The sequence below is a fragment of the Coregonus clupeaformis genome, unplaced genomic scaffold (assembly GCF_020615455.1).
Source record: "Coregonus clupeaformis isolate EN_2021a unplaced genomic scaffold, ASM2061545v1 scaf0067, whole genome shotgun sequence".
In the NCBI taxonomy this organism is placed as follows: domain Eukaryota; kingdom Metazoa; phylum Chordata; class Actinopteri; order Salmoniformes; family Salmonidae; genus Coregonus; species Coregonus clupeaformis.
In genome coordinates, this window is record NW_025533522.1 from 607,938 (window position 1) to 680,026 (window position 72,089).

At 43.1% G+C, this 72,089-nt stretch overlaps 2 protein-coding genes across 2 annotated transcripts in view; one reads left to right on the top strand and one right to left on the bottom strand.

Moving 5' to 3' along the window:
* The window catches only part of psma4 (proteasome 20S subunit alpha 4), a 20,761-nt gene extending 12,503 nt beyond the window's left edge, over positions 1-8,258 (top strand). The window contains exons 6-9 of the mRNA XM_041837669.2: positions 255-343; positions 625-755; positions 5,131-5,254; positions 7,991-8,258. Of these exons, the coding sequence (XP_041693603.1) occupies positions 255-343; positions 625-755; positions 5,131-5,254; positions 7,991-8,145 (499 nt within the window). The 3' untranslated portion in view covers positions 8,146-8,258. The remainder of the gene's footprint in view (positions 1-254; positions 344-624; positions 756-5,130; positions 5,255-7,990) is intronic.
* Positions 8,259-10,576: 2,318 nt separating this feature from the next.
* Positions 10,577-48,913, bottom strand: oaz2a (ornithine decarboxylase antizyme 2a). Its single transcript, XM_041837670.2, is given in 6 exon segments — positions 10,577-13,195; positions 15,632-15,717; positions 20,713-20,885; positions 36,763-36,843; positions 36,845-36,911; positions 48,692-48,913. Coding segments are annotated over 6 exon segments (648 nt in total). The 5' UTR covers positions 48,802-48,913; the 3' UTR covers positions 10,577-13,064.
* Positions 48,914-72,089: the final 23,176 nt, after the last annotated feature.

Genomic DNA, 72,089 nt, shown 5'->3' on the forward strand with positions numbered 1-72,089 from the left:
GACGTTGAGAAATGAAGAACAATGGTAGCGAAATGAACATTCAATTCTCTGGCAACAGCTCTGGTGGACATTCCTGCAGTCTGCATGACAATTTGGAATCCAAACCAGAGCAATGCATTTCATATGTGAAAACGCCCTAAAGGTAGCCTCAATTTTAGTCTATGCCTTGTTTGTTGCTCCTAAATATTTTATTGAAGCTGATGATAAAGCAACATTGTTGAAACATACGGAATACCTCTTCTCCCTTCTCACAGATACCTGCTGCAGTACCAGGAGCCTATCCCCTGTGAACAGCTGGTCACAGCTCTGTGTGACATCAAGCAGGCCTACACACAATTTGGAGGTAAGTTGCTGCCCTACACCACATAGGACTTTATTCAGTAGCACTCTCCAATGAAACGAGAGTCCACCAGCAGGTCACCGCAAGCAAATGGAGCGCAATTGGTTTAGCTCACTGCTCCTCAATACTGTAATTTCAAGTGTGAAGTTGTAAGTGGCTGGCCCGGCAACCGTCAGTGTAAAATGCAGTGTCTTCCAAATTCATTATTGGCTTTCGTTCTCTGAGGTTGTTCAAAAAGCAAAGTTGAAATTCTTTAAATTGCTGTTTGTGCGGTTTGACCACAGGGAAAAGGCCCTTTGGCGTGTCTCTGCTGTACATGGGCTGGGACAAACACTATGGCTTCCAGCTCTACCAGAGTGACCCCAGCGGCAACTACGGAGGCTGGAAGGCCACCTGCATCGGCAACAATAGTGCCGTAAGTCCCTCTTTCAACATTCTATGTGTTTACATGCTGCATTCTTCATCTGCTGTGGCAAATTGCAATCACCAGAGATGGGCCACGGGTCGACTCTGGACTACAACCACAAATGACCACGTTTTTCTTTGTTGCCAGTTCTACATCCCCTTTATATAAAGCAGCCTGTTTCTGTGGGGGATTCTCAGATGGCCTGTAGTATACATTGAGATTTGGGTTGGTTATGGAGAACCAGTAGAATGAACGGTACCATAATACTGGTTCCTACATACACTACCACACCTGATTTCACTTAGTCCACCAAAAGACCACTCATGGCTGCACCGGATTCTTCTGCCCCTCTTTGTCCTTATGCTGTGTCGTCTCTCCTGCAATAAACTGAATGATGAAACTATGCAACGCTTTGGGCACCAGAGGGCGGCAGCTGTGCTTCTAAAGGTCTCTGCATGTTGGAAAGGCGCTCGCCATTGAACAGATTGACAGAGTAAATTAAAGTGGTTCACCACACAGGATTGTAGTATAGGAGGTTTCACCCTGAAGGCTCAGTCTGTTTGACTAACCTGGATGTCAAGGACATGTTTGCTTAGCGAGATTGTGTGTGCATGTGCATAAGAGCTGTTAAAGGTACACGATGGAAATGTAGTTGCTAATAGTTTTTCTCAAAATGTGTCTTGAGTGTTTGCTGTATTCATACACTTAAATACTGTATTTAGTTTTAATCAGCAAGGGATTCCTGCATAGCTATAACATCTGACTAGTTTTGACACAGCCAGATCAACAGTCGGGGCATAATAGTATCATCCACATAGGCTTGTCATGATACCAGGCCAAGTATCACGATAGAGTAGTATCGCAATACCACGGTGGAAAAAAATCAGTGGCCTAGCATCCTGTTCGCCCGACCCCCGGGACGCTTGTTCACGTATTCTAAACATTCTCCAAAAACCTGTCACTGAAATTCACACTCTTACTCAATACAACACATTGAATTAAACTTCAAACTGTTCAGTGTATAATAGAATACTGCATAGAATGGCTGATTTTATAATATTTGCAAAGGCCTACCTGTGATTTGGCTGGAGGAATGGGAGGAAGGAATGTACATCAGTGGAGGCTGCTGAAGGGAGGACGGCTCATAATAATGGCTGGAACGTCACAAATGGAATGGCATCAAACACATAGAAGCCATGTGTTTGATACCATTCCACTCATTTCGCTCCTGCCATTACCACAAGCCCGTCTGTTATGATAATTATTTAACAAACTATTTCAGTGTCTCTGTGCGTCTCCCAAAAGGTTGTAAGTCTTTTGGGATTTAAGTAACGGACAGAGACCCGGTCTGCATAGTCAGAGATTTATTCATTGAGAATTCTGCCATCACAATTTCAGAGTTCATCTTTTATACTCATACGTCATACAAAAATCCCTCCCCTCTTTAGGCGGGCTGTAGTTTTCCACTTTAAAACTGCTCTCCTGACCATCAGTTCACACACACATACACACACACAAACACACACACATACATATACACACACACACACATGCATACACGCATATATACATACACACGCATACATACACACACACACATACACACACATTCCTTAGTTATCGCCGTCCTCACAATATCCTGCATACTCCTTAAAAAGCCTAACAGTTTCTCTCCTCCCTAAATTGGGAGGCCTCTTTATCTTGGTTTCTCAGTTGTCTGTAGACAGTTCTCCTTGTCCTTTGTTGTCTGGTCTAACTCTTACTCACATTGCTAAATAGTAGCTCAATGTCATAGTCTTTACTGGTCCTACACTCACACATTCTAACACATTTCACACAGTTTCAGGGTGTAATAATTAGTCACTTCTAAGAAAGTACTAATCATACTTAAAACAAGGACATTTCACAACTATATTTAAGGGTGGAACATTTTGTCATTACTTTTAACCTGTATATATTTTAATTCCTATATCACCGTCCTCCCCAATTAATGTGCCACCAACCTCCTGTGCTATACAGTGCCTTCGGAAAGTATTCAGACCCCTTGACTTTTCCACATTTTGTTACGTTATAGCCGTATTCTAAAATGAAAAAAACCAAGCCATGAGGTCAAAGGAATTGTCCGTAGAGCTCCGAGACAGGATTTTGTCGAGGCACAGATCTGGGGAAGGGTACCAAAAAATTTCTGCAGCATTGAAGGTCCCCAAGAACACAGTGGCCTCCATCATTCTTAAATGGAAGAAGTTTGGAACCACCAAGACTCTTCCTAGAGCTGACCAAACTGAGCAATTGGGGGAGAAGGGCCTTGGTCAGAGAGGTGACCAAGAACCAGATGGTCACTCTGACAGAGTTCTAGAGTTCCTCTGTGGAGATGGGATAACCTTCCAGAAGGACAACCATCTCTGCAGCACTCCACCAAGCAGGCCTTTATGGTAGAGTGACCAGATGGAAGCCACTCCTCAGTAAAATACATGATAGCTCGCTTGGAGTTTGCCAAAAGGCACCTAAAGACTCTCAGACCATGAGAAACAACATTCTCTGGTCTGATTAAACCAAAATTGAACTATTTGGCCTGAATGCCAAGCGTCACGTCTGGAGGAAACCTGGCACCATCCCTACAGTGAATCATGGTGGTGGCAGCAACATGCTGTGTGGATGTTTTCAGCGGCAGGGACTGGGAGACTAGTCAGGATCGAGGCAAAGATGAACGGAGCAAAGTAGAGAGAGATCCTTGATGAAAACTTGCTCCAGAGCACTCAGGACCTCAGACTGGGTTAAAGGGTCACCTTCCAACAGGACAACGACTCTAAGCACATAGCCAAGACAACGCAGGAGTGGCTTCGGAACAAGTCTCTGAATGTCCTTGAGTGGCCCAGCCAGAGCCTGGACTTGAACCTGATCGAACATGTCTGGTGAGACCTAAAGATAGCTGTGCAGCAACGCTCCCCATCCAACCTGACAGAGCTTGAGAGGATCGGCAGAGAGGAGTGGGAGAAACTCTCCAAATACAGGTGTGCTAAGCTTGTAGCGTCATACCCAAGAAGACCCAAGGCTGTAATCGCTGCCAAAGGTGCTTCAACAATGTACTGAGTGAAGGGTCTGAATACTTATGTAAATGTGATATTTCTGTTTTTTATTTGTAATAAGAGGGCATCGGCCCTCTTATTTGAGGAGAACCCTGGCATAGTGAGCATATCTTGGTTTTAAACGCTTTAAATGCCTTTGCGTGACCCTGGACAACACCCTGTCTTTCTCCGCTAACATCAAAGCGGTGACCCAATCCTGTAGGTTCATTCAAAGAGTACGACCCTACCTTACACAGGAAGCGGCACAGGTCCTAATCCAGGCACTTGTCATCTCCCGTCTGGATTACTGCAACTCGCTGTTGGCTGGGCTCCCTGCCTGTGCCATTAAACCCCTACAACTCATCCAGAATGCCGCAGCCCGTCTGGTGTTCAACCTTCCCAAGTTCTCTCACGTCACCCCGCTCCTCCGCACACTCCACTGGCTTCCAGTTGAAGCTCGCATCTGCTACAAGACCATGGTGCTTGCCTACGGAGCTGTGAGGGGAACGGCACCTCCTTACCTTCAGGCTCTGATCAGTTCCTACACCCAAACAAGGGCATTGCGTTCTTCCACCTCTGGCCTGCTGGTCCCCCTACCTCTGCGGAAGCACAGTTCCCGCTCAGCCCAGTCAAAACTGTTCGCTGCTCTGGCACCCCAATGGTGGAACAAGCTCCCTCACGACGCCAGGACAGCGGAGTCACTGACCACCTTCCGGAGACACTTGAAACCCTACCTCTTTAAGGAATACCTGGGATAGTATAAAAGTAATCATTTTTACAAAAATAATACAATATATGTATAAAACAAATTAAAATTAAAAATATACTCAAAAGTAAAAAAATTAGAAAAATATAAAATAAATACATTGTAAAGTGGTTGTCCCACTGGCTATCATAAGGTGAATGCACCAATTTGTAAGTCGCTCTGGATAAGAGCGTCTGCTAAATGACGTAAATGTAAATGGGCACTTCTGATTTTTGCTGTATTTCCCGGGAATCTCTGATTAAATATGAATGATTCCCAGTATTGAAACTTGGTAGGTTTTCGGGAAACTATTCATCCGCAGTGCAGGTGTAATTCTTGATAGGCCTATTAATTTATTTATTTTATTTCATGAAACCACACAATCCTTTTGCAATATCGTATTTTTCTCACAGGTGTGGGGGGTTTTCTGGACAATATTTCTGGCCATTTAGGGTTCCCTTTTTGGCTCGCAAGCACCCCCAGTATCTTCTGTAATAGAACTTAAAGTATACAATGTTTTTTCTCAGTGTTGTGTTAAAGATGTTAAATGTCTTGTTTGTGTCCTCTCTCCAAGGCGGCCGTGTCCATGCTGAAGCAGGACTTCAAAGAGGGAGAAATGTCTCTGTCCTCTGCCCTGGCTCTGGCCGTCAAAGTGCTCAACAAGACTATGGACGTCAGCAAGCTGTCTGCTGAGAAAGGTGTGTTAGTGAAAGATTGCCTGTGTGTATGAGAGTGCTCTTGAGACTCAATCAGAACGGAATATTACTCAAATTGAGTGTTTATGGACCTTTTAACTTTAGCCATGTTCACATTGGCAGTTTGAAGTGACTCAAATCATATTTATTTGCATAACCGATTCGAATCAGTTATTTTTCCTGCAGTCTGAACAGCCAAAAAGCACATGGAATCGGATATTTCAAGCCACATTTCAAACCACCTTCGTAGGTGGTTTAAAATCAGATGCAAATCTGATTCCTGGCCTAGGGCTGGGCAGTATACCGTATTTTATGATATACCGGTATTGATGGACGGACCAGTTTGAGTTTTTATTTGACCTTCTATAACGGCATTTGAATGTTTGGTTTGTTAAATGTGATACGCCGTGTGTAACGTCTATTTTTGTAGTTTACTTGGCTACTTGAGTCAACTCTCTCTCCATGCCACTTTCCATACAGACTTAGCTCCACCCCCTGTCACTCAAGGAGCGCATTTTGTTGTTCATCGAAAACGAGACACTTGCATTCAGTCTGCATGGTCAATGCAGCACATGCAACAATGTTGATGTCAACAATGTGGTTTTCACTTTGCTTTTTACAATACATTCACTAGTGTTCTGTACTGAACAAAAATATAAACATAGCATGAAACAATTTCAAAGATTTAACTGAGTTAGTTCATGGAAGGAAATCACTCAATTGAAATAAATTCATTAGGCCCAAATCTATGGATTTAACATGACTGGGCAAGGGTGCGGGCATGGTAGGGCATAGGCCCCCCAACTGGGGAGCCAGGCACAACCAATCATAATTACTTTTTCCCCACAAAAGGGCTTTATTACAGACAGAAATACTCCTCAGCACCCCCATCCTCAGATGATCCCGCAGGTGAAAAAGCCAGATGTGGTGGTCCTGGGCTGGTGTGGTTACACGTGGTCTGCGGTTGTGAGGCCAGTTGGACGTACTGCCAAATAAAATTAAAAATTACGTCGGAGGTGGCTTATGGTAGAGAAATGAACATTCAATTATCTGGCAACAGCTCTGGTGGACATTCCTGCAGTCAGCATGCCAATTGCACGCTCCATCAAGACTTGAGATATCTGTGGCCTTGTGTTGTGTGACAAAACTGCACATTTTAATGGCCTTTTATTATCCCCAGCACAAGGTGCACTTGTGTAATGATCATGCTGTTTAATCAGCTTCTTGATATGCTACACCTGTCAGGTGGATCTATTATCTTGGCAAAGGAGAAATGCTCACTAACAGGGATGTAAAAAATGTAGCACAATTTGAGAGAAATAAGCTTTTTGTGCTTATGGAACATTTCTGGGGTCTTTTATTTCAGCTCATAAAACATGGGACCAACACTTAAAATGTTGCTTTTATATTTTTGTTCAGTATATAATTTCACTATTAGTTTTGTGTCCCATACATCTGCAAACAGCTAGTTTGTCTTTTCTTAGCAAGTTGGGCCTAAATCTTGTTAGTCGCTAATGGTAATCGCTAGTTAGCTGGCCAGCTAGCTAGCTAATAAATGTACTGAGTCAGAGCAAACGTAATTAGCTATACAGCCTGCATTCAAAGTGCCCACTATTATATTCTAACTATAGAATTAGAATAATCATTCTATTTCCATGATTCCAACAGTTCACCCAACTGTTTTAATCTAAATCGCAATTGCAACATTTGGTTAAAAATAAGGCCTAGATTGTTTGCCCATATCATGCAGCCCTACGTGGCAGTGTGGAAATGATCTCAAATGAGTGCAGGAAATGCAGAAGTTGATGAAAATTCCGAAAATTATTTTTGGTTGAATTGATCAGTATAAAACAATCAGAATGGAGAAAGACCCATTGAAATCACTTAGAATGTATGTGTTGCCACCCTAGGGTCACGCACTACTCAAAGCAAATGTTGAACTTGTATTATTAAAAAACATAAAATACTGTCATACTGTCTATTTTATTTTATATACTGTGATGTATTTTGGCCATATTGCCCAGCCCTATCCTGGACATGTGACTTGTCTGAACGGTCAAATCTGATTTATTTGCCCTCAAGTGTTTTTTATATTGTTGATTATTAGCTACTCTGCTTGACAGTTTGACAAGAACATGGTAGATAACTAGCTTGTTAATTGTTTACAAACAAATTGGTGAATGTGCTAGAAAGCTAAACGGCTACCTAGCTAGCTAGTTGACTGCGGTGGCTAGCCAAAAATGACTAGTTTTGAAAGTTGGATCATCTTATCCTTTGAGGCTTTAAAAGTGTTCTTATCCAATGATTTTGAACATTCAAAGCAAATGGGAAACGTCCAGGCAGGCATTGTTGTCACCTTAGCTTGCTACATAACTTCTGAGGGATAGGAAACACAAGTGCCACCATCAATCAGCCTACACACTGCACACACACCCGTTGTTACTATGACAACTAGCATAGACTTGTCAGCAAATTACTGCTGTCTGAACACACACATCCAATTTGGTCACTTGTAACTTGCTGTTTGGACAGGCAGTATTCCAAAATGGATTTGAAAAACAAAACTGATTTGAGCATTAAGGCCTGCAGTGTGAACAAGGCTTTATTTGCATATACTGTATATGCTTGTCTGCTGTATTGCGTTACTCACTTTCCCCCTTCCAACCTCTTAAGTGATAATATTCAGGGTAGTAGCCTTCTTTTTTTAACCCCGTGTGTCTCCGCTTTGGTGTTATCTAGTGGAGATCGCCACTTTGACCAGAGAGAACGGAAAGACTTGCATCAAGGTGCTGAAACAGAAGGAAGTGGATGAGCTGATCAAGAAACACGAGGCGGAGGAGGCCAAAGCGGAGAAGGAGAAGAAGGAGAAAGAACAGAAGGAGAAAGACAAATGAGTGGCTATTTTGTTACATTTCTGTAAAAAAAAACATTAAATATTCCAGGTTTTCTAAATTGTTCTCTTCGACTGGATCTGTTGTATTTCTTTAAATAAATGATCAGTACTATACATGCCTGAGTCTGGCATCTGCTGAATGTTTATTCAGACAGCTAGGGCTGACTCCGTGTTGTCACATCTGTAATTTTCTGTATAACAACTCTGTACTCTGTACAAAACTCACAACCTCTGCACAGTCTAATATTTGTCACACTATAATAATAATAATAATATGCCATTTAGCAGACGCTTTTATCCAAAGCGACTTACAGTCATGCGTGCATACATTTTTGTGTATGGGTGGTCCCGGGGATCGAACCCACTACCTTGGCGTTACAAGCGCCATGCTCTACCAGTTGAGCTACAAGTGTGTAGTGTCATATATTAAATATGACAAATATTAGACACGTTATTTGAGCCATCAAAGGAGTCAACACAGTATGTTTGAGAGGCAATATGAGGCTTTATGCTGTGAGCTATATGATGAGCCATCAGTGCTGAGGAAATGTTAATTAATAGCATTCTGATCATGTAATTAAGGACATTTTCATGAATAGCATTCTGATCATGTAATGTTGAGAATATTAATGAAATTCCCTAAATGTGCTTACGAAACATCCATGCTCCATGCGCTTATCTGGTGGAATTAGCGGATATCAGATGTGATGTAAAAGATGAGTCGGGTCATTTTTAGAAGGGATTAGTTATTGATTCTAGCTTGCTTTAATTCTGCTGACCCGATCCTCGAATCCTGATAGCGATAGAAAAGGGATTTCTGCAAAATGCCGTGACTGACATCCATGCGGTAACAGCCTCAATCTGAAGGCTTGTTATGTAAAGTCAAGTGAAGATTAAGGTCAGAAGGGACTGACTGTCCTTTTTTGCTCCGCCAGGAATTAGTGGTGGGAGCCAGAATGGCAGCTGGGTTTCTGCTGTGTCCGTCATGTTGCATAAAACAATTTGTGTGGAAAAAGTCATGGAAAATATCTGTCAAATGTGTGGTACATCAGCCTTACAACCTGAGTGTGCACGGGGCCTTAGACACCTTGTAACCCAGCAACAAAATAGGCCTACATTTACAGACTAAATAAATAGCATGTCTAAATGTCTCAGAGACCATAGTGATTGTGTAACTACATAGATGAATGGGAGTTTTAAAGTCAGTTTCAAACAATGCTGCTGCTATGAAACACAGAAGAACAGATGCCTAGGCTAAACAAGCTACTTTCCACTTAGCAGTAAACAGGCCTAACTCTGTCATCTGCACACAACGGCTGTAATGAGGTCAGAGGTCAAGCTCTGTCCTTTACGCTGCCTTGACACTGGACTGTGGAAAATGCCTAGGTGATGTGGACCATAAGGCATGCAGCACCTTTACTGTCACGACACCGAAAATAGAAGGAATGATCAACCGATTTGGGACAAAGTGGGCTTGGCAGAACATCAGGAGCGTCGGACAGTTTACCGGGAACAGCCTGAAGATTATTGGTTGCGTCAGCAAGAGAGCTGAGAGCCCAGCGGGAGAAGAAGAGCGTTTTATAAACTTTGGCCTACTCATTCTGATAAACAACTCTGCCTTTGAAGCACCTATTCTGTTAATCCCAACATCCTCTTCGTCTCTCATATGCACTAGATTACTGTTGGTAGATATCATTTGAGGTTTTGTAAAGCCTTGTCTAAATAAGGTTGAGGGGGTAGTTCCAAATCACACACCAAAATGTAAGCCTACAGTCAGCAGACCCAAAATTTAATTGTGCTACAGCTGAGATAAAGTGAAGGCCCACACATGGTGTATTGCTGTTCCCTATTGCTTTATTGCTGCAGTATGATATGAAACAAAGGTTTGACTTCACAGAAGTCTTTGTCAGGGCCAGACCTCTGTGAAGTCTAAATGGTGCAGGAAATGGAATAAAGCCCTAGGGATGACTGAGACTTCTGTGAAGTCAACACGTATAATATCATAGTGCAGGTATAACACAGTGCACCTTTTTAGTTTGTCTATCTCCTTTCTGCAATATACCTTTTGTCTGCCGGTTTCTTTATGTTTTGGAGGTGGATATGTCCGACCCTATTTAGTGTCACTGTACTACATCGTCCCCTTAGGGTATAGGCCCGATTTGTAAATGGTTCCTAACTTCCTAGTGCCTTCTGCCAAAGATTAAACACTAAATTCAACAACCTGTTTGATGGACCGTTGTCAGTAAAGTGTCTATTTGGCTGTCAAATAATGATGCTCATGAGTCTGCTATTACCATTTTCATTATATTCATTTTTTTGGTGCCAAAACCTGGGATCGACCCAGGGACATAACTTCTTACTCAAACACATTCTCTCTCAATTGTCAGCAACTATGCACACACATCCCCATGGAAAAACAAACACAAGCAAGATAAATTAAAACCATTTTATATATTTTTTCCATACAGAAAAAGTTATACAGGTATGGATTGTCATTGAATGAATGATTATCTCTGTATGCCACTGTACACAAAAGAAAAATAAACTAGGCTATAAGAAAGAAACAATCAACCAAGAAAGATACATAAAAATATAACTCTGAAGATGAATAGACATTATCCTTATCGTCACGGCTCATTCAATAGCTATAGACAGGTTGGTTGTTTAGCAACACAACTGATGCGTGCGCAACTATGAGGCAAAACAGACGGGGTTGGCTTTGATTGTTGACAACGTGTAAACCATATTTCTTCATTGTTTATTGAAATCATAAATGCATTTGCACAATGAACACTTGTCTCTCAAATATATCTTTACAGTTGTTGGTTAACTAGCTAGCAACATTTTGCCATATTAGCATTGACATGAAATCAGTCAAAACCCCTCAAAACAAGACATGGTATCAAGAACATGATGAAACTAGCTACAACAAGTCACTTACCATTCCCTACATGGCAGTTTCTTGTCATTGTTGGTAGCTATCTGGCCATTCAGAATCACAACTCCTCACAGACTTCTGCCCCATTGAAGCGTGCGTATCGTTTTCGTGACGTTGTCAGCTAACCCATCTATGAAGACTCAAGATCTACACACATGCAAAAATGAAAGCCCCCTGCACATAGGATCCCAAGCACAGATCACTCTTGACCATGTTCCTCTGAGACAAAAAGCTATTGGTAGGGGAATGTATTTGTATATTGCTTTCCTGAACAAACCAGGTCACCCTAGCACTGTTTTAGGGATCTTGTTAGTGTGAGAGAGAAACTTAAACCAGTGTCCTATAGGATTACTGTTGACAGGAACCTTTTAACTGTTACTGCTGAATGGAGAACCATTTCTTTGGCAATTGTCAGGTTTGCGCGGCAAAACAAAATAGAAGGTGCTGGCCACATCTCCATGTTGGACCCTAATGCACTTCCACTCGATTTTACGTGTCTACCTAAAGTGCTTGTATCGTACATTTCCCTTCATGGGTTGGTTTCCTTTTTGCCCCGTTGCTTTGGGTAGCTAGGGATGAATGTGGGAAGATTCTACAGTAAGAACATACTTACTTGTTCTACAGTAGAACATTCTACAGTAAGACTGAAGTGTAAAAGAGAACACTTTTGTTAGGCGGAAAAGGCCCCACCACAACCCTCTCAAAATAGTTTCAACTGAGCAGGGGTGTTGTTGGGGATGGTATTAATAGTACAAAAGGGCTCTGGTTGATTGAACTGTATATGAAGATATGAATTTGAACTGGGATTGAAACCAGGAAGAGTCATCTCAGCCAAATTATTTTATCGCTTCAATGTATTAGCAAAAATGATGAGGGCTAAGTCTAGCCATTTTTTCCCCTGCAATTTTCCAGCAACTGTTTAGGATGTGACTTATGAGCCGAGTGAGAATGGAATGCAACATTAATGTTTAATGTTCTTCCACCCTTCTCGATGTACCTCTACTGGCTCAATAATTCAGGTGTTGTTAGTTTCACAGGCTAATTGCGTAGCTGAGCGACCTCAGGTGAGGGGAACACACGTCATTGCTGCAGAGAGCAGTGAACTAGATTGCCCTGACCCAATGACGACCTTCGCTCAGCTTTCAAATATCAGGCGAGACTAATATCACGCTGACCAGAATCGGATAAGAGAAGAAAACCGTAAGCTGAAAGATCATAGCTAGTGATGCAAAAGTAGGAATGATGACTTAATATACCCAACAGTTTGAGAATATATATATTTATATGTTATAGAATGAATGCAATTGTAACGGAAAGATCAGTGTTATACTCGTCCCTATCATAGAAAAAATACAAGCAAAACAATTCATTAATTCATGTTGACCCAACCATACCCAGGCAAATATACCCTTAAGATAATTCCCTTATGCTACCCATTACATTGCTGTCCCTACTAAACAAGCCCTGCTTTGTATAGAAACTACTGTACATTAAAAGACCAAAGTTAGCTCTTTGATATTCTGTGCAAGCTGTCAGAGTATAGATATGATTTTTCTTCCAGCACCAACCACCCAAAAGGTTACCCTGTTGGATTGTCGTGGGCAGGCAGGTTAAGCCAGGCATGGAGTGGAGCCCATCGGTGGGGCGATTAGTCAAATCTGAACCAATCGGGTGATGACTCAGTCCAAGCTCCGCCCTTCCCTGCTCCACCGCTGTGCTCATCAGGGGAAGATGCATCACCACAGAGATCTTAGCATCTCCAAGCAGCACACCCCTCTTATAATAGTCTACAAAAGTGAGACAACCCAATCAATGAGAAGAAAGGTGGAGGTTTGGGTGGGAGAGTTTATCTTTGGGGTTAAGGAGGGGGCACACAGTTTGAGGATGGGGAACGGGGAAGAAGGCAGCTGGTGGGAGGGGTTCTGTGGGGGTCATGGGTGGGCTAGGGAGTGGCAGGGTGGACCGGTGTTGCAATGTTTCATTCACTCCTCATCGGAGCTGCTGTTTTCCAGAGAGTAGACCATGAAGATAAGGTCTGTCCGAGCCGGCACCAGAGGGTTGCCGGGCTTCACCACCACAAAGCCCATGTAGTGGAAAGTCTTTATGATGGATACTGTTCAGAGAGAAAGAGAGACCATACAGAGAAGTGTTAGTGAACCTAGCAGGACCAGGACAGGATTAACCAGTGTTGTGGCTGTTCTGTCTTGGGTACCAGATTAGAAGCACTATCAAAGCTTAACTTCGCTAGAACATCACTGCCACTTCTAATCAAGATACACTACATGACCAAAAGTATGTGGACACCTGCTCATCGAACATCACATTCCAAATTCATGGGCATTAATATGGAGTTGGTCTCCCCTTTGCTGCTATAACAGCCTCCACTCTTCTGGGAAGGCTTTCCACTAGATGTTGGAACATTGCTGCGAGGACTTGCTTCCATTCAGCCACAAGAGTATTAGTGAGGTCTGGCACTGATGTTGGGTGATTAGGTCTGGCTCGCAGTCGGCATTCCAATCCACCTCAAAGGTGTTTGATGGAGTTGAGGTCAGGGCTCTGTGTAGGCCAGTCTAGTTCTTCCAAACCCATCGCGACAAACCATTTCTGTATAGACCTCGCTTTGTGCACGGGGGCATTGTCATGCTGAAACAAAAGGGCCTTTCCGAAACTGTTGCCACAAAGTTGGAAGCACAGAATCATCTAGAATGTCATTGTATGCTGTAGCGTTAAGATTTCCCTTCACTGGAACTAAGGGGCCTAGCCCGAACCATGAAAAACAGCACCAGACCATTATTCCTCCTCCACCAAACTTTACATTTGGGACTATGCATTAGAGCAGGTAGCGTTCTCCTGGCATCCGCCAAACCTAGATTCGTCCGTTGGACTGCCAGATGGTGAAGCGTGATTCATCACTCCAGAGAACGCGTTTCCAATGCTCCAGAGTCCAATGGCGGCGAGCTTTACACCACTCCAGCCGACGCTAGGCATTGCGCATGGTGATCTTAGGCTTGTATGTGGCTGCTCGGCCATGGAAAACCATTTTATGAAGCACCCGACAAACAGTTATTGTGCTGACCTAGCTTCCAGAGGCAGTTTGGAACTCAGTAGTGTTGCAACCGAGGACAGAGGATTTTTACACGCTACGCGGTTCAGTACTCAGTGGTTCCGTTCTGTGAGCTTGTGTGGCCTACCACTTCGCAGCTGAGCCGTTGTTGATCCTAGACATTTCCACTTCACAATAACAGCACTTACAGTTGACCGGGGCAGCTCTAGCAGGGCAGAAATGAGACGAACTGATTTGTTGGAAAGGTGGCATCCTATGACGGTGCCACTTTGAAAGTCACTGAGCTCTTCAGTAAGGCCATTCTACAGCCAATGTTTGTCTATGGAGATTGCATGGCTGTGTGCTCAATTTTATACACCTGTCAGCAACGGGTGTGGCTGAAATAGCCGAATCCACTAATTTGAAGGGGTGTCCACATACTTTTCTATAGTGTACTTATAAGCTATGGTTTTGGTTTCATGGACGTTATTTATATACAAAATGATAGCTCAATCAAATGTCACTATCCATTCAATGTTTTTTTCTCCATGGAAATGTTCTACAGTTGGAGAGGAAATGCAACCCTTGATTTCCAATGTGTATTATAGTGTGAACATCTAACTGGGACAGCCCAAGTACATTATATGGACTTGAATTTGCATGCTAATGCTAACCATCAATTCTGGGCCCATTAAAGCTAGAATCGGCAGTTGCTTCATCCATTTTTGTGACTTATACATTAATGATATATACCCATTGATTCTTGAAGAATATAACTTATAAATGCCCCATGAGCTTAGTTCAAATGTCGTACCCCATCAGAACCCAAAATATAAGCTTGTTTTACTCTAATCTTGTATACAATGTAAATGTAAACAAACAGTGTATAGCCTGAAAACATGTTTAAAACTATACTTTTGAAATCATGGATGGTCAGTCCTTGCATCCAAGAGGAGGAGTGCAGCTAGAACTCTTATTTGAAACAAAAAAGCGCCACCCCACCTCTGTTTTGGTAAAAAGCTCTGTCTGAATCTCCAATTCAGCTTTTTTACCAAAACAGAGGTGGGGGTGATGCTTTTTTGTTTCAAATAAGAGTTCTAGCTGCACTCCTCCTCTTTTGAATCCAGCTACATAAACTATGGATTACTGTAAATTCAAGAGCACAATTAGAAAGTTATACAATTTGAGAACTGTCCCTTTAATGTCAATTTAAATTGGATGTATGGCATTAACTCCTCTTCCTTACCTACTGACAGCCATGCCTTGATGAATATCTGACCGTTTTGGGCAAAACAAAGAGCAAGCACTAAATCAGGGTTCTTCAATTCCGGTCCTGGAGGGCCGAAACACTTCTGTTTTTTATTTCTACCTGGTAGTTAATTGCACTCACCTGGTGTCCCAGGTCTGAATTAGCCCCTGATTAGAAGGAGAGGATGAAAAACAGAGGTGTTTCGGCCCTCCAGGACCGGAATTGAAGAACCCTGCACTAAATAGTGGAGCACTTACATCTATCCTCTCTGGCTCTATCAAACCACAAAAACACGTAGTTGACATTCAGCTTCTCCTCAGCAAACTCCAGCAGGCTGGTGAGCCTGGGGAGAAAGACAAGGGGGAGAGAAAGAGATGATGCACTGTTAGTTTTTACATAAGAGAATAGCCTTACATAATAATGCAGTTGCAGCTCGTTAGCACTGCAGTGTTGGAGGAGCCGCTGAGACGGTGTTGGCACTGTGCGAAGATGATATTGACCTGACACTGACGACATATTACATGACGACGTAGCATAATGGCTCTCCCATTACGGCTCATTTCTATTCATAAGAGGAATGGACTAGACACAGTGTTTCCCAACCCCGGTCCTCGAGTACCCCCAACGGTACATATTTTTGTAGTGGCCCCGTTGACAAGTAGAAGCACACCTGATTTTTATTTGGATTCCATGTAATTGACATACACAAAATAGTCCAAATTGGTGAAGTGAAATGAAAAAAATAACTTGTTTCGAATAATTAAAAAATTATAATAATGGAAAAGTGGTGCGTGCATATGTATTCACCCCCGTTGCTATGAAGCCCCTAAATAAGATCTGGTGCAACCAATTAACTTCAGAAGTCATATAATTAGTTAAATAAAGTCCACCTGTGTGCAATCTAAGTGTCACATGATCTCAGTATATATACACCTGTTCTGAAAGGCCCCAGAGTCTGCAACACCACTAAGCAGGGGCACCATCAAGCAAGCGGCACCATGAAGACCAAGGAGCTCTCCAAACAGGTCAGGGACAAAGTTTTGGAGAAGTACAGATCAGGGTTGGGTTATTAAAAGAATATCTGAAACTTTGAACATCCCATGGAGCACCATTAAATCCATTATTAAAAAATGGAAAGAATATGGCACTACAACAAACCAGCCAAGAGAGGGCCGCCCACCAAAACTCACGGACCAGGCAAGGAGGGCATTAATCAGAGGCAACAAAGAGACCAAAGATAACCCTGAAGGAGCTGCAAAGCTCCACAGCGGAGATTAGAGTATCTGTCCGTAGGACCACTTTAAGCCGTACACTCTACAGAGCTGGGCTTTACGGAAGAGTGGCCAGAAAAAAGCCATTGCTTAAAGAAAAAAATAAGCAAACACGTTTGGTGTTCGCCAAAAGGCATGTGGGAGACTCCCCAAACATATGGAAGAAGGTAGTGGCTAGATGTGCCAAGCTTATAAAACATACCCCAAGAGACTTGCAGCTGTAATTGCTCTACAAAGTATTGACTTTGGGGGGGGGAGGGGGGTGAAGTAGTTATGCACGCTCAAGTTTTCTGTTTTTTTGTCTTGTTTCACAATAAAAAATATTTTGCATCTTCAAAGTGGTAGGCATGTTGTATAAATCAAATGATACAAACCCCCCCAAAAAATCTATTTTAATTCCAGGTTGTAAGGCAACAAAATAGGAAAAATGTCAAGGGGGGTGAATACTTTCGCAAGCCACTGTACATGCACTGCCGGATTACCGAACAAGCACGCAGGGCATGTGCCCCTCATGACAAAATGTGTAGAATAGCGTTATAAACTGCATATTTTTCTCTCCACACCATGGCCAAATGCAGTAAGTCAGATTTCCTCTGCCGAATGACTTCAGCCGCCTTAGGAAGTAGAGACGCTGTTGCACCCTCTTGACAAGAGTGGTGGTGTTGTTGGTCCATGTCAAGTCCTCAGTGATGTGGATGCTGAAGAACTTAAAACTACTGAGGTAATATGTACATGTAGGTAGAGTTATTAAAGTGACTATGCATAGATAATAAACAGAGAGTAGCAGCAGCGTAAAGGGGGGAGGGGGGGGGGGGGCAATGTAAATAGCCATTTGATTAGTTGTTCAGGAGTCTTATGGCTTGGGGGTAGAAGCTGTTTAGAAGCCTCTTGGACCTAGACTTGGTGCTCCGGTACCGCTTGCCGTGCGGTAGCAGAGAACAGTCTATGACTAGGGTGGCTGGAGTCTTTGACAATTTTTAGCGCCTTCCTCTGACACCGCTTGGTATACATTTACATTTACGTCATTTAGCAGACGCTCTTATCCAGAGCGACTTACAAATTGGTGCATTCACCTTATAGAGGTCCTGGATGGCAGGAAGCTTGGCCCCAGTGATGTACTGGGCCGTACGCACTACCATCTGTAGTGCCTTGAGGTCGGAGGCCGAGCAGTTGCCATACCAGGCAGTGATGCAACCAGTCAGGATGCTCTCGATGGTGCAGCTGTAGAACCTTTTGAGGATCTGAGGACCCATGCCAAATCTTTTCAGTATCCTTAGGGGGAATAGGTTTTGTTGTGCCCTCTTTACGACTGTCTTGGTGTGCTTGGACCATGTTCGTTTGTTGGTGATGTGGACACCAAGGAACTTGAAGCTCTCAACCTGCTCTACTACAACCCCGTCAATGAGAATGGGGTGTGCTCGGTCCTTAATGATGGTGTTGGAGTCGTGCCTGGCAATGCAGTCATGAGTGAACAGGGAGTACAGGAGGGGACTGAGCACGCACCCCTGAGGGGCCCCCGTGTTGAGGATCAGCATATTGGATGTGTTGTTACCTACCCTTACCACCTGGGGGCGGCCCGTCAGGAAGTCCAGTTGCAGAGGGAGGTGTTTAGTCCCAGGGTCCTTAGCTTAGTGATGAGCTTTGAGGGCACTATGGTCTTGAACGCTGAGCTGTAGTCAATGAATAGCATTCTCACATAGGTGTTCCTTTTGTCCAGGTGTGAAAGGGCAGTATGGAGCGCAAAAGAGATTGCATCATCTGTGGATCTGTTGGGGCGGTATGCAAATTGGAGTGGGTCTAGGGTTTCTGGGATAATGGTGTTGATGTGAGCCATGACCAGCCTTTCAAAGCACTTCATGGCTACAGACGTGAGTGCTATGGGTTGGTAGTAATGTAGGCAGGTTACCTTAGTGTTCTTGGGCACAGGGACTATTTTACATTTTATATTTTAGTCATTTAGCAGACACTCTTATCCAGAGTGACTTACAGTTAGTGAGTGCATACATTTTATTTTTTCGTACTATGGTGGTCTGCTTGAAACATGTTGGTATTACAGACTCAGACAGCGAGCGGTTGAAAATGTCAGTTAAGACACTTGCCAGTTGGTCCGTGCATGCTCGGAGTACACATCCTGGTAATCCGTTTGGCCCTGCGGCCTTGTGAATGTTGACCCGTTTAAAGGTCTTATTCGGCTACGGAGAGCGTGATCACACAATCGTCCGGAACAGCTGATGCTCTCATGCATGTTTCAGTGTTACATGCCTCGAAGCGAGCATAAATGTAATTTAGCTCGTCTGGTAGGCTCGTGTCACTGGGCAGCTCGCAGCTGTGCTTCCCTTTGTAGTCTGTAATAGTTTGCAAGCCCTGCCACATCTGACGAGCGTCGGAGCCGGTGTAGTACGATTCAATCTTAGTCCTGTATTGACTCTTTGCCTGTTTGATGGTTCGTCGTGTGCATGGCGGGATTTCTTATAAGCTTCCGGGTTAGAGTCCAGCTCTACCCTTTAGCTCAGTGCGGATGTTGCCTGTAATCCATGGCTTCTGGTTGGGGTATGTACGTACAGTCACTGTGGGGACGACGTCATCGATGCACTTATTGATGAAGCCATTGACTGATGTGGTGCACTTCTCAATGCCATCGGAAGAATCCCGGATCATATTCCAGTCTGTGCTAGCAAAACAGTCCTGTAGCTTAGCATCTGCTTCATCTGACCACTTTTATTGACCGAGTCACTGGTGCTTCCTGCTTTAGTTTTTGCTTGTAAGCAGAAATCAGGAGGTTATAATTATGGTCAGATTTGCCAAATGGAGGGCGAGGGAGAGCTTTGTACGCATCTCTGTGTGTGGAGTAAAGGTGGTCTAAAGTATTTTTTCCTCTGGTTGCACATTTAACATGCTGGTAGAAATGAGGTAGAATGGATTTAAGTTTCCCTGCATTAAAGTCACTGGCCACTAGGAGTGCTGCCTCTGGATGAACGTTTTCCTGTTTGCTTATGGCCTTCTGCAGCTCATTGAGTGCAGTCTTAGTGCCAGCATCGGTTTGTGGTGGTAAATAAACAGCTACGATGAATATAGATGAAAACTCTCTTGGTAGATAGTGTGGTCTACAGCTTATCATGAGAAACTCTACCTCAGGCGAGCAAAACCTCGAGACTTCCTTAGATATCGTGCACCAGCTGTTGTTTACCAATATACATAGACCGCCACCCCTTATCTTACCAAAGGATGCTGTTCTATCCTACCGATACAGTGAATAACCCGCCAGCTGTATGTTATTCATGTCGTCGTTCAACCACGATTCGGTGAAACATAAGATATTACAGTTTTGAATGTCCCGTTGGTAGGATATACGTGCTTGTAGTTCGTCCACTTTATTATCAAGCGATTGTACGTTGGCTAATAGTACCGATGGCAAAGGCAGATTATCCACTCGTCGCCGGCTCCTTACCAGGCACCCCGATCTCCTTCCAGGATATCGCCGTCTCTTTCTACTGCGAATGACGGGGATGAGGGCCCTGTCGGGTGTCTGGAGCAAATCCCTCTCGTCCGACTCATTAAAGAAAAAGTATTCATCCAGTTCAAGGTGAGTAATCGCTGTTCTGATGTCCAGAAGCTCTCTTCGATCATAAGAGACGGTAGCAGCAACATTATGTACACAATAAGTTACAAAAGGCAGCCATTGTCAGTCCGAGTGAAGCATTTGCGAGTGCGACACACTAGGCAGGCAGGGACATTAAGCGCTCAGCATTTAAACATTGAGTTGTATTAAATCATTATAGTTTATAAATTGCACATATAAGCTGTGACTTACTTAGAATTAAATACAAATTTTAAAAAATTATAACGAAAAGCCCATTGTCCTTATACTATCAATGTTGTCAGAGTATAACTTGCATGTGAAATTAGTAACCTAACAGGTCATCCAACATTTCTGTAATGGGTGTCTGCAGGCATGCTGGTAGGTCTTAACAAGGGGATATGTGTCTCAGAGCTGCATGTAACACCCTGCCTGTCTGTCTGTCTGTCTGCCTGTCTGTCTGTCTGTCTGTTTGTGTGCCTATGCTTACCCCTCTTTGCTGCCCTCCGCCAGTGCCCCAGCGGCGATCTCCAGAAAGAGGCTGTCCGAGGAGAGGGCTGTTTCCCAGCAGGCCGCGCGGCGCTCACTCAGTTGGTAGTGGAAGTGCAGAATGGCGGGTGTCCCATTGACAGGAGCTGCCCGCGTCACCGTCAGCCTCTCGTCCTTTAGTGGAGAGGGAAGGAGGACAGATGAAAAGGTACATTTCCTGAAGATAATTGATGTGCTTGCGTCAGACGAAACTGTTCACACAGCGCTTTGACACCTAGCTCATTTCAGACAATGACAGTGGCCTTGGAGTTTTTCAAAAGAGTAGGAATGGGGAATGACTATTATGTGATGCCCATTAAGTTCTCTAGACCTTGAAAGAATGCAGACATTTTTTTATTGACTGTATTAACTCCCATGAGTTTCCCATGGAATATTTGAGGTAAAATCAATGATGTACAGTATATAAACCCTGGATTGCTGATGCTATGTATTGGCCAATGAGAGGCTTAAAAGCCACCGGTCGGCCATATTAGTACTCCTCAGAAGGAGCAGTCCTCCATAGGAATGAATGGAATTCTACAGTATTTCAATTAAAAGTTTTGAGAACAAAATGAAATGTATTTAAAGAGCGACTGCCACTAAAAAACAACTAATCCCTTTGACATGAGTCAGAAAAATTGATTCTATTGTCAAAATGTACTACAAAGTGTAAAAGGATAATTTTGGTCATAAAGTCAGTCTCGTCTAAAACTGAGTTTGGAACCTGAGTGCGTCACGACGAGTAAATGAAGGTTGGGTTTGTATTACAATTATGTCAATAAAACATTATGTCTATCGAGGGTGAAAAGAGACAATAATGAGACAAATGCGCTACTGTCGCCTACCATTGAAGATCTGACTGGCATGTCGCGATACCAACACCTGACTAACGTCTGCGTGACACCTGCGTCTTAGAAAATAGCATTGAGCTGTATTGTTCATCTGCAGGCTATTATAATACCATAAGCCTCTCAACTGCAGGAGGGTCTACTCATACAATTTTGATTAGATTGTCTTTACTTTAGGTTAAAAATAATTGTGTCTTCCTCTTACACGGTAAGCCTACTGCTGGCAACTGTAGACTATATTGTAGACCATTGCATTGGATATAGGCATAAACACCATGGCAATTATGCAATCCAATAGTAATTATGTAACATGCATCAATCCACTGTAGACCTATCTAACAATGTATCATCATCATCATCATCTAGCCTATATGTAGTTGGGATCATTCTCCCACGTCAAATCAATGTCTTCATTATTATGTTGCTGAAATTCCAACTTGAATCGATTGATCAACTGGTTATAGCCTACTATTAGGCCTGATAGATATTGTTATCATAAGCCCTATTAGGAACGGACTATTACTAGAACGTTGGTTATGTAATTATTACACCAGCATCACTCCAGTAGTGCAGTTTCTCTGGACCACTGCAAGGTCAGAGTCCAGACAGGCTAGGCCTATTTCAGGAAACTTTCTGAATGGACATAGAGAGAATTAGCACACACACCCACCTAAAAGGACCCATCAATCAAAGCCACCTGCAGCGCATCTCACTCAGACACATAAGCAAATCAAATTTCTCCCTTCCCCGAAAACCTTGCCTTAGCTTTAAATCCTTTCTGTAGGATACCAAAAACGAGTCTACATTATAGGATAATGCTAAATCAATGTAGCCTATCCTATAAATTGAGGAAGAAAGTTCAAATCAAATTGCGTCGAATACAACAGGTGTAGACCGTACCATGAAATGCTTACTTACAAGCCAACATGCAGTTTTAAGGGGAAGATAGAGACAGCTGTGATATACAATGCCTTCAGGAAATATTCACACCCCTTGACCTTTTCCAAATTTTCTTGTATTACAAATTGTGATTATAATGGATTTAAATGTATTTTTTTTTACGATCTACACAAAATACGCTAATATCAAAGTGAAATATTGTTTTATTATTTTTTATTAGATATAGTCAATACATGTTAGAATCACCTTTGGCAGCGATTACAGCTGTGAGTATTTTGGGGTAAGTCTCTAAGAGCTTTGCATACCTGCATTGTACAATATTTGTCCATTATTCGTTTTTAAACTCTTCAAGCTCTGTCAAGTCGGTTGTTGATCATTGCTCGACATCCATTTTCAAGTCGATTTAAGTCAAAACTGTAACTAGGCCACTCAGGAACATTCAATGTTGTCTTGGTAAGCAACTCCTGTGTATATTTGGCCTTGAGTTTTAGGTTATTGTCCTTCTGAAAGGTGAATTTGTCTCCCAGTGTCTGTTGGAAAGCAGACTGAACCAGGTTTTCCTCTAGGATTTTGCCTGTGCTCAGCTCTATTCTGTTTCTTTTTATACAAACAAAAATAACTCCCTAGTCCTTGCCGATGACGAGCATTGCCATAACATGATGCAGCCACCACCATGCTTGAAAATATGAAGTGGTACTCAGTGATGTGTTGTTGGATTTGCCCCAAACATAATGCTTTGTATTCAGGATGAAAAAGTGTATATATTAGCCAAAAACCTCCCTGGTCTTTGTGCTTGAAATTCATTACTCGACTGAGGGACCTTTACAGATAATTGTATGTGTGGAGTACAGAGATGTGGTAATCATTCAAAAATCATGTTAACCACTATTATTGAACACATAGTCCATGCAACTTATGTGACTTAAGCACATTTTTACTCCTGAATGTATTTAGGCTTGCCATAACAAAGAGGTTGAATACTTATTGACTAAAGACATTTTAGCTTTACATTTTTTATTAATTTCAAAACATTTCTAAAAACAAAATTCTGCTTTGCATCGTGTGGTATTGTGTGTAAATCAGTGGGACAAAATCTAAATTGAATAAAAAATGTATTCAGGCTGTAACACAACAAAATGTGGAAAAAGTCAAGGGTGTGAATACTTTCTGAAAGCACTGTAGGCCTAGGCTATGAAGATGAAATTGACAACCATTAAAAAATAGAAACACATAAACGCAACCTGTCCATAGCCTATCAGCCGTTGATCAATTTTAGTGAAGCGATGGGTAGTTATGTTGACACTAAGCCTACATTAAAAATGTTGTGCTTTATCTAAATCTGTGACACCACTTACTGATATGAGTAACCTAAACTCCGGCGGCTATTTCACTGTTCCCTTCTTGTAACTCACGCATCGCCGCTGGCAACTCGCCTATCTCTTCCCCCTCTCTCTAGCTCGTAAACAAGAAGCCTAGGCAATATAGTTTGAAACGTATCAGCTCTGGTGTGATGTGATCACATTGGCTAAATTGATACATTGTCGCAATGATGCATTGCAACAAAAAAAAACTGACAGAGAAATTAATTAATTCCTTCACACAACGAACCCACAGACCTGTCAGCGGTAGTGTGCAGACTGTCAGTGGCAGGCTATATAGCCTACCCTGTATTTTCTGTCGTCTTAAAAAGATTCTGCTAATGTCTCCAGTCATATAAAATGTAGTAGACTAGAAATGGCATGACATGTGTTTATATAGGCCTAAGGCCACATTTTTGTCAGGCAAAGAAAGGAGAAGAAATGTCTCTCTATTTGCAGTTTCTAACATAGTCATTGGAATTCTTCCATGCAGCTATCACACAGTAGCGTAGGCTACATCCAACTACAATAAAGCAATGTTTTGCAAAGTTTTATATAGGCCTATATGAGGTTAATTCAAACGAATTATAAAAACAGGATCATTTAATAGTTTCATTAATTAAGTGCCTGTGTTTGTAGCCATGCGTTCAATGTTAGGCTAGGCTATATGTTGTTCGACATCAATTGTTTTGTACTGTTGAAACAAACAGAGTTTTACAATATCACGGAAAGAAAAAATCTATACTGAACAAAAATATAAATGCAACATGTAAAGTGTTGGTCCCATGTTTCATGAGCTGAAATAAAAGATCCCAGAAATGTTCCATATGCACAAAAAGCTTATTTCTCTCATATTGTGTGCATAAATTTGTTTCCATCCCTGAGAGTGATCATTTCTCCTTTGCCAAGATAATCCATCCACCTGACAGGTGTGGCATATCAAGAAGCTGTTTAAACAGCATGATCATTACACAGGTGCACACTGTGCTGGGGAAAATAAAAGGCCACTCTAAAATGTGCAGTTTTGTCACAAAGCCACAGATGTCTCAAGTTTTGAGGGAGCGTGCATTTGGCATGCTTACTACAGGAATGTCCACCAGAGCTGTTGCCAGGGAATTTAATGTTAATTTCACTACCATAAGCCGCCTCTGTCGTTTTTTTGGCTGTACGTCCAACCGGCGTCACAACCGTAGACCACGTGTAACCACGTTAGCCCAGGACCTCCACATCCTGCTTCCTCGCCTACTAGATAATCTGAGACCAGCCACCCTGACAGCTGATGAAACTGAGAAGTATTTCTGTCTGTAATAAAGCCTTTTTGTGGGGAAAAACCTATTCTGATTGGCTGGGCCTGGCTCTCCAGTGGGTGGGCCTATGCCCTCCCAGGCCCACCCATGGCTACACCCCTGCCCAGTCATGTGAAATCCATAGATTAGGGCCTAATGAATTTATTTCAATTGACTGATTTCCTTATATGAACTGTAACTCAGTAAAATCATTGACATTGTTCCATGTTGCGTTTATATTTTTGTTCAGTATAGTTTAAGCAGGGCTCTCTACCCCTGTTCCTGGAGAGCGTCCTGTAGGTTTTGCCTCCAACCCTAATCTAGCACACCTGATTCTAATAATTAGCTGGTTGATCAACTGAATCAGGTTACATGTAACTTGGGTTGAAACTAAAACCTACAGGAACAGGGTTGGAGAGCCCCGGTTTAATGAAACAATAGTTGTTATGTTTGTAGTCGGCATGCGGATCCCCCCTCATTTATTTCTGCAGGCTATAGGTTGCTTGCATATTACTGTAAAAGTTTTGCTCCTTCTGTTTTAATGACAAAAAACTATTGAATTAGTTATTATAAAATGTTCATCTCAATTAGACCGATCTGGTTGAATAAAGGTGAAATTACTGGTTAAATAAAAAATAATTAACCTTGTTAAATAAATTTGCCCTTACACAGCTTGGAGGTGTGTTGGGTCATTGTCCTGTTGAAAAACAAATGATAGTCCCACTAAGCCCAAACCAGATGGGATGGCGTATCGCTGTAGAATGCTGTGGTAGCCATGCTGGTTAAGTGTTCCTTGAATTCTAAATAAATCACAGATAGTGTCACAAGCAAAGCACCCCCACACCATAACACCACCTCCTACATGCTTTACGGTGGGAAATACACATGCAGAGATCATCCGTTCACCCACACCGCGTCTCACAAAGACACGGCGGTTGGAACCAAAAATCTCCAATTTGGACTCCAGACCAAAGGACAAGTTTCCACCAGTCTGATGCCCATTACTCGTGTTTTTTGGCCCAAGCAAGTCTCTTCTTCTTATTGGTGTCCTTTAGTAGTGGTTTCTTTGCAGCAATTCGACCATGAAGGCCTGATTCACACAGTCTCCTATGAACAGTTGATGTTGAGATCTGTCTGTTACTTGAACTCTGTGAAGCATTTATTTGGGCTGCAATTTCTGAGGCTCGTAACTCTAATGAACTTATCCTCTGCAGCTGAGGTAACTCTGGTTCTTCCATTCCTGTGGCGGTTCTCATGAGAGCCAGTTTCATCACAGCGCTTGATGGTTTTTGCGACTGCACTTGAAGAAACTTTCAAAGTTCTTGAAATGTTCCATATAGACCGACCTTATTTGAGCTGTTCTTGCCATAATATGGACTTGGTCTTTTACCAAATAGGGCTATCTTCTGTATACCCCCCCCACCTTGTCACAACACAACTGACTGGCTCAAACGCATTAAGAAGGAAAGAAATTCCACAAATTTTTAAGAAGGCACACCTGTTAATTAAAATGCATTCCAGGTGACTGAAGCTGGTTGAGAGAATGTCAAGAGTGTGCAAAGCTGTCATCAAGCCAAAGGGTGGCTATTTGAAGCATGTAGAAAATAGTAAATACAAAGAAAAACCCTTGAATGAGTAGGTTTGTCCAAACTTTTGACTGGTACTGTGTGTGTATATATACACTGCTCAAAAAAATAAAGGGAACACTTAAACAACACAATGTAACTCCAAGTCAATCACACTTCTGTGAAATCAAACTGTCCACTTAGGAAGCAACCCTGATTGACAATACATTGCACATGCTGTTGTGCAAATGGAATAGACAACAGGTGGAAATTATAGGCAATTAGCAAGACACCCCCAATAAAGGACTGGGTTTGCAGGTGGTGACCACAGACCACTTCTCAGTTCCTATGCTTCCTGGCTGATGTTTTGGTCACTTTTAAATGCTGGCGGTGCTTTCACTCTAGTGGTAGCATGAGACGGAGTCTACAACCCACACAAGTGGCTCAGGTAGTGCAGCTCATCCAGGATGGCACATCAATGCGAGCTGTGGCAAGAAGGTTTGCTGTGTCTGTCAGCGTAGTGTCCAGAGCATGGAGGCGCTACCAGGAGACAGGCCAGTACATCAGGAGACGTGGAGGAGGCCGTAGGAGGGCAACAACCCAGCAGCAGGACTGCTACCTCCGCCTTTGTGCAAGGAGGAGCAGGAGGAGCACTGCCAGAGCCCTGCAAAATGACCTCCAGCAGGCCACAAATGTGCATGTGTCTGCTCAAACGGTCAGAAACAGACTCCATGATGGTGGTATGAGGGCTCGACGTCCACAGTTGGGGGTTGTGCTTACAGCCCAACACCGTGCAGGACGTTTGGCATTTGCCAGAGAACACCAAGATTGGCAAATTCGCCACTGGCGCCCTGTGCTCTTCACAGATGAAAGCAGGTTCACACTGAGCACATGTGACAGACGTGACAGAGTCTGGAGACGCCGTGGAGAACGTTCTGCTGCCTGCAACATCCTCCAGCATGACCGGTTTGGCGGTGGGTCAGTCATGGTGTGGGGTGGCATTTCTTTGGGGGGCCGCACAGCCCTCCATGTGCTCGCCAGAGGTAGCCTGACTGCCATTAGGTACCGAGATGAGATCCTCAGACCCCTTGTGAGACCATATGCTGGTGCGGTTGGCCCTGGGTTCCTCCTAATGCAAGACAATGCTAGACCTCATGTGGCTGGAGTGTGTCAGCAGTTCCTGCAAGAGGAAGGCATTGATGCTATGGACTGGCCCGCCCGTTCCCCAGACCTGAATCCAATTGAGCACATCTGGGACATCATGTCTCGCTCCATCCACCAACGCCACGTTGCACCACAGACTGTCCAGGAGTTGGCGGATGCTTTAGTCCAGGTCTGGGAGGAGATCCCTCAGGAGACCATCCGCCACCTCATCATGCCCAGGCGTTGTAGGGAGGTCATACAGGCACGTGGAGGCCACACACACTACTGAGCCTCATTTTGACTTGTTTTAAGGACATTACATCAAAGTTGGATCAGCCTGTAGTGTGGTTTTCCACTTTAATTTTGAGGGTGACTCCAAATCCAGACCTCCATGGGTTGATAAATTTGATTTCCATTGATAATTTTTGTGTGATTTTGTTGTCAGCACATTCAACTATTTAAAGAAAAAAGTATTTAATAAGATTATTTCATTCATTCAGATCTAGGATGTGTTATTTTAGTGTTCCCTTTATTCTTTTGAGCAGTGTATATATATATATATATATATATATATATATATATATATATATATACTACTGGTCAAAAGTTTTAGAACATCTACTCATTCAAGGGTTTTTCTTTATTTTTACTATTTTCTACATTGTAGAATAATAGTGAAGACATCAAAACTATGAAATAATACATATGGAATCATGTAGTAACCAAAAAAGTGTGAAACAAATCAAAATATATTTTATATTTGTGATTCTTCAAATAGCCACCCTTTGCCTTGATGACCGCTTTGCACACTCTTGGCATTCTCTCAACCAGCTTCATGAGGTAGTCACCTGGAATGCATTTCAATTAACAGGTGTGCCTTCTTAAAAGTTAATTTATGGAATTTCTTTCCTTCTTAATGCGTTTGAGCCAATCAGTTGCGTGCTGAGGATGCGTGATCACTCGACATCAACAGGACAGAGAAAACAGACACATGCTCACATGCTCACAAAAGACAATGAAGAAATTTACCAACAAATCTGAAATTGACAAAAATCATAATGATATGAAATAAATCAAAACTTCTCGATCACAAGAATAGGCTAGCAGTTCGAATTGCATTAGCCTTACAGAAATTACCGTAACAATTTTTTTATTCTTCTAAAACTGGGATTAATGTTGAACATTTACTGGTGCTATAAACAGTGCTTGACTTAGACTGAAATAGGTGCCGGTAGGCTATTCATTTTTGGTGCAGGTAAGCTACTGTTTATAATTTATATGCAGGAGCTCCCCAATACTTTTGAGCTAATATTATATATGAGGAACAGGAGCTCAGTAGAAAATGTAAGGTGCCAGTAGGCTACTGCGCTCCGGTCAAGCACCTGATATAAATGATCAGGCTATGTAATAGGGATTTGATACATTAACAAATTAGGGTAGCTGAAAAAACAATTCACACAATGAAACTACTTTAGAAATATGCCTATATCTACACAGTAGCCTAATGGTGGCTGGCTGCAAATCAACTAGCCTAATATTTTTTTATAGAGGTGATAGGCCTAGTTTAGCTAAATCAACAAATAAAAATGATTAAATTACTCTGCCAATGAAAAATATATAAACATGTAGACGTCGTGTAGATGTTTGTAATGTGTTCTAATAATAAACTGACACGTGACGTGTAAGTGTCACGTGTACACGATGTGAACACTACATCTACATGATGCGTGCCTGTCACGTGACATGAACGTGACGTGAACGCATCGGCAGTTTAACACCTTTAAAAACGTATCTTCATTGACGACAGTCCATGTTAATTCATGACGGTATTTAACGGCGTTAGTAAGACGTTAGATGACTTGGTGAGAGGTATCGGTTTTTTACATACACTAAGTTGACTGTGCCTTTAAACAGCTTGGAAAATTCCAGAAAATGATGTCATGGCTTTAGAAGCTTCTGATAGGCTAATTGACATCATTTGAGTTAATTGGAGGTGTACCTGTGGATGTATTTCAAGGCCTACCTTCAAACTCAGTGCCTCTTTGCTTGACATCATGGGAAAATTAAAAGAAATCAGCCAAGACCTCAGAAAAAGAATTGTAGACCTCCACAAGTCTGGTTCATCCTTGAGAGCAATTTCCAAACGCCTGAAGGTACCACGTTCATCTGTACAAACAATAGTATGCAAGTATAAACACCATGGGACCACGCAGCTGTCATACCGCTCAGGAAGGAGACGCGTTCTGTCTCCTAGAGATGAACGTACTTTGATGCGAAAAGTGCAAATCAATCCCAGAACAACAGCAAAGGACCTTGTGAAGATGCTGGAGGAAACAGGTACAAAAGTATCTATATCCACAGTAAAATGAGTCCTATATCGACATAACCTGAAAGGCTGCTCAGCAAGGAAGAAGCCACTGCTCCAAAACTGCCATAAAAAAGCCAGACTACGGTTTGCAACTGCACATGTGCACAAAGATCATACTTTTTGGAGAAATGTCCTCTGGTCTGATGAAACAAAAATAGAACTGTTTGGCCATAATGACCATCGTTATGTTTGGAGGAAAAAGGGGGACGCTTGCTAGCCGAAGAACACCATCCCAACCGTGAAGCACGGGGGTGGCAGCATCATGCTGTGGGATGCTTTGCTGCAGGAGGGACTGGTGCATGGAATCATGAGGAAGGAAAATTATGTGGATTTATTGAAGCAACATCTCAAGACATCAGTCAGGAAGTTAAAGCTTGGTCGCAAATGGGTCTTCCAAATGGACAATGACCCCAAGCATACTTCCAAAGTTGTGGCAAAATGGCTTAAGGACAACAAAGTCAAGGTATTGGAGTGGCCATCACAAAGCCCTGACCTCAATCCTATAGAAAATGTGTGGGCAGAACTGAAAAAGCGTGTGCGAGCAAGGAGGCCTACAAACTTGACTCAGTTACACCAGCTCTGTCAGGAGGAATGGGCCAAAATTCACTCAACTTATTGTGGGAAGCTTATGGAAGGCTACCCGAAACGTTTGATCCAAGTTAAACAATTTAAAGGCAATGCTACCAAATACTAATTGAGTGTATGTAAACTTCTGACCCACTGGGAATGTGATGAAATAAATAAAAGCTGAAATAAATCATTCTCTCTCCTATTATTCTGACATTTCACATTCTTAAAATAAAGTGGTGATCCTAACTGACCTAAGACAGGGAATTTTTACTAGGATTAAATGTCAGGAATTGTGAAAAACTGAGTTTAAATTTATTTGGCTAAGGTGTATGTAAACTTCTGACTTCAACTGTAGGTAGCTATCTTTTTATAAAGCAAGGCAGGCTAGCTAATGTTAGCTAGCGAGGCAGGCTAGCTAATGTTAGCTAGCGAGGCAGGCTGCTAACGTTTTGGCTAATGTTAGCGTAGCTAGCTAGCTAGCTAGAAACTAGCAACTAACTAGCTACCTCATTACAATGTAGGTCGTAGCTCATCCATGTGTATTCTGTATTGTCTAGGGCAAAACGTGATAATGGATGCAGCTATGGTGGTAGCTAACTCATGTCTGAGTCTAGCTATTACAGTGAACAAGGAGCAACAAACCATAGCGCTGTCACCAGCCTGAATTTAATCCAATCTGGAGCTACACTCCTGTATGTAAAGCATAGAATAAGGTTTTCCACTAGTTACCACAACCACACAATTGTGTTTCCTATATCGTAAAGTTTCATGAAAACAAAAATGTGCCTTTTGGTCTTCATTTAAGGTTAGGGTTAGTCATGAAGTTAGCGGTGAGTTTAGGGTTAAGGTGAGGGTTAGGTTTAAATTACATTTTAAGAAGATCAATTGTAGAAATAGGCAGGGTTTGTGGCTGTGGTAACTAATGACGACCTAGAATTAGCTTGACCCGAGTTAATGCCCTGATGACACAGATGGCTTCATCAACAACGGTAATGTGTGTTATGTGAAAAGTTGTATTAAAAAATACCCGGTTTGATAAACTAGTAGGTTAATTACCCAACCAAGCAGATACATTTTGGTTGTGAAGTGCATTTTCAAAAAACGTTGTCCTTTCTTTATAACAAAATGCAATTGACCACATGGCTGTCTATTGTATCAACTTGTCACAGGCACTCCCAGTCAACACCACCTCATAAGATGAGGAAGTATATTGTTCCTGCCTGCTGCAGTTGTTCGAGAGATGTCCAGTTTGCAGCCGAACATGCAACATAGAGAAGACCAGCAAGGGGACCCTCAGCATCACGCAGACATGCCCTCGCTGTGAGCATTCCTGTAAATGGAAGGCTAGGTTATGAAGGGGAACAGGGAGGACACTTGAATCAGGTTGGTGACATCTGACCTGGTCAAAGGTCAAAACAGTTTTGAGTTTTGTCCCAATTCCCCTTCATAACCTAGCCTGGTGGCAACAGTCTGATCATTGTGTTTACCATTCTATTTCACTTCACATATCATGATATCTGAAGTGAAATAGAAAGGTGAACACAGTGATCAGGTTGGTTCCACCATGCTAATCATAACCACCATTGATAATGTAATCAGTGCTTTGTATGTGTGTTTGTGTGTGACCGACCAGTATCTTTGATGAGGTGCCAGGAGCCGATCAATGCTGCCATGCCCATCAATGGGGCGCTGGCAAAGATCTTACTTCCTGGCTCACCTCTTGTCTGCTCACCAACGGTCGTCGATGGGGAGACCAGAATTAGGTAGGTTTAGTCTGACCTGTTCAAACTTCAACATAGTATATGTTTGTTTGTCAGATATCACCTATCCTAACTGCCATCGGTAATAGAATCGTGACTGTGTATGTGTTCACAGATACATCTATGGAGCCAGCACTTGGAGACATGCAAGATGATGTGATGGAGTCCTGACCGATAGACAGGCTTGATACTGACGTCTCTGAATGGAGAGAAACTTGGGACTCAACACATCCACAATGTGGGACTGAAGGGGATTACTAATAATAGAGTACAGTAGAAATGTCCAGAATTTGCAATACCCTTCTCATTATTTTCATTCCATTGGAGACACCAGTTAGTCCTCTCACTCAAACCCTTGTAATTCTTTGATCTTATGTTGCACCTACCACGCATTTTCCAAGAATATTATTTTCATGTTACTGAATGTATCCAGAGTATTTTCAGATTTTGTCGCGGCGAAAAGTACAGTAAATGTAAAATTCACATAAAATCAAGTTTGGAATCATTCTTGTGTCCGGTGAACTGTTGTGTCCTCACCTTTGGTCTAATAATTTTCCCATAATCTCGAAACTGTTCCCTTTCAGTTGCTTCTATGGTTATGCATATGCTTTTCAAATGTATTCTGTAAGAAACATTTCAATTTAGCTCTATCCATATAGGCCAATTCCCACGAGTGTAAAGGGTTAAGGAAAATGTTTTTATTTGTATGGCTTCAAAACAGCGCCTCCTGTTAGTCATCTAATGTATATATAAATCACAACATCAGTCAATTCAGAAATTGAATTGGACACAGTATCCAATACGACCCACCTCTGTTGTTGATTTAAAAATCAGTTTAATGTTGACCACCCACCTCTCTTTCTCTCTTCCCATTGGTGGTGCCTAATAAAACAGTGGGTAAAAGTAGACTGGGTAGGCGGCTGCCAGCCATCTGCTGTCAATGAAAGGGCTCTTTCTTTCATACGCGAGGCGAGGATGTTGATATCACAGGTGTGACTGATCTGTTTGAGCCTAACCCTCTCAGCCCACTCTGAGACAGTCTGGGGCAAGGACACACCTGTGTGTGTATGCAAGTGTGTGCAAAGAGAGGGAGGGTAGAGCAGATTCAGGTGCGAATACACATGCAAAGAGAATCAAATGTGTGGGCTCAGCACAGATGGGGACTAAGAACCCAAAGGATATTGTGGTAGAGAGTTTCAAGTTCCTCAGTGTCCACATCACTAAGGACGTATCATGGTCCAAACGAACCAACACAGTCGTGAAGAGGGCACGACAACGCCTCTTCCTTCTCAGGAAGCTGAAAAGATTTGGCATGGGCCCTCAGACCCTCAAAAAGTTCTAAAGCTGCACCATTAAGAGCATCTTTACTGGCTGCATCACCGCTTGGTATGGCAACTGCTTGGCATCCGACCGTAAGGTGCTACAGAAAGTAGTGCGTATGACCCAGTCCATCACTGGGGCCGAGCTCCCTGCCATCCAGGACCTCTATACCAGGCTGTGTCAGAGGAAGGCCCAAAAAATGTTCAGGCTCCAGCCACCCAAGACAGACTGTTCTTTCTGCTACTGCACGGGAATAGGTACCGGAGCGCCAAGTCTGGGACCAAAAGGCTCCTGAACAGCTTTTACCCCCAAGCCATAAGACTGCTGAACAGTTAATCAAATGGCTACTGTGACTATTTGCACCGACTCTCTTGCAATGGCTCTATGCACACTCACTGGACTCTACCCACACACTCACACATACTACACTGAAACGCCAACACACACATACACGCACATAGACTACAAACGCTCACACACACAAAACACACACACACACACGCATATTGTCGCCACACACACACTCAATCACAGTAGACACACTTTCACACTCTTCACATACGCTGCTGATACTCTGTTTATTATCTATCCTGATTGCCTAGTCACTTTTACCCCTACTTACATGTACATATAGTGCATTCAGAAAGTATTCAGACCCCTTGACTTTTTCCACATTTTGTTAAGTTACAGCCTTATTCTAAAATTGATTAAATAAAACATTTTCCTCATCAATCTTCACACAATAACCCATAATGACAAAGTGAAAACAGATTTTTAGAAATTTTAGCACATTTATAAAATAAAAAAAATAGATACCTTATTTACATAAGTATTCAGACCCTTTGTTATGAGACTCGAAATTGAGCTCAGGTGCATCCTGTTTCCATTGATCATCCTTGAGATGTTTCTACAACTTGATTGGAGGCCACCTGTAAAATTCAATTGATTGGACATGATTTGGAAAGGCACACACCTGTTTAATGAAGGTCAAAAACCAAGCTATGAGGTCGAAGGAATTGTCCGTAGAGCTCCGAGACAGGATTGTGTAGCGGCACAGATCTGGGGAAGGGTACCAAAAAATGTCTGCAGCATTGAACACAGTGGCCTCCATCATTGTTAAATGGAAGAAGTTTGGAACCACCAAGACTCTTCCTAGAGCTGGCCGCCCGGCCAAACTGAGCAATCGGGGGAGAAGGGCCTTGGTCAGGGATGTGACCAAGAACCCGATGGTCACTCTGACAGAGCTCTAGAGTTCCTCTGTGGAGATGGTAGAACCTTCCAGAAGGACAACCATCTCTACAGCACTCCACCAATCAGGCCTTTATGGTAGAGTGGCCAGATGCAAGCCACTCCTCTGTAAAAGGCACATGACAGCCCACTTAGAGTTTGCCAAAAGGCACCTAAAGACTCTCAGACCATGAGAAATAAGATTATCTGGTCTGATGAAACCAACATTGAACTCTTTAGCCTGAATGCCAAGCATCACGTCTAGAGGAAACCTGGCACCATCCCTACGGTGAAGCATGGTGGTGGCAGCATCATGCTGTCGGGATGTTTTTCAGCGGAAGGGACTGGGATACTTGTCTGGATCGAGGCAAAGATGAACGGAGCAAAGTACAGAGAGATCCTTGATGAAAACCTGATCCAGAGTGCTCAGGACCTCAGACTGGGGCGAAGGTTTACCTTCCAACAGGCCAATGACCCTAAGCACACAGCCAAGACAACGCAGGAGTGGCTTCGGGACAAGTCTCTGAATGTCCTTGAGTGGCCCAGCCAGAGCCCGGACTTGAACCCGATCGAACATCTCTGGAGAGCCCTGAAAATAGCTGTGCAGCGACGCTTCCCATCCAATCTGACAAAGCTTGAGAGGATCTGCAGAGAAGAATGGGAGACACTCCCCAAATACAGGTGTGCCAAGCTTGTAGAATCATAGCCAAGAAGACTCGAGGCTGTAATCGCTGCCAAAGGCACTTCAACAAAGTACTGAGTAAAGGGTCTGAATACTTATGTAAATGTGATATTTCTGTTTTTTATTTGTAATACATTTGCTTTGTCATCATGGGTTATTGTGTGTAGATTGATGAGGGGGAAAAAACATTTAATCCATTTTAGAATAAGGCTGTAACCTAACAAAATGTGGAAAAAGTCAAGGTGTCTGAATACTTTCCGAATGCACTGTATTACCTCAATTCCCTCAACTACCTCGTAGCCCTACACATTGACTCTGTACCAGTACTCCTTGTACATAGTCTCGTTATTTTATTGTGTTACAATTGTGTGTGTTTTTTGTTTTTTTACTTTTTACTCTGCATTGTTGGGAAAGGGCTCGTAAGTAAGCATTTCACGGAAAAGTCTACACCTTTTGTATTCAGCGTATGTGACAAATAACATTTGATTTGACTTGATATTATGATATTAACTCTTGGACAATGCACATTACCAATAGTGTTGAATGAACAACACTTTCTAGATCACCATGTACAGAGTCAGTGGTTGGTTAACTATCTCACTTATTTTGACTACCTCTGTTCAAACCATATATGGTTTCAATATTGTCAATATTGTATGTCAGAGCTATAGATCAGCATTTTAACCCCCCCCCCCCAATGTTTATCAAGACAGGAATAATGTACCATAATTGTACATAAGACACCTTTTTACCCCTGACAAGGGGTGATCAGGGCAAAAGAGGACAGGCACGTTATGTAGACTTCCTGTGTTGTCTCAGCATGAAGAGCCTAAATCATTCAATGATATTCAGCTTTTCAGGGGATCCATTTGAGCAAGGCGAGGCTCAGAATCGTTTATCGTGATCACTTAAGGAGTGTTTACAGGTTGATGCAAGGTGATTTGTTGATCAGTGACTGCAATGAAGTTGCCTCTGGGGTTCTCACCTTGTGTAGTAACACGCCGAGAGAGTGATCCCTGCCAGTCCCTCGCCCACCCGGGATCTTCAAGTGTGGGTGAGGGGCATCAGGAGCACCACAGAGGCCCCGGAGCCTGGTGCCTGGAGCAGTGGAGCCTGGAGCCCACTAACGAAGAACTGCAGAGAGGGGAGGGAAGGAAAAAAAGAGAGAGAGAGATGAATGACCGTGCCACAGGATTCATGAAAGAGATATAAAGCAGGAGCACATGACTGATTGACGATTCAGGTTTAAAGTGTAGGGTATTAGATTTGTCGGTTTTTGAAGGTTTGGGGTATATACGATTTGCCTAGTCTCATTCACCAGCCGTGTGTCTGTTGGCAGCTATTAACTTGGTAAAATGTTGGCGGAGTTACTATTTCCGTAGAACCTTTGATTCAGTGTTTCAACATAGGACCAGGATCAATCAGTAGTTAAAAGGGCCCAGGGTACTTAATATTCTTTCCTAGAGGTACCAGTTGTGTCCCAAATGGCACCCTATTCCCTACATAGTGCACTACTTTTGACAAGAGCCCTGTGGACCCTGGTCAAAATTAGCGCACTTACAGGGAATAGGGTGCCATTTGGGATGCAGCCACCATTACAATAACACTAAGTGGTGCACTGCCGTGTCATAAAGTCACCGGGACACTACTCAACTCACATACCTCCCGTTGCTACTCTACTTGGAAATGTATGATTTCAATACACTTAATGGAAGTGGATGGCTAATGGAAACCAGGGGAACCAAGCGCCCAAGTAATAAAAGTGCCAAGTTTGCATTAGATTGATGTCTTTCTTTGGTTGTGTTCAATCTGCCAGCTTGTTGTGTCACTGACACTATGACAGTCCTACCTTAGTGTTAATCAAGTGCTGTTGATTAACCAAATAACAGCACATCGGTAACAACACCTCTTTGCTCCTAGCTATGCTAAAGGCAAAGTAAGATAGTTAGGTGTTGAGAAATCACAGTGTGCCATCTCCATTGCATCTAATCTCGGCAACCTCAACCTTCATTGAGGCAGGCTATGTCATCGAGAACAAATTTAATTTTACAATAGCAACCTGCTGAAGTTAAGTGTTAGCTCTGCCTCTGTCACTGCCCGCGTCCTCTGTGTTATTCATGGTTCACCTCACTGCAGTCCTGGGCCTGAAGAATAGCTGTGGCTGTACTTGTCATTGTCTGCTCTCATTAGAGATCTCGTAAACATTCCATAAGACTAAAGCAGCAGCCAAGCCTCTTATCAGACGCAGGTAGTACTGAATGTACAAAATCAGTGGCCTTCAGCTTGAGCTTTAAGGCAGGCTGGACAGGCATGGCTGGTTTTAACTGTATCTCTCTGGGGCAGACAAGTAACCAAGTCTGTGTAAACAACTCTTTGGCCTCAGGGCCTTTTGACTAGTAATAAATAATACTAACCCAGACTAAACCATAAACAAAGTAGATAATCAAAATGTCAGGGGTGGCCAACTCTGGTCTACGGTCCTGCAAATATTGTTATGGAACAAATGTGTGCATACACTGTAGCTCTTCAGGAAGGGGTTGTCAATGCTACCCCTTGTTGCAATATGGCAAAAAAATACAAAACAATCTTATTTTCAAAGGTTTATCAGCACTTAAATTGAAAAGTCACACAACACAGTGGTTTGACTTGAGAGGCTGCTAAGCCTAGCCTTGTACCAGCAGCAGAGGAACTACTGTGCTGTGGAGAGAAAGGATCTGGCTTGTGGTGAAAAGGCATGCATCACAAACAAGCGCATGATCTGTAAACACCTCTGCAAATAGCCTCGTCGGGGCCCTGGAACACACATCCCGGGCGTTTGGAGTTACGGGGCCTAGTTTCAGGCCAGTAGTAAGAATAGCCAGATGCTCCCGATGGGGCTTACAGAAACATCGCATGGGCCTGCGTTTCCGTTAAGAAAATGTGGCGCCAGACATTTGACCGGCAGCATTTTAATTTACCGGACATTTGAGAAATTAACCGGACCCATACGCATTGGGTGCATAACCTGATTAGGGTATCCACCCACAGTGCTCAGAATGACAAATCACATTTAGATTATGGTAATTTATCTTAACGGAACATGCAAGTCGAGGATGCAACAACGTGTCCTTCGTACCGAATTCCGATGCGCACTTTGAAGATGTTAGATTAATGCCCCATTCACAATAACCATAAGCACTCCATTACGTTGCGATGGAGGTCATTCATTTGAATGGGGACCATCCACAACGGAGTGGAATCACAGCGCCCCCTTGCGGTTGAAGACTCAGTTGCGAGACGGACGCCACATACTTTAAATGTTCCCAAACTCTGCATCTTCATCAGTCCGGTCAGATTCCGTCGAAGAACAGGAAGTTGCCAAACCACTGAAGAGGATGAAAATATGTGGTTTTCGACTAGGAATTTATGGGATAGCTAGCAACTTGTAAACAATTACACATTCTTATAAGTGAGTGCTATTTTAATAGTATGTTAAAAATAATACACATTGACTGTTATGCCAATTATACTTGACTTTTGCCTCCCGTTTTAGTTTGTGATGGTAATGACGTTTGTTTTTTATGATAATTATTAGGTGGAGGTCGCTAGCTACAGTATAGCCTAGCTTTTAGCTAGCTAGCTGCTCTGTAAGCTAGCTTGACTTGCTAGAAAGTTATAGTAACAAGTTGAGGAAAAAGTAACTAAACGAAACATGTTTTATTATCAACTGAAACAATATGTTTCCACCTGTCTTGAATAAAAAGGTCATATTTGACAATCTCCCAAAATAAATGCAATCCCTGATGAGACACTAGGCTCTCCTCCATCTTATCTTGCATTGTGAAAACCTCTCTATGCTCTCCATCCAGTAGCTGAACGAGATTGCATGAAGATGACGTACGGCATACTGAAACACGTCACGATGTAAATGAGGCATAACTGTCCACATTTACTTTTCCTAAGCCAAGAAGACAAGTAACAAACAGCAAAATTACTAGCCTATTTCAATCTACTATACACCAAAGTAGAAAAGTTGACCTATTCTATTGGTCACCTTGTAGAGAAAGACATAGCCTATTCCAAACAGACTTTGGGACAGTTGTGGGACGATAGATTCCAAATTCATACAACCAGTAGGCCTAGGCTACATAAAAAACTTTAAAAGGCAATAAGGCTGACGCAACAGATCAGAATGTTTAGCTTAAAATGTTGATAAACTATTATTTCTTCACATTGTAAGCGCAGCAATGTGCACAAGGCAGTAGGTTATGCGAAAATGTTCATTTCACGATGCAATTAGCACGAAAACACTGTTGTCAAAAGCGCACCGCACGTGACCGAGATGAAAATACAGTGCCTTGCAAAATTATTCATCCCCCTTGGCATTTGTCCTATTTTGTTGCATTACAACCTGTAATTTAAATAGATTTTTATTTGGATTTCATGTAATGGACATTCACAAAATAGTCCAAATTGGTGAAGTAAAATGAAAAAAATTACTTGTTTCAAAAACGTATACAAAATAAATAATGGAAAAGTGGTGCGTGCATATGTATTCACTCCCTTTGCTATGAAGCCCCTAAAAAAGATCTGGTGCAACCAATTACCTTCAGAAGTCACATAATTAGTTAAATAAAGTCCACCTGTGTGCAATGATGATGAAGTGTCACATGATCTATCACATGATTTCAGTATATATACACCTGTTCTGAAAGGCCCTAGAGTCTGCAACACCACTAAGCAAGGGGCACCACCAAGCAAGCGGCACCATGAAGACCAAGGAGCTCTCCAAACAGGTCAGGGACAAAGTTGTGGAGAAGTACACATCAGGGTTGGCTTATAAAAAAATATCAGAAACTTTGAACATCCCATGGAGCACCATTAAATCCATTATTAAAAAATTTAAAGAATATGGCACCACAACAAACCTGCCAAGAGAGGGCCGCCCACCAAAACTCACGGACCAGGCAAGGACAGCATTAATCAGAGAGGCAACAAAGAGATCAAAGATAACCCTGAAGGAGCTGCAAAGCTCCACAGCGGAGATTGGAGTATCTGTCCATAGGACCACTTTAAGCCTTACACTCCACAGAGCTGGGCTTTACGGAAGAGTGGCCAGAAAAAAGCCATTGCTTAAAGAAAAGAATAAGCAAACACATTTGTTGTTCGCCAAAAGGCATGTGGGAGACTCCCCAAACATTGAGCTTTTTGGCCATCAAGGAAAACGCTATGTCTGGCGCAAACCCAACACCTCTCATCACCCCGAGAACACCATCCCCACAGTAAAGCATGGTGGTGGCAGCATCATGCTGTGGGGATGTTTTTCATCGGCAGGGACTGAGAAACTGGTCAGAATTGAAGGAATGATGGATGGCGCTAAATACAGCGAAATTCTTGAGGGAAACCTGTTTCAGTCTTCCAGAGATTTGAGACTGGGACAGAGGTTCACCTTCCAGCAGGACAATGACCCTAAGCATACTGCTAAAGCAACACTCAAGTGGTTTAAGTGGAAACATTTAAATGTCTTGGAATGGCCTAGTCAAAGCCCAGACCTCAATCCAATTGAGAATCTGTGGTATGACTTAAAGATTGCTGTACACCAGCGGAACCCATCCAACTTGAAGGAGCTGGAGCAGTTTTGCCTTGAAGAATGGGCAAAAATCTCAGTGGCTAGATGTGCCAAGCTTATAGAGACATACCCCAAGAGACTTGCAGCTGTAATTGCTGCAAAAGGTGGCTCTACAAAGTATTGACTTTGGGGGGAATAGTTATGCACGCTCAAGTTTTCTGTTTTTGTTGTCTTATTTCTTGTTTGTTTCACAATAAAAAATATTTTGTATCTTGAAAGTAGTAGGCATGTTGTGTAAATCAAATGATACAACCCCCCCCAAAAAAATCAGTTTTAATTCCAGGTTGTAAGGAAACAAAATTGGGAGTGCATTCGGAAAGTATTCAGACCCCTTGACTTTTTCCACATTTTGTTGCGTTACAGCCTTATTCTAAAAAATTAAAATTCTCATTCATCTACACACAATAACCCATACTGACAAAGTGAAAACAGGTTTTTAGACATTTTTGCTCATTTATAAAAAATTAAAAACATATCTTATTGACATAAGGATTCAGACCCTTTGCTATGAGACTCGGAATTGATCTCAGGTGCATCCTGTTTCCATTGATCATCCTTGATGTTTCTACAACTTGATTGTAGTCCACCTGTGGTAAATACAAGTGATTGGACATGATTTGGAAAGGCACACACCTGTCTATATAAGGTCCCACAGTTGACAGTGCATGTCAGAGCAAAAACCAAGCCATGAATTGTCCGTAGAGCTCCAAGACAGGATTGTGTTGAGGCACAGATCTGGGGAAGGGTACCAAAACATTTCTGCAGCATTGAAGGTCCCCAAGAACACAGTGGCCTCCATCATTCTTCAATGGAAGAAGTTTGGAACCACCAAGACTCTTCCTAGAGCTGGCTGGCCGGCCAAACTGAGCAATCGGGGGAGAAGGGCCTTGGTCAGGGAGGTGACCAAGAACCCGATGGTCACTCTGAAAGAGCTCCAGAGTTCCTCTGTGGAGATGGAAGAACCTTCTAGAAGGACAACCATCTCTGCAGCACTCCACCAATCAGGCCTTTATGGTAGAGTGGCCAGACGGAAGCCACTCCTCAGTAAAAGGTATATGACAGCCCGCTTAGAGTTTGCCAAAAGGCAACTAAAGACTCTCAGACCATGAGAAACAAGATTCTCTGGTCTGCTGAAGCCAAGATTGAACTTTGGCCTGAATGCCAAGCGTCACGTCTGGAGGAAACCTGGCACCATCCCTACGGTGAAGCATGTTGGTGGCAGCATCATGCTGTGGGGATCTTTTTCAGCGGCAGGGACTGGGAGACTTGTCAGGACCGAGGGAAAGATGAACGGAGCAAAGTACAGAGAGATCCTTGGTGAAAACCTGCTCCAGAGCGCTCAGGACCTCAGACTGGGGTGAAGGTTCACTTCCAACAGGACAACGACCCTAAGCACACAGCCAAGACAACGCAGGAGTGGCTTCGGGACAAGTCTCTGAATGTCCTTGAGTGGCCCAGCCAGAGCCCGGACTTGAACCCGATCGAAACATCTCTGGACAGATCTTAAAATAGCTGTGCAGCGACGCTCCCCATCCAATCTGACAGAGCTTGAGAGGATCTGCAGAGAAGAATGGGAGAAACTCCACAAATACAGGTGTGCCAAGTTTGTAGCGTCATACCCAAGAAGACTCGAGGCTGTAATCGCTGCCAAAGGTGCTTCAACAAAGTACTGAGTAAAGGATCTGAATACTTATGTAAATGTTATATTTCCGTTTTTTTACACTACCGGTCAAAAGTTTTGATGTCGTCACTATTATTCTACAATGTAGAAAATAGTAAAAATAAAGAAAAACCCTTGAATGAGTAGGTGTTCTAAAACTTTTGACTGGTAGTGTATATTTAATAAATTTGCAAAACATTCTAAATACCTGTTTTTGCTTTGTCATTATGGGGTATTGTGTGTAGATCGATGAGGGAAAAACAACTATTTAATCAATTTTAGAATAAGGCTGTAATGTAACAAAATGTGGAAAAAGTCGAGGGGTCTGAATACTTTCCGAATAATATAATAATAATATATAATATGCCATTTAGCAGACGCTTTTATCCAAAGGGACTTACAGTCATGCGTGCATACATTTTTGTGTATGGGTGGTCCCGGGGATCGAACCCACTACCCTGGCGTTAAAAGTGCCGTGCTCTACCAGCTGAGCTACAGAGGACCACTGTGTATATATAGTCTTGAGTGTGCATAGAGTCAGTGCAAAATAGGGTCAATGCAGATAGTCCGGTTTACCATTTAATTAACTATGTAGCAGTCTCATGGCTTGGGGGTGGAAGCTATCTGAGCCTGTTGGTCTAGTACTGTTTGACGGACGGTAGCAGAGTGAACAGTCTATGGCTTAGGTGGCTGAAGTCTTTGGCAATTTTTTGTGCCTTCCTCTGTCACCGTCTGATAAAGATATCCCGGATGGCAGTGAGCTTGTCCCCAGTGATGTATTCTCCTGTAATCCACAATCAGCTCCTTGGTCATACTGATGTTGAGGAATAGGCTGTTGTCCTGGCACTGTTGTCCTGGCATCAGGCCTACCACCGCCGTGACGACAGCAAACTTGATGATGGTGTTGGAGTTGTGCGTGGCCACACAATCGTGGGTGAACAAGGGAATACAGGATGGGACTAAGCATACACCCCTGAGGGGCCTCTGTGTTGAGGGTCAGCGTGGCAGAGGTGTTGTTTCCTACCCTCACCACCTGGGGCTGGCCCGTCAGGAAGTCCAGGATACAGTTGCAGAGGGATGTGTTCAGTCCCAGGGTCCCGAGCTTGGCGATGAGCTTGGAGGGGACTATGGTGTTGAAGGCTGAACTGTAGTCATTCTCACATAGTTATTTCCCCTCTTGTCCAGGTGAGATTACGTCATCTGTGGCTTTTTTGGGGCGGTATGAGAATTGGAGTGGGTCCAGGGTGTCTGTGATGATGGTGTTGATGTGTGTCATGACCAGCCTTTCAAAGCACTTCATAATTACAGATGAGAGTGCTACAGGGGGATAGTCATTTAGGCAGGTTACCTTGGAGCTCTTGGGAACAGGGACAATGGTGGTCAGCCTGACACATGTTGGGATTACAGACTGGAACAAGGAGAGATTGAAAATGTCCGTGAAGACACTTGCCAGCTGGTCTGTGCATGCTCTGAGAATGCGCCCTGGTATTCCGTCTGGCCTGGCCGCCTTACGAGTGTTAACCTGTTAAAAAGTTTTACCCACATCGGCCACGGAGAGCGAGATCACACAGTCATCCGGAACAACAGGGGCTTTCATGCAATATGTTATTTTCCTCTAAGTGAGCATACAAGGCATCACTCACGGGTGGGTTTCCCTCTGTAGTCTGTTATCGTCTGCAAGCCCTGCCACATCCGACGAGCGTCGTACCCGGTATAATAGGATTCCACCTCCTATATTGTCCTTTTTTATGTCTCGGAGGTCATAGCGGGCTTTCTTTTATGCATCCATATCTGTGTCCCGTTCCTTGTAAGCGGTAGCTCTAGCCTTTAGCCCAGTGCGGAAATGTATTGATGAAGCCCGTGACTGAAGTGGTAAACTCCTCAATGCTATCAGATGAATCCCGGAACATATCCCCGGCTTGTACTAGCAAAACAGTCTTGTAGCCTCGCGTCTGCTTCATTAGACCACGTCCGTATCCAGCGTGTCACTGGTACTTCCTGTTTGAGCTTTTGTTTGTAAGCAGGAGGATAGAGTTGTGGTCTGATTTACCGAAGGGAGGGCGAGGGAGGGCCTTGTATGTGTTTCTGTGGGAAGAATAAAAATGGTCTAGAGTTTTAGCGCCCCTAGTGGCGCAGGAGACGTGTTGGTAGAATGGTTTCTCCCCTCATTAAAGTCTCCGCCCACCAGAAATGCTGCCTCTGTGTGTGCGGTTTCTTGTTTGTTTATAGCCCCATACAGTTTGTAATTCAATCAAAAGCGGTTTTCAGGAGTTACCTTGGAAAGGCTTTGAGAGAGCATTATCTACCAGTTGCTGTTCTTATAGTTGATTTTAGTTTATCAAAAACGTAATAGTTAATCTGTTGATTATATTATTCCAAACGTGCAGCGCAAAATCTAGCAGTGCAAAATATTATGTTCTTTGGGCATATCCTGGAAACTCCCAGTGGGTGACTTGCATTGATTTATTTATTTGTTGTTGTCACTAGCCACATGATTACTCGATGTGTCACGAGATGACGAGAACATTCCAAAAGTTTCAGAAGGGTCACAGCTCGTAAAAAGTTTTGAACCCGCTCAGCGTTCTTAGTTGTGCTAAAACTTTCTTGGGCACATTCCATTTTTACATTTTAGTCATTTAGCAGACACTCTTATCCAGAGTGACTTACAGTAGTGAGTGCAGGTTTTGTTTGTACTTTTTTGTACTGGTCCCCCATGGGAATCGAACCCACAACCCTGCCGTTGCAAGCACAATGCTCTACCAACTTCCTAAGGAGGATAGGAAATAAGGAGAAGGTTAGGGTTAAGGTTAAATAATGGTGGCACTGCTAATAACGCTGAGAACCAACACCTTTTTCCATTCCCTTTTATAGGAAAGTGCCTGTCCTTGCACGAAATGCCAGCTTGTTTTGAAAGGTAACACTCTCGCCCTCTGACATTCAGGACCCACCCCACCCCCCCACCCCCCTACTTTCCTCCTCTCTCTAGCAAACGTCCTTGCACCCTGCCAGCAAGCTCGCTGGGCTCATGCCCATCAAATCTCCTTATGGGTCACAAGTTGCCCTAAAAGGGGGCTATGGACAGGTTTTCAGGGAGTGCCAAAGGGCGCTAGGCTAAATAACCATGGTAACAAGTTGAAAAACGAACAACAACAAAAACCACTGCAACCTAGTATCAAAATTATTCAAGTCTTGCAGCAGCAGTAGTGACCTAGCTTGCACCATACTGTATTAACATACTGGTGAGGTATTAATAATCTCTGTGTTGCAGGCACAGCACTGGGACACGAGGATATAAGTGCGTCATGCACCATGTATTCTCCCGGGACTTGTGTTAGGAGAGTGTGTGAGAGAAGCAGTGGTTGTATAATCACTGGAACCCAGACAAGCACACCAAACTCTGCATTAGGGTGTAATATAGAGTACACTACAGTGCAATGAGAAAGTACTGTATGGAAGGTCGAAAAATAATATGGTCTGAAGATGATAGTTAAATCCAAAACCCATAGTGCTTTTTGTCTGGTCAGGATTTTTCGATTATTTCAAATATCATGAGTTCTGCAATTATTAATAAAACTGGTTTCTTCAGTCCATTTCTCTTGGTGCTGCAGTTGTTTGAGTTTCAACCTTTGGCAGCCTGATTTGAGTTAATTATTCCTTAGATAATGGCTTTGGATGCTATGTTTGCCCTGGTGACTGGTTAAGAGTGTGTGTGTGTGGCACACGTCCAAGGAACACAAGGCTCCAAAACAGGATACTGTTCCTCGCAAGTCTTCCAGGAAAGCCCTAACAGACTAGCTCAGAGAGAAAGGCCAAACCACCTCTTATTAGGCAGTTAATCTATGGGTCAAACCCGAGCTGATCCAACTATTTTATAACTATCGTTTAACTAATACAATTTAAGTGAGTCAACAATATACTATTAACCATACTATTAACCATAGGCCTACTGGATAAAAAAATCCTTGCCTACATAGCAAACCAAAAGTTACCATGAACTTGATGGGTAAGATTTAGAGCTGTACAGTATAAGTGTGAAGGTAGGTTCTCGTAAAAAAAAAAAAAACCTGAATACCAAACTGATACATTTTGGTAATCTGAGCTGCGTGTGCTCATTGGAGACTGTTAAACAGATAACATCCATAGCATCCCACAGGTTTCCACTGGTGCTTTAGCCACAAGCTAATATAAGCTAGTCCAAGCCCATGGGGCTTGGCTGGTTGTGTAATAATGTGTGTCTGTGGGATGTAGGGCAGCTGATGCCTTCTGCTGACAAGGACATAGGCTAGCACACTAGTGAATTGACCCTGCGCTTGCCACCACACACGTAAAACATGAATGCACATGCATGTATAGTACACACACATTCTATTTTGTCAATGTAATATTCATTGTAGGCAATTTTGATATTCTTGGTTTCTCCATATCATGTAATGCATCCTTTTATAAGACATAGGCTGACATTTGGTGGTGTATGATAATGGAATACTGCTTCGGACATTGACACTCATTCTTGAAAATGCAGTACAATGTTTACCAAGATTGAGTGATAGGCTATAAACGACTCTCCTGATGGAACATGGAAGAAGATTCTGAAGAATGATATCATTGTGGATGCATCATGTCAATATGTAGGCTAATCTAGGAGGCTATTGTTGCTCTGCTGTTTGGACTACAGCTAAGCAACCCTGTCATGAGGAGCAATGTCCCCTTTGACGCAAAGCCGATTTATAGATGAAATCAATAATATTCTGATAAGTAGGTCTCGGCATGGGGTGATATCAGACCATAGGTAGGCATGGCACCTGCTCAAATTATGGCAACAATAGCCTAATAATAAGAGGTGCATCTACATTTTCCCGTATTAACCTCTAATTTATATCAAAGGGATATTAATCCTATTGACTTGATTTTCTAAGAAGATATGCGCTATTAGTGCGACATTTGGGCATCAAGAAAATAGGTTGCGTTCACTGACACTGCACAAAATGAAATGTCCCGTGCGCAGAAAGAACAAGGCTGGAATGTTTTTGGTAATTTGATCCATCTTCTACGCTGTATGAAAACAACTTCGTACGACAATTGTTGTAGACTTAGGGTAAGCGTTATAAAAATATGAAGTATAGGCTACTTTAATTATTGTTGGAGCAATTCAATGCAAATGCATAGTGCGCAATAGGATAATTGTTGAATACATTGATACAAAATTGCCTATAACCAATAACAAACAATATGTAGTCTAGGTTATGCATGTAGGCGTTCAAATGCTATTAGGACATGTTAAATTATATGGGCCTAGTATGTGACATCAATACTATTCTATTAATGTTCATAAATAGTATAGATAATTCACATGCATAATGCTACTGTAAATGAATCTAATCAAATACCTAAAGCAAATCATGAATACACCAGCTATAATTCTAACCTACAGACAGGAATTAAAGCCAAATCTTAAGTGTTATTATCACAGAATGAAATATCTGGTTATTATTGTGTTATTATGAAAAGTTAAAGAGTGGAAAATTAATGCATTTAAAGATACATAATCAATGGTCAGTTTAGCAAATCTCTGAAAAAAAAGATTTGGAAAATAAATATCTATAATTGTAGAAATTTATTCACAAAATCGTGGAAGACATTGCCTACCTTTCCTCGGTATTCAGCATGATACCCTCGAGGAAATCGAAAACTTTATGTCCTTTCTGACAACCAAAGCAATGACTATTTAATAGAAGCTCCACGGAGAAGTGCACCATCCGTAAATAAACGGAATTAGAGTTAACTCCTGCGCTGTTCTAGCTATATTATATGGGGCTTCAATTCGCAAGAGGACCAGCCGTAGACGCCTCTGCATCGACTTCAGTGTTGATGCTGGAAAGGGGCTATTTATATGCCCGTCCACGACCAATGGAATCATGGGTAGTTGAAAGCAGGAAGCAATGTGCTTGCTATAGACCGTTTGGGTAACATAATGAATATAGGCAGAAACAGCTTCTCCAATAGAAATCCCCGATCACGCTTGTAGGCGATGTCATGGCGACGTTGGCTAGCTAAACTCATGCGCAGAAATACGTAATCGGGTCTAACGGTCGTCTTGTGCCTAACTGCGCATGTGCAGACCGTCAAATCAAAGGCACTCTTCCATATAAAGTTGTTTTGGACGAAAATGAAAACGTGTTAGTTTGTACATTTCACGAGGTTGGATTAATAACATGTTAAACTATTTAAGACATTTGCTCGAATTTAGATTATGCCTTTAGATAAATGTAAATCCAGGACACTGAAATTAGTATGATACAGTATGTTACATTTGGTATGATTACATAAAACAGAAGGTTACTTAAGGCAAAAATGAAAGGAGGGTGGTTGGTTAGCCACCTAGTTAACATTAGCCACAACAAATGGGAATTCGTGACACATCAGACATATAGCAAATTCGTAACATATTGTACGAATTGAAATTCGTAACATATCATACGAATAATCAACATCTACAAATTAATACTTACCATACGAAATGTAACATATCATACTAAATGGAGGGAGATAGAGTTCTATTTACTATGTTACGTCTACCACTGAGTCCAGGTTGCAGGCTGCTGTGTGTCTTAGAGTAGAAAATAAATGCTAGTGTATAAGTTGAATACTTTTTTGGTTGTTGTGGTGATGATGATGATTTTTATGGTGATGACGACTGGTGACAATTACAAATATTAGTGATTGATAGATTTTTCTACATTCTGGAAAAGTACTTTCTGACTCAGTAACAACATTCATGACATAACAATAATAAGCCATTTAGCAGACGCTTTTATCCAAAGCGACTTACAGTCATGCGTGCATACATTTTTTTTTGTGTATGGGTGGTCCCGGGGATCGAACCCACTACCTTGGCGTTACAAGCGCCGTGCTCTACCAGCTGAGCTACAGAGGACCACTTATAGCCTGTGCATAATTGTGTGAAACAGTGGCGGTCGGTGCCGTTTAAGATGAGATAGGATGATTTCTTTTCATTAGCATGGCCTTATTTCTATTATAGCATATTGGATGACTGTCATTCATATTCCGTTCACCCAGTTCAATATAACAGTGATAGGTTTAGGCTACTACATGATACAACATTTTTCCCTATACCCATGAGGTTGCTACAACCTAGCCTAAGAATGAAAAGTTTACAACGTAGGTGCACACAGGTCGAGAGAAAATGTTGAGCTGACAGACAGTGACACATGGACAGACAATGACACATTCAATCCCGCCTTGCACACTCTTGCCTGCATCTAGCTGATTGATCTACGGTGTAATTATTAGTCCAACAGTTGCAAACGAGAGTTTATATTGGACAAATTCAGGTATGTTTATCCCTGTTTTGTTCCGTTTGCTTCCGTTTAAGAAACGTTTTTCAACAGAATCGGCGGAATGAATACACCCCTGATCACTCGTAAACACGGTTCATTTTCATAGCAGCCACGTTGTATTCCTTCTCGCATCTATGCACTCTCCTCGGCTCACCTTTTCCCTTTGCTTGTGGACTTCAATGCACAACACATCAGCTGTATGTGACCAGGCGAAAAAACCTTTCCAAACCATATCATATCCGCTACAAACAGCCTACATCGTTGTCACCATATTAGCTAAAGTAACGTCATAGTAAACATAGCTAATAGAACTAACGTGTTAGTAAACCCCCTACAATCATGCATTAAGGTTACAGTGTACTGTCAGTAAGCAGTTTAGCACTTACACTGGGGGGCCGCACTGGCAATAAATTAGTAAAACCAACAGCTTACCTTGACTTGGATGAGTTCCAGTGTTGCGTTGGATAGTCATAGCCAGTTAGCTAACATAGCATCCCTCTGTTTGAGCAGGGTGTTTGAGTAGGCTAAACTAGCTAGTTGCATTTGCTAGGTAAGTAAGTGACACTGAAATTGAAAAAAAGACTAAATCTCTCTCTCTATCTCTGTTACACCCTGATCTGTTTCACCTGTCTTTATGATTGTCTGCACCCCCCTCCAGGTGTCGCCCATCTTCCCCATTATCCCCAGTGTATTTATACCTGTGTTCTCTGTTTTTCTGTTGCCAGTTCGTTTTGTTTCGTCAAGCCTACCAGCGTTTTTCCCATTGCTCATGTCTTTCTCAAGTTCCTGTTTTCTAGTTTTCCCGGTTTTGACCATTCTGCCTGCCCTGACCCTGAGCCTGCCTGCTGTTCTGTACCTTTTGGACTCTGATCTGCATTACTGACCTCTGCCTGCCCTTGACCTGTCGTTTACCTGCCCCCTGTTTTTGTAATAAACTTTTGTTACTTCGACACTGTCTGCATCTGGGTCTTCTCCTGAAACTTGATAATCTCTCTCTTGCTTCTCCTTCATTTTGGAAGTAATTAATTTGTTAAAAACTGTTCAACTATTGTCTTTCTCTCTCTTGGAGTCAACTACTCACCACATTTTATGCACTGCAGTGCTAGCTAGCTGTAGCTTATGCTTTCAGTACTAGTTTCATTCTCTGATCCTTTGATTGGGTGGACAACGTCAGTTCATGCTGCAAGAGCTCTGATAGGTTGGAGGACATCCTCCAGAAGTTGTTATAATTATTGTGTAAGTCTATGGAAGGGGGTGAGAACCATGGCCCTCCTAGGTTTTCTATTGAAATCAATGTGTCCAGAGGAGGTCGGAACCTAGCTGTCTTCCGGCTACACCATGGTGCTACCCTACAGAGTGCTGTTGAGGCTACTGTAGAGCTTCATTGCACAACAGTGTATTTTAATCAATTATTTGGTGACGTGAATATATTTAGCATAGTTTTATCTAAAAAGGACAACTTTTTAAATGTTTTAACATTTTCATTTTTTATGAAATTCACAGAGGAAGGTGGTCCTCCCCTTCCTCCTCTGAGGAGCCTCCACTGGTGTGAAACAACATTAGCTAGTTATAACAACATGAGCTAGTTATAACATATATTTATAACTGTTTTAGTTGTTTACACCACCAAGTGTATCCCAACATGGAGAACACTTATGTAAAGCCAAGGATGGAAAAGAGCCCCTCTCCCAAAACAGATTAAAAGATTAGTAGCAAGATACCAACTTAGAAACTTGAACCTTGCACCAAGGTGACTTTCATAATGGTGTCAGTCCGACTGGCCTTGATAAATCTTGCTGTGTGAAGGCTAACAGAACCACAGCCACCTTGTCCCCTCAGTGGAAAATATGTCCAATGATGTTACACCATGGTTGTGTCCCAACTAGCACCCTTTTCCCTATATAGTGCACTACTTTTGACCAGGGCTATATAGGGAATAGGGTGCCATTTGGGATGGACCACATGTGAGACACTAAAATACTGTTGTTATGCAAATTCTATTTGACAGCTCGTCGCGGACATTGTGTCATCGTTCAGGCCAAGATGTACCGTGGAGTGGAGTATATGCTGAATCATGAGAGGGGTGCCGATTCTGAATCAAAGGTTAAAGCCCCGGAAGGGAATGCTCTCCCATGTGTGTTATCCCACTGTAACATTGCGATGTGATCGTCTACAGTATGTCCACTCCAGATTTCCATGTAAGCATACACTCAAATGAGACTTGGACCCTTTCCATAAACATAGGGCTCTGGTCAAAATAAGTGCACTATGTAGGGAATAGGATGCTATTTGGGAAGCAGCCTATATCCCTCCCTCCTGTGGGGATGAAATATTCAACAGCTCTAGGTGGAGAACAAAGCCGGGAAAGATTGGAGCCAAAGGAGGTCTGCGCCTCCTGTTACAAGATGGAGAGGTTAGATAAGAGAACATGGCTACTCGGACTAGTCGTCAGGGTTGGGACATCCCAAGGAAAGTACATATCTCATGGAGATGTAGCAGGACGGTGTATTGTTCATTCTGTGGAGAGTGATAGCCGCCCTCCTATCCATATGGGGCACACACTGTCCTGTCTACCTGGTGTGTGTGTGTGTGCGTGCCTGTCTGTCTGTCTGTCTGTCCATGCATGCGTGTATCTCTATGACTGTGCCTATGTGTGTGTGTCTTGTGAGTGAGAAACCGACCTTTCCCACCGTCTCGCATTCTCTGGACAGCCTCCTTGATCTAATTAAAGGGTCCATTGTATCGCTTCCCCTCTGTCCGGGAAATGTGTATTTACTGGGCCAGGTAATCACAACAAACATTAAGTGCAGTAGAAGTGAATTCCATGCTGGCTTGATTGTCCGGATTGTGTAGCGGGATGACACTGGCATGGACCCACTGCAGGACTCTTGCAGCACCCACTTCCAGGGATGTTTGATTTAAGGGCAAAGTTTGGGAGCCATCTCAGAATACAAAAGCTTAGTTAGGTTCCAAAATGCACTTGACTTGCTTGCTCTCTACCTCTGTGCTCGCTCTCTCTCTCTCTCTCTGCCTCTTTCTTTCTTTCTTTCTTTCTTTCTTTCTTTCTTTCTTTCTTTCTTTCTTTCTTTCTTTCTTTCTTTCTTTCTTTCTTTCTTTCTTTCTTTCTTTCTTTCTTTCTTTCTTTCTTTCTCTCCTTCCAACTTTATTTGCTCTATTTTATTCTCTCTGATGTGTTTGCTTTGGAAGAGTTTGGTTTTTTCCACTTCTTGTGCAATGATATGTCAGTAACCTTACTCCATCCATGTTTGGGAAAAATGCGAAACATCTCATCAAATGTTGTTTGTTGAAAACCTTTGAATCTTTAAAAAAACCTTTGGATTCCACCATCAATCATCTAGGACAAGATCCCAAATGAATCTGTTTTGGGGGGAAGTTTGCAGCTGAGATAAAGCTGTATACGTTCTCTAGAAATCAGGCTGTTATGGTATGAGAGCTGGTCCCAGATCTGTTTGACATGTTAATGCTGACGTGACAATGGAGTTGACAAGGCATCACAAACAGATCTGGTAAATAAACTCACAAGCACCTCCTGCAGCATTACTGCATCACATCTTAGCACACAAGGAACTGTCTTGTCTCTCTCACGGATTAAATCAAAACCTTCTTAAGCTGATTATGTGGCAGTATTACGGCCCAGGTATGTCTACCTCAGAGTTTCCATGGCAGGGATACACACAAACATGCACGCACGCAAATACACACACAAACTTATTAAACACACTCACACACACTAAAGTACACAAACACATGCATGCACGTAGACACACACATGGGTTAGCAAGGCTAACCGAGGACAAGGCTAACCCAGGACAAGTCATGTACTGTAAATAGGTATGTTTTGTTTAGAGGTGCTGAAGTAGGTAAGCATGGTTAAATCGTTAGGAACTCCTAGAAGCTCAAGCACACACTACTCTAAGCCATTGCTAAATTAGAAAATTGTGGCTAGCCTCTTAAAAAGGGACACTGCAAATATCAATGCAGAGCAAATCAAATATCAATGCAGAGCAAATCAAATATCAATGCAGAGCAAATCAAATATCAATGCAGAGCAAATCAAATATCTGGCAGCATGCACGGTCAGTGCGTGGATCTGTAAAGTCGGGTTTTATTCAACCAAAACTAAATCAGATCAGAAATCAAACTGAATTCCATGAATGACTTTCAGTAAGACTTCTCCCCTGATCCATTCATTCACTAGATTTCCTATTTATGTACTTCCTAAGATAAGTTCATGTTGCTTTCCTAAAAACGTAATGCTAAGTGGTTATGTGACCATTGTCATCCTGAGGCGAGTGAGGCAGTCTGTGCCACTCTGCTCTGTCAGGGCCCAAGATCTTTGCTCTGTTACACATCCGTCTATCCACCCCACTACCTGTATTAACAATATGCTCTTATTTTCTCAAAAGGAGGTCTGTGCTTTGTTCTGTAACCCCCTCCCCTGCTCCACTCTTCCTCTCCCTCCCCAGACTGCAGTGCAGTCCAATGGAAAACGCCTGAGCATTACAGTAAAATTAATATTTAATAGGGTTACGCAACCTGGACCCACTGCTCAGCTATCCTTTTAAATGTCCTGTCACTGCTGTCAAAGCCCTGCATGAGACAGGGCCTGCTAGGAAGGTGTGAGGACGGCTATGTCAGCCTTATGTCCCATGGGCTGTTGTTGTATAGTACTTATCCCTGAGCACTGACCTAAGGTCAGCTTTTATTCAAACTCTCAGTGCTCAAGGGCCAGGTTGAAGGAGAAGTAAACAGATTCTAGAACAGCGCTTAGGGGAGACTCCGGCTTGGAGCTTGTTTAGGGTATTACATTACACCCCCCACACACACACACACAACCACACACACATAAAGAACATGCACACACTAAGATCACAGGATGATGATAAGGTTTGCAGCCTGTCCAAAACAAATTGCTTTATGGTTTTCATTATAGAGGAACACCCAGTCAAAACGTTTTGGTCAATCTTTTCTTTGATGACTTTATTTACCATTCCCATCCTGACACTCAATATCTATTTCAGTTGAGCTTCTGAGAAGAAACCCATATATGATCAGATCCTTTTGGTAATTCCCATGGCAGAGAGAGAGCTAAGGATGACCAGACCTTGCCCTGCAGCTTCCATCGCCCTCCCTGTTTGTTTGCCTAAATTAGCCCTGCGGTGCTCTCCGAATGGACTGGAGGCCTTTGCTGACTTCCTGTTTCAAGCCCTCAGCGAGCAGTAAAGGTGGAGGAAGTGCAGGGGGTCGTGGGAACTCGCTCTGTGCCATAACACCACCACGTCCATTTCCCAGTGAAAGCTCTTTCCAGAGAACAACATCACTCTGAAAAAACGCCACAAAAAGAAAAGAAAAAAACAGAGGAAGCTTGATAACAATGAAGTTTCACGTAGAAGCAAGGCAGTTTAGTGATCTTTGGTGGGAACCCAGAGCCTGCGGCCCTACGTTACTGTGCTGTTAACCTAACATTGTGGGCGTAAAATAAACGGCTGAGCGGGGTATAAGAAACCGGAAGGAACCGGTTTTCAGTCTTCCCCTCTTCTCTGCTTTTCCCCTGAAAACGGATGCTTCCTGTTTCTACAACCCAGCTGAGGGCGATGTGCTGTAGCCTACATCTGGGTCTCTGCATAGTCGTGGGAAGATGTTTGGGGAAGGGGGTTCTGTGAGTGGGGGGGCTATATCAGTCCTCTACTCCGGGACTGATAAAGGCCCAGTGCACTACTTTTGTGAAGCAGTATTATTAATATTATTTTTTTATTCAGATTTCTCAGGGGGTGCTGCAGTACCCTCAGCATCCTTACTTCCCGTGGCTATGGGTCTCTGGCCATCCAAGCTCATTGACCCAAAATTTGACCTCAGTTCCCACAGTGACCATTCCCACGGTAGCTGCAGGTCTTCTATTTACATGTGCCTTGTTGATCTACTTCCTCTCCGACTGGGTAGAGTCGCAGCACTTTCTTGATGAAAGTATTACTGTTGGATTTGACCCTGTGTGATTTATGTTTTAAATTTTTCAGGCAGATTTGTCCGGATTTTGTTTTTGTTTGAGTTTAAATGGATAGCCATGGCACTGACCAGAGAAGTCATATTTTAGACCATATTTATTTGCAATGTCACACGAGTTGTCATGAACTGTCATTCCGCGTTAGGTCAAGTTCCAATTGGAGTTGTTTATGACAACGTTATGTAAGCAATTTTAAAACAATAATGCATGTATTTTTGTTCAACCTGTCCTGCCAATTTACACCAAAACAGGGAAATAAACCAGTACAGATAGATCTTTGGAATCCATCTGTATCTGTGGCCTAGTATACACTCAGCTTGTACTGATGTAGGCTACAATGCATTTGACACAACGGTTGTGATACGAGTTTTTCTGCACAAACATTTTTACACAACCATTGTGTGGAACCATTCCTAGCAAAGATAACTGCAGAAATGTGTACTACAGTGCAGTACATTGCAGTTATACTGCAGTTACTGTTTCCTAAAAACGAGGCACTTTCATAACAGCAGTGTTACTTCAGTATGCAGCATGTCTGCAGTGCAGTAATTTTGCATTCAAATGCAGTTCAACTGTGTTTACTTTGCAGTAAGACTAATAAATATTATATTTGATACTGATATGATCCTTGCTTGATATTAGTTTGCGGTAATACTGCAATTACTAGGTCCACAAACATACAGTTACTTTCACAACTGCGGTTTCAAAACTGTAATAATATTTGTGTAATTGGTGGCACAGGAAGAACAGACATAAGAGCTGTGCAGGCCATCGGTGTGACAGAATGAATTTATGGGCATCCAAGCTGGTGTGTTGTGATTCCCTCCGCGGTCTTTAATCTCTGTGATTTCGTAACAAAGCCACTTGCAGGAAGCTATGCCAGATATGTCCGGCCCGTCATGCCCTTCCCAGCAGAGCCGCTTCGTGAACAATAACACTGTTTCACTGAACAATCCCAATCGACACAAACAAGGCCAAGCTTCACAACAGGGGATTTAGCCAAGTCCACGTTTGTGCAGACTACGGGGAATTCTTTCCATACTTCCCTCCCGGTGAGTCACTGTATGCCTGACTGCACCTGGGCAAAACAAGGACCACAGCAGTTATGAGATAGGTCTGACCTGGTCTGGTAGAAAGCCCAAAGTGTTTCTGTCAGAGTAACACAATTCTGTTTTTTTCCGAGCTCGCTTAGACAATCCATAGCAACCAGGTTGAAGGAATTTTGGGGTCAGTGCAAAACAACATTCTTCCACTGCAACAAATCATGCTTGAATGGAGGGCCTTCTTTCTACAGCGTTCCCATTTGTTTAATAGATTCGCTGAATGTAAAAGCAAATTCACAAAGCTCACATGGTATCCAGATCCCTGAATATTGCTTTTCATTGAATAGTCCCATCAGTAATATCATAATTTCTTTCATCACATGGTTGTATTTAGCCTCATTGGACTAGGTCACTTTGTAATAAGATAGAATGATGTGTGTGTCTCTAACTGTTAGACCCGTTGTGCCCAAATGTCTGTGATGGAAGAGAGGTGTGGAGGAAGAGTATGTATCCTAAGTGCAGTGTAAGCTGCTGCAGTGTGTTCTGGGTCAGAGGCTGAAACTGGAGTGGAGTTTAACGCTGAACACAGACCCAGTCATAGTGGGTGTGTGTGTGTTTGTCTGTAGGTCAGTAGGTTGGTCCGACCGACCGGGTCCGTGGTCTGTCCGGTCTGTCGGTCTGTCCCTCTGAGCGTGCGTGCATGTTGCATAACCAGCCAACGTGTGTCTAACAATGCATTCATAGCCAAGTGGGAAGGTGGTAATTACCAGTTGTGAAGTCGTAAATATGAGTTGGATGCATTCACATGCTTTGAACTCAATGAGAAACGCTGATTGGCTAATGGCAAACAAGCTGCGTCAACCATAAACTAAAAGTACAGCTATCATGCTCGCAAACAAATGAGTGTTAAAAAACCAAAACCACTTTTAAACTTTGGCCGTTTGTGTAGACCGTGTACTGGGTCTGTTCACCTGGAGGAAGAGTATATAGCCTAAGTGCAGTGTGTGCTGGGTCAGAGGCTGAAACTGGAGTGGAGTTTATCGCTGAACACAGACCTAGTCATTGTGTGTGTGTCTGTGGGTCCGTCTTGGTCGGTCCATCCGTCTGTCCCTCTGTACGTGCGCGGGCGCATGCCTGTATCTGTGTAAGAGACGGATTGTCACTTCTAGCCACTGCCGCTCCATATCTCATCATTCCATTTGTTTTGTCTTGTCAATTACACACGCCTGGTTCATATCCCCTCATTAGTACACGTATAAGTGTTCCCTCTGCCCCCCTTGTCCTTGTGGGTGATTGTTGAATGTGAGGAGAGAGTAGCTCGGTTGAGCTACGTGTACTTTGTATTGCCGGGGTATATTTTCCCTGTATGCCTGTTTTGTTCCAGTGGGCCTGTTTTGCGCACTGGACTGTTCCTCGCTATCCAGCGTAACTTTGTACTACGGAATAAACTCTGTATTTTGTGATTTACCCTCCTGCGCCTGACTCCTTCAAATCACCTCTCACACGGAACGACATCTACAGAATGGTTACCTGGAGGAAAATGGGGAGGGTCATGCTTTTTCAATGGGAGGTTTTAGTATTTTTTAAATCTAGACCAGGGGAGGGTCATGTAATTTGTAATTGATGAAATTTCAATATTTCTCAGTGTTTTAGAATGATGCTTATTAGGCTATATGTCAGTGTGTGCCTGGTGTCGCCCCTCATCTCTGATTCTCCGCTGGGCACGCAATATCAATTTCACATGTAGGTTATTTAGTGTGGTCTCAATCAAATGAGCCATAGCCTATAGGCTACGAAGTGCATGCTCGGAGAAGCAGAGAGCAAAGTTATATTTCTAAGATAGCTGCTGGGATGATGTAAATAAAACTAGGCTGCCTTACACACTGCACTGGATATTCCAACCCTGAGCCCCGGCCTGGTCTGCTCTTGCTGATCATAACATTTGTGTGTGCTGCTTAACCAATGGCTGTGCTCTGTAGGGCTATGGTGGCAGTTCAGGAAGAGAGTCAAAGGTTTCTTCCGAAAATATTTGTTTTATTAGGCCTCGTCCATAAAATGCACTATCATGCACACGTACTAGCCTATAGCCTATGTTCTGTTCAGTTTGAGAAGGACAGCGCGAAGATGAGACGGAGGACCGGAGGTCAACGTTGATAGCTTGCTACTACTATAATTGATTTGATTAAAAACAATATATTTCTTGCCCATGATGTACAGTATTTATCAGAGTTACTGACTTCACAATAAGCCAGATTCGAGTAACTTACGTTTTGGTGCTGGAACTTGAAGCAGCAGCCGTGGCACAATCAATTGGAAATGGACAGCTCATGGTGCTGAAAGTAGGCAAATTCAAGTAGTATTCATAATTCCTTTAAACGTCTTCATTTTAATTAGACAACAAGAGGTGTTAGTGTTGGAGCCTATTTCTTCCTATTTAATAAATAAGAGGTAGGCCAGTGGAGGCTCTTCAGAGGAGGACTATCTTACTCAGAAATTCAGAATTTTTTAAAATAATGAAAAATTAAAAAACATAATTTTTAGATAAAACTATACTAAATATATTCACGTCACCAAATACCTGATTAAAACACACTGTTTTTGCAATGAAGGTCTACAGAAGTCTCAACCACACACTCTAGGCTAGCACCTTGGTGTAGCCGGAGGACAGCTATTTCCCATCCTCCTCTGGCTACATTGACTTCAATACAAAACCTATGAGGCTCGTAGGCCTTACCCCCTTCCATAGACCTACATGGCAATTATGACCACTTCTGGATGACGTCCTATGACCAACCAAAGCTTTTGCAATATGAACTGACATGTTGTCCATCCAATCATAGGATTAGGATCAGAGAACGAACCTAGTGTGGTGTATTGGGGTTGTGCCACAGAGCATTATGGGGGTTCTACAGTGGGGAGAACAAGTATTTGATACACTGCCAATTTTGCAGGTATTTCCTACTTACAAAGCATGTAGAGGTCTGTAATTTTTATCATAGCTACACTTCAACTGTCAGAGACGGAATCTAAAACAAAAATCCAGAAAATCACATTGTATGATTTTTAAGTAATTAAGTAAGTATTTGATACATCAGAAAAGCAGAACTTAATATTTGGTACAGAAACCTTTGTTTGCAATTACAGAGATCATACGTTTCCTGTAGGTCTTGACTAGGTTTGCACACACTGCAGCAGGGATTTCGGCCCACTCCTCCATACAGACCTTCTCCAGATCCTTCAGTTTTCGAGGCTGTCGCTGGGCAATACGGACTTTCAGCTCCCTCCAAAGATTTTCTATTGGGTTCAGGTCTGGAGACTGGCTAGGCCACTCCAGGACCTTGAAATGCTTCTTACGGAGCCACTCCTTAGTTGCCCTGGCTGTGTGTTTCGGGTCGTTGTCATGCTGGAAGACCCAGCCACGACCCATCTTCAATGCTCTTACTGAGGGAAGGAGGTTGTTGGCCAAGATACATGGCCCCATCCATCCTCCCCTCAATACGGTGCAGTCGTCCTGTCCCCTTTGCAGAAAAGCATCCCCAAAGAATGATGTTTTCACCTCCATGCTTCACGGTTGGGATGGTGTTCTTGGGGTTGTACTCATCCTTCTTCTTCCTCCAAATACGGCGAGTGGAGTTTAGACCAAAAAGCTCTCCCATTCCTCCTCTGGATCATCCAGATGGTCATTGGCAAACTTCAGACGGGCCTAGACATGCGCTGGCTTGAGCAGGGGGACCTTGCGTGCGCTGCAGGATTTTAATCCATGACGGCGTAGTGTGTTACTAATGGTTTTCTTTGAGACTGTGGTCCCAGCTCTCTTCAGGTCATTGACCAGGTCCTGCCGTGTAGTTCTGGGCTGATCCCTCACCTTCCTCATGATCATTGATGCCCCACGAGGTGAGATCTTGCATGGAGCCCCAGACCGAGGGTGATTGACCGTCATCTTGAACTTCTTCCATTTTCTAACAATTGCGCCAACAGTTGTTGCCTTCTCACCAAGCTGCTTGCCTATTGTCCTGTAGCCCATCCCAGCCTTGTGCAGGTCTACAATTTTATCACTAATGTCCTTACACAGCTCTCTGGTCTTGGCCATTGTGGAGAGGTTGGAGTCTGTTTGATTGAGGGTGTGGACAGGTGTCTTTTATACAGGTAACGAGTTCAAACAGGTGCAGTTAATACAGGTAATGAGTGGAGAACAGGAGGGCTTCTTAAAGAAAACTAGCAGGTCTGTGAGAGCCGGAATTCTTACTGGTTGGTAGGTGATCAAATACTTATGTCATGCAATAAAATGCAAATTAATTACTTAAAAATCATACAATGTGATTTTCTGGATTTTTGTTTTAGATTCCGTCTCTCACAGTTGAAGTGTAGCTATGATAAAAATTACAGACATCTACGTGCTTTGTAAGTAGGAAAACCTGCAAAATTGTCAGTGTATCAAATACTTGTTCTCCCCACTGTATGTGTTGAGAAGCTTGGTGAGTTGGTGACATATTGGATAGATATTGAGAGTGAAGAGTGCTAGTTGAGCATTTTTAGGACATTATACAATTCAAAGTAGTTTCTTCAAACAACAGGAGACGGAGGAGGTAGATTATATATTGTTTTCTTGGTTTTAGAACATAATTTTTGAGTGGAGTTAGTGCAATTTATTTCAATTTGCCTTGCTAACTTCAGTAGCAAGTAGCTAGCTAACGTTCGCTAGCTACCAGAGTACAGTTTTCTCCACGAGAATGGCTAGCTAATGCTAACAACAGAACCCCTCCCATCAGTGTTACCAACTAATTGTCAGAGGAAGTTGCTAGAGGCAAGTCGATTTGTTGCTAAAAGTTGCTAAATGACGTTGTGATGTCAATGCGTGATGACGTCATTACGTAATAACGTAAAACTGCGTAATTACGTAGAAAACTCAATAACGTTACTCAAATTGACTGGCCATCTCGGCGACAAATATGATTTGACATTTGTTAGTTTAGATTTGTTTGTTTATTATCACATATTTTCATTTGTAAAAGTTATATAAACACAACACATTTTATATGATCAGATATTTTTATTTTTAAACACAACACATTGAATTATTGAACAATTACACATTATTGAACAATTACATTTTATTAATTTTCTTATTAACTAGTAAACCTACACATTCTGAACAATTATAGTTTTAAGCAGTGTATTGGTAGTTAGTTAACATGCTACCTAACTGATCAACGATTCTAGGTTCAAGCTAATAACAAGGTATATATGCTATCTTATTGAACAAGCAACTTAACTCAAATAATGATGTGTGCGCTAGGCATCTCTCTCCAGCTCTCTCCAGGTTGTTGTGCTGCTTGGCTGGCCTGCTGCTGCCTGTGCACGAGCTGAGCGCCTGCTGCTGACGTCACTCACAATGCACTTTTGCAGCCAGGCACGTGTGTTGTGACTGAGTGTGTGACAGAGGAAATCGTTTTTGTGTCATTTAGACGGAAAATGCGTGCATTTTAGCGTTTGAGTCACTTTTCAAAAGTTGTTAAAAGTTCCAAATACATTTTAAAAAGTAGCTAAATTTGTTGCTAGGTGCTGCTTGAAAAAAAAGTTGCCAGGGTAGTCTGAAAAGTTGCTAAATCTAGCAACAAAATTGCTAAGTTGGCATCACTGCCTTCCATTGCCCACATCAGATTCAAGCTTTGATTGATCATGCTTTGAAGCTGCATTGATCATGTAATCAATTAACGTCTGCATATTCAAACTGCGCAACACAACGAAAAGGTAAGAAGAAACAAGCAGTTTATCGGCAAGAGTTGGCTTTTACTTAGGGGCACGATGAGAGGGAAAGTTCAGCTAACAAGGGCAACTACAAGGAGCTTGCAGAGGTAATTGCACGTTACAACGCTTTACTTGCTGAGCATGTGGAAGTTCCTACTGTCTTCTCTGGGATGTCGAAATCAATTCAGAATGATTTGATCGCTTCCAACGCATCATCCATTAAAAGTGAGATAACAAATAGAGGTTGACAAAGCGCATTTTTTCGCGTGTGCTCAAGTAGGCTTTCAACTTTCCTCCGGTATTTATTTAGCAAAGGTGATCACATAATCACTCCGGACAGACTCAAGCAAAAACTCTTTACATAAATGTTGCAGCAGCCTAGGATACACCTAAACATTAGAGATCTGACACGCTGTATGGAATGATAACGAGACTATTGTTTCAGTCTGATCAACTGTATGCTACTAATAATAGCAGCTGCATACAGCCTATGCACCCTGTCAATCTGGTCAGGGTAAACTAATTGGTAACGTTATGTATTTATAGTCCATTTGTGTGTCAGGAGAAAATGTGAATGTGATCAAATTTGGTTTATATTCAAACTGGCTGGCTAGGCTGCCTATACCTTTTAAATCCACAATTATTAACTGGAATTAATCAATCAACATAACAGTGATGTGACTGTGAGTTAATTTTAAATTAGGCCTACAGTTGCATAGGCCTGCATGATGCGAACCTGCATAAAGCAAACTCAGCCCTGTGAGTTCTATTGTCCAATAGTTGTTGTATCTTTGTCTGGGTAGGGGAAACCCCCCTGTTAAATATAATTCATATAAACAAGTATAAGGTTTCTGCAGTTTGACAGGGTTTTCATCCTCCCCAGGGCCAGGAGTTTTTTACAGGAGTTTATTTTAAACCATGTGACCTGATTAGAAAAACTGGTCCCATAATTGTCACGTTCGTTCATCAACGGGACGGACCAAGGCGCAGCGTGATATGCGTACATGTTTATTAAATATTAAACACAACGACAAAATAACAAACAAAACGAAACGTGAAGTCCAAGGCAGCACAACACAACATACCTTAACTGGAACAAGATCCCACAACCCACTAGTGCCAATAGGCTGCCTAAGTATGGTCCCCAATCAGAGACAATGAGCTACAGCTGCCTCTGATTGGGAACCACACCGGACAACATAGATCTACACATAATAGAAACCCAACATAGAAATACACCACATAGAACATACACACCCTAACTCAACATATACGAGTCCCCAGAGTCAGGGCGTGACAGTACCCCCCAAAGGTGCGGACTCCGACCGCACTAACATAAACATAACAGGGTAGGGGCCGGGTGGGCATTCCGCCTCGGAGGCGGATCCGGCTCAGGGCGTGACGACCACTTACTCTCCGCCTCCCTGTTGCGCCCCTGGTCTGGTCTGGACCTCGCGCTGCTTCCCCTCTCCTTCCTCCCACGAAGTAGCTCAATTGGTAGAGCATGGCGCTTGTAACGCCAGGGTAGTGGGTTCGATCCCCGGGACCACCCATACGTAAAAATTTATGCACACATGACTGTAAGTCGCTTTGGATAAAAGCGTCTGCTAAATGGCATATTATTATTATTATTATTAAGTACCAAGCCCTGTCTGGACCCTGGTGTGGGAGACCCCGAACCTGGAGAGGGGCTGACGTCTGGGTCTGGACTGGAGCCGCTGACTGGAGCTGGACCCGACGATGGTGGAGCGAACTGCTCTGGCTCCGGAGTGGAGCCGCTGACCGGAGCTGGATCAGGCACCGGTGGAGCGGACTGCTCTGGCTCCGGAGTGGAGCCGCTGACCGGAGCTGGACTGGACCCTGGTGGAGCGGATTGCTCTGGCTCCGGAGTGGAGCAGCTGACCGGAGCTGAACTGGGCACCGGTGGAGCGGACTGCTCTGGCTCCGGAGTGGAACAGGCACGGGCCGTGCCGGACTGGACACACGCACCACTGGCTTGGTGCGAGGGGCAGGAACAGGCCGGGCCGGGCTGGCGACGCGCACCACTGGCTTGGTGCCAGGGGCAGGAACAGGCCGGGCCGGGCTGGCGACGCGCACCACTGGCTTGGTGCCAGGGGCAGGAACAGGCCGGGCCGGGCTGGCGATGCGCACCACTGGCTTGATGCGAGGAGCGGGACTGGGTTCTTGTATTAACCCCCGCTCCTTCTGCTGCCTAACCAGCTCCTCTCGCCGTGCCTCTACACTTTCCTTCTCCCTTATAGCCTCCTGTAGCGCCTCCCTCTGACCGAATAACTCCTGCTCCCTCTGAACCAATAGCCCCCGTAACATGGTGGCCTCCTAACCTGCAGACCCGCCCTTTAACGGCCTCCTGCTGCCTCGTCGTCCACACCGTGTGCCCCCCCCCCAAAAATGTTCTTGGGGTTGCCTCTCGGGTCTCCGTCGTCGGCACTCCTCTTCCCGTGAGGACTCCTCCGGGAGCCCCCACGAGTTAGGGAACAGAACCTCGTCGTCGTCGTCATCCTCCGACTCCTCAATATAATACTGTTCCCACTCCTCTTCCCATGGTCGTAGGGACCCAATCTGAAAACCGACCGGGTGCAGTGGTCGGGGCTCCTCTCTCTCGCTCCCCGACCACCACTTTAACCCCCCAAAATGGTTTTCTTGGGGCTGTCTCTCGGGCTTCCTCCTCGACCGGCGTCCTCTGCGTTGCCGTTGCTCCTCTCCTGCCTGGGTATCTACCTTCGCCCATGGCCCTTTCCCCATGAATATCTCTTCCCATGACCACAATTTGCCCACCTGGGACATGGCTATTCGCGCCTCCTGGGCACGCTGCTTGGTCCTCGTTTGGTGGGATCTTCTGTCACGTTCGTTCATCGACGGGACGGACCAAGGTGCAGCGTGATATGCGTACATGTTTATCAAATATTAAACACAACGACAAAATAACAAACAAAACGAAACGTGAAGTCCAAGGCAGCACAACACAACATACCTTAACTGGAACAAGATCCCACAACCCACTAGTGCCAATAGGCTGCCTAAGTATGGTCCCCAATCAGAGACAACGAGCTACAGCTGCCTCTGATTGGGGACCACACCGGCCAATATAGATCTACACATAATAGAAACCCAACATAGAAATACACCACATAGAACATACACACCCTGACTCAACATATACGAGTCCCCAGAGTCAGGGCGTGACAATAATAGCCTGTATAAAACCTTTCTACAACTGATTAATCACTGTCATACCCTATAGCGTCTGGAGTTTTCCTGGTTAGATACCAGATCAGGGGAAAACTCCGGGCCCCAGGGGAAAATAATTGCCACACCACTCTGGGACCTATGGTGCCACCAGTCTGCTTGCAGTTGTCAGTTATCGTCAGGTATGTGAATGATCAGGGCTTTATTCAGGAACGTTTCTTGGGATACTTTGATGTGTAAAGTGGGTGAGATGCGCAGTCTGTGTTTGACTTTGTGAATTCTGAGATGTCTGAGTTTAACTTCATGGAGAAACTTGTTGCCCAAACCTATGATGGCACTGCTGTAATGGAATGTATCTGCTATTTGTATTTACAGCTAAGTCCCCTCCTGTTCTCTGATTTAAGAGGTGATGACCCTCCACTCCACTACCATTGTCAACTCTTTACTGACATGAACTGAAGCCACGTGTAATGTGCCCGCTCATCCACTGGCATATTGAATGTTTCCTCTCCAAGCACTGTGAGTAGACCTGTAGATTTTCTCTCATTACTGTATGTAGAGTCGATCACATACACAAACACAATCACATTATTACACAGCAATGATTTTACTCCTTGCTTGGACTAACTTATTCTTAGCACTTTTGTCTGTGTAGTGTGTTGTGTTATTGTTTTTTCCCAGTCAACTCCTGTCCTGCCCTCAGTGGAAGAGTTGAGCTCTTCTCCAACACCAACCATCCATGATGAGCCTGTCCTACACTGAAGCCTATGGATACCTCAACCCCTGTCCTGCACTGAAGTCAAGCCTCTGAACACCTCAACTCATGCCTTTTACCCTCATTCAATCACTGCTGTGATCCCTTCCCAGCACTGTGTAAGTAGCCCTCTCATTCCCATTCCCCATAATATTGTACTATACATGTCTTTATTAAAGACTCGGGCTCTGCATGTTTGCCCGAGGCAGAGCGTAGGAGAAGGAGGAATCTGGGCTTCTGCTCCTATTGTGGAGAGAGGGGTCATTTCTTCCCCTGCTGGTTCCACAACGACCCTGGTCTCACCTCTTGGTGGACTTTGTCACTGACCTTCCCCCCTCCCAGGGCAACACCACCGTTCTCGTCGTTGTGGACCGGATTTCCAAAGCTTGTCGCCTCCTTCCTCTGCCTGGGCTCCCGTCGGCCATGCAAACCGCAGAGGCTCTTTTTACGCACGTCTTCTGGCACAACGGGATCCCGGAGGACATTGTGTCAGACTGTGGCCCTCAGTTCACCTCACGTTCATGGAACGCCTGGGGGTCACGGTCAGTCTCAAGCTAATGGGCAGGTGGAGAGGGTCAATCAGGAGATGGGCAGGTTCCTGAGGTGTTACTTTCAGGACCGGCCGGGGGAGTGGGCGGATTCTCTACCTTGGGCTGAGTACGCGCAAAATTCCCTCCGCCACTCCTCCACTAACCACACTCCTTTCCAGTGCATGTTGGGGTATCAGCTGACCCTGGCACCTTGGCATCCGAGCCAGATCGAGGTCACCGATCCCCCTGGTACTGCTGCTCATTCCGTTCACCAGCTCCAGAGGTCTACGTCACCGGCCTTCTAGGTGTCACTGAACTAGATCATTACCACCAACCCCGGACTGTCTTGTCTCATTACGCACACCTGGTTCCCATTCCCCCTGATTAGTATGTGTATATATAGTTGAAGTCCGAAGTTTACATACACTTAGGTTGGAATCATTAAAACTCGTTTTTCAACCACTCCACAAATTTCTTTAACAAACTATAGTTTTGGCAAGTCGGTTAGGACATCTACTTTGTGCATGACACAAGTAATCTTTCCAACAATTGTTTACAGACAGATTATGTCACTTATAATTCACTGTATCACAATTCCAGTGGGTCAGAAGTTTACATACACTAAGTTGAATGTGCCTTTAAACAGCTTGGGATATTCCAGAAAATGATGTCATGGCTTTAGAAGCTTCTGATAGTCTAATTGACATCATTTGAGTCAATTGGAGGTGTACCTGTGGATGTATTTCAAGGCCTACCTTCAAACTCAGTGCCTCTTTGCTTGACATGGGAAAATCAAAGGAAATCAGCCAAGACCTCAGAAAAAAATGGTAGACCTCCACAAGTCTGGTTCATCCTTGGGAGCAATTTCCAAACGCCTGAAGGTACCTCGTTCATCTGTACAAACAATAGTACGCAAGTATAAACACCATGGGACCACGCAGCCATTATACCGCTCAGGAAGGAGGCTCGTTCTGTCTCCTAGAGATGAACGTACTTTGGTGCGAAAAGTGCAAATCAATCCTATAACAGCAAAGGACCTTGTGAAGATGCTGGAGGAAACAGGTACAAAAGTATCTATATCCACAGTAAAACGAGTCCTATATCGACATAATCTAAAAGGCTGCTCAGCAAGGAAGAAGCCACTGCTCCAAAACCGCCATAAAAAAGCCAGACTACGGTTTGCAACTGCACATGGGGACAAAAATCGTACTTTTTGGAGAAATGTCCTCTGGTCTGATGAAACAAAAATAGCAAAAATAGAACTGTTTGGCCATAATGACCATCGTTTTGTTTGGAGGAAAAAGGGGGTTGCTTGCAAGCCGAAGAACACCATCCCAACCGCGAAGCATGGGGGTGGCAGCATCATGCTGTGCGGGTGCTTTGCTGCAGGAGGGACTGGTGCACTTCACAAAATAGATGGCATCATGAGGAAGGAAAATTATGTGGATATATTGAAGCAACATCTCAAGACATCAGTCAGGAAGTTAAAGCTTGGTCGCAAATGGGTCTTCCAAATCGACAATGACCCCAAGCATACTTCCAAAGTTGTGGCAAAATGGCTTAAGGACAACAAAGTCAAGGTATTGGAGTGGCCATCACAAAGCCCTGACCTCAATCCTATAGAAAATGTGTGGGCAGAACTGAAAAAGTGTGTGCGAGCAAGGAGGCCTACAAACCTGACTCAGTTACACCAGCTCTGTCAGGAGGAATGGGCCCAAATTCACCCAACTTATTGTGGGAAGCTTGTGGAAGGCTACCCGAAACATTTGACCCAAGTTAAACAATTTAAAGGCAATGCTACCAAATACTAATTGAGTGTATGTAAATGTCTGACCCACTGGGAATGTGATGAAATAAATAAAAGCTGAAATAAATCATTCTCTCTACTATTATTCTGACATTTCACATTCTTAAAATAAAGTGGTGATCCTAACTAAGCTAAGAATGGGAATTTTTACTAGGATTAAATGTCAGGAATTGTGAAAAACTGAGTTTAAATTTATTTTGCTAAGGTGTATGTAAACTTCCGACTTCAACTGTATGTGCCCTCTGTTCCCCATTGTCCTTGTCGATTATTGTCCCATGTCCGTTGGTCTCGTGAGTACCGTGTATTGTGCTCTTGTTGTTTACGGGTCTCGTCCCGTGTATTGTGTAGAGGTTACACCTCGCTCTTTGTTTGGGTTACATCCCTTTGATATATATTGTGACGTCACAAGAGGCTACACAGCTTTCAGCGGGATTGCTCAAGTAGTGCAAGGAGACCAGGTTCAACCAAAACAAGGATTTTATTAAAGGTCTTGGGAAACTAACGAAAGTATAACACAATTCTGTTCTCTGGTGGCTCTTTAAGGGTTAACAGTTCAGGGATGTCTCTTCCACATCCAAAATCATAACTCTCCCTCGCTCAAATAACTTTTCCCCAGTCTTACTGTATTCCACGTTGCAGCTAGTGGCCAACCCAGCAAAACGTCCTTCCAAATGTCCCACACGTATTTCCACAGGTGCATATATCCAAAGGTGAGTATTTCCCAAAGGTAAGTATCTCCAAATCCTTATATTCCTCATGGAAGTGGACGTGCAGCACTCTTGTCCTCCAGAGAGCCCAGGTTGGAGACTGTGTCTCTTCCCTTCCCCAACCTTCAGCTCCTCAGCTCCTCATTTGTTTCAGCTGCGTGGGAAGATTGGCCATAGAGGGGTGGAGTTCCCGACCATACCAGCAGATGGAGCCATAGCTGTCTGGGTTTGCAGCCACCTCAGGGGGATGTAACGTCCCTCCAGGACACAGCCTCTCGTGACATCACAATATATATATGCGTGTTTGTGTTAGGTGGAGTAAATAAAAACCCTAATTCGTATTCCTGCACCTTTCTTCTAATCATTATACAACGTGACAGGTTAAAATAATTAGACTTTGCTGATTTTTTTTACACACTTTGTCGTCTCCGTGTGGTTTGCGCCTTTACAGTGGGTCTCCCATCCTCCTCAATTTTTCAAGTCACCGGCCTCCACTGAGGTAGGCCTACCTGTTTGACAGATGAAATTAGGCTATAGGCTGCTATATCCATAGATTTGTCAGTCAATTCCTCCACCCACCATGCAGTCTTTAAAAAGCCTACCTCCGTGTAAGTGATGGGCTGTTAAGTTAAAACCAAGACACAAATTGAGGGGGTATGAGAGGGTATGCTATAGACCTACATTTTATTAAAGAAAATGGCAAAAAGCACAGGCCTACCCCTTGTTAGCTTAAGATTTTAAAGAAAAAAAAACGCATCCGATTACATAAAGGGATCTTTAAAAGCGCTTTGGTCTGCAATGCTATATGCTAGAAACAAGCTTTAAAATACCTGGGAAAGACGTGACTCTTTGACATTCAGAGGCTGACTTTGCTTGGGAAGTAATCTAATTCTGTCACTATCAATTAATTAAGCTATTCACTTTCTGTACAATAGAAGATGTTTAAACTCAGACAGCTTTTAAAGGAAACACTTGTGACCTTCTCTCGTTGGGTTAAGCAGCGGAAGAAGAGTAGCTTGTATTTTTCTGCGTCTATAGGCCTACTCTGTCTGGGGTGGAAATATAAAGGGAAAGTAAAGGTCTAACTTTTGAAAGTACCATGCTCAAATTCTTAATGATGTCTCAGATGTAATTATTTGCAAACAGGGACAGTTTCATTGCAAACAAGACACACTGATTTGGCATTGGAGAAATATAATAAGATTAACACATAGGCCTATCGCTCTGTCCATTCTTACCCTGTAAATTAGGTAATTTGTGTGGTATAAAAAAAAAGATTCCGTTAATATGTAAAATTACATAGAATTGCATGAAATGTTTATATATATATATATATATTATTTTACTATAAAGGAGATCTTTCCACCCGTACTCCATATGGACCGGTCGTGTATAGCCGTAGCACGTTTTTCTATGACTTTATGTGACCTTTTCTGCCTGCTTTTGAGACACGGTTCGATCCCACCCTGGGACACTACTTGTTGAGTAATTACAACAATCAACAATCATAATACAGTAACTATATTATTATATTAATTAGCAATATATTATTATAATATGTATTCATTATAGAATTCTGTCAGTTATTAATGATAAACCTTCAGTTTCTTTTTAAACTGCGCTCTAGAGAGTTGCACTAGAACTATGCACCAATATCAGACCGACTGGTTCCCCAGTCTTGTACTTATTCACACACTTTAATCAGAGAAACATCCAATAAATCAAAGCTTTTTCTCTTCTGGATAGGACCCTTCATCTCAATTTCCGCCTAAAATGACATACCCAAATCTAACTGCCTGTAGCTCAGGACCTGAAGCAAGGATATGCATATTCTTGATACTATTTGAAAGGAAACACTTTGAAGTTTG